Raw genomic sequence first — 72,089 nt, 5'->3', positions numbered from 1 at the left:
CCAGAAGAGCAGTGGACACCACAAGTCATTCTCTAACCTCAGCTCTTCTTCCAACATTCTAACTCGACCTTCAGCTTCTAGTTGGGCATTGGTGGCCAGCCCACTGTGCAGCCATGCATTCCATTTCTCTGCCACAGTGAGCTCTGCACAGTTCCCCAAACAAGTGAATTAGACTAGCCAGCATTTGGTGCATCCCCATATTCACGTGGCAGTCCACAAGCACCTAACATACGGACCACCCTCCCCACATAGAGACTGATGGCCAACTCAGGATTTCCCCTAAGCATGCCTCTTTCCCAAGGCCCATTTCTTAGGTCGCCTGGCTGGCTCACCAATTGTTAGTTCACACACTCAGGAGTTTCCTGGGTGAAATCTGAAGTGGCCCCCATATACAGATGGTACGGAGAGACTAAAGAAAGAGGCAGACACTCTAAATTGGTAGGTAGCAGGTTTAATAAGGAAGGGAGGGCTTCCCTGGTGGCACAGTGGTTAAGAGTCTGCCTGCCGATGCAGGGGACACTGGTTCGTGCCCCGGTCCGGGAAGATCCCACATGCCACGGAGCGGCTGGGCCCGTGAACCATGGCCGCTGAGCCTGCGTGTCCGGAACCTGTGCTCTGCAATGGGAGAGGCCACAACAGTGAGAGGCCCGCGTACTGCAAAAAAAAAATAAATAAATAAATAAGGAAGGGAACTTGCATACAAGGCTTGTCTTGGGCAGCCACAAGTAGACCTCCATACTCACCCACCAGAATCTTAAAAGTTTATATAGATGTCTTAACTGAGTTCCATCAGATGTATGCCATCCAGATGGTCTCAACAGCACTTTATTATCTGAAAGCTGTGTCCCTGTGGCAACTTCTAGTATGAGGAAGGCAAGTGAATAAACAATCCAAGGACTGGGTAGAAGGTGAGGAGCCTCAGATTGCCTGGGTCTAGCTCACGGGTCAACCAGCAGTGATGTCTTCTCAATGACTTCCTCCAGCACATTTTGTGGAGAGTCTTTGCATCAATAGTCATAAGGAATATTGGTCTGTAGTTTTCTTTTCTTACAGTTTCTTTGTCCAGTGTTAGTATAAAAGAAATTCTGGCTTCAGGATGAGTTTGGAAGTATCCCCACCTCTTCAATTTTTTAAAGAGTTTGAGAAGGATTGGTGTTTATTCTTCTTTAAATGTTGGGTAGAGGGCTTCCCTGGTGGTGCAGTGGTTGAGAGCCCGCCTGCCGATGTAGGGGACACGGGTTCGTGCCCCGGTCCGGGAAGATCCCACATGCCGTGGAGCGGCTGGGCCCGTGAGCCATGGCCGCTGAGCCTGCGTGTCCAGAGCCTGTGCTCCGCAACGGGAGAGGCCACAGCAGTGAGAGGCCCACGTCCCGCAAAAAAAAAAAAAAAAAAAATGTTGGGTAGAATTCTGCCAGTGAAGTTATCTGGTCCAGGCCTTTTCTTTGTTGGGAGGTTTTGGTGATTGTTTAAAAAATTGTGGTAAAATACATTCTTTGTTGGGAAGGTTTTTTTGTTTGTTTTTTGTTTTTTAATTTTTTTTTACAACTTTATTGGAGTATAATTGCTTCACAATGGTGTATTAGTTTCTGCTTTATAACAAAGTGAATCAGTTATACATATACATCTGTTCCCATATCCCTTCCCTCTTGCGTCTTGTTGGGAAGTTTTTGATTACTGTTTCTCTCCTTGCTAGTAATAGGTCTATTCAGATTTTCCATTTCTTCATGATTCAGTTTTGGTAGATTGTTTTTCTAGAAATTTGTCCATTTCGTCTAGGTTATCCAATTTTGGGCATACAACTGTCCATGGTACAGTTGTGTACCTCTCTAATAACCCTTTTCATTTCTGTAAAATCCATATTAATATCCCCACTTTCATTTCAGTTATTTGAATTTTTGTTATCTGAGTCTTCTTTTTTCTTAATCTAGCTAAAAAATGTTTATCACTTTTGTTGATCTGTTCAAATAACTAACTTTTGGTTGTATTGATCTCTCTACTGTTTTCCTATTTTCTATTTCATTTATCTCTGCACTAATTTTTATTATTTCCTTCCCTCTACTATCTTTGAGTTTAGTTTGTTCTTCATTTTCTAGTTCCTTAATGGGTGAAGTTAAGTTGTTGATTTGAGATCTTCCTTCTTTTTTAATGTAAGCATTTACAGCTATGAATTTCCCACTGAGCACTGTTTTTGCTGCATTCCATAAGGTTTTTTTAAATATAAAATTTATTTATTTATTTATTTATTTATTTATTTATTTATTTATTTATTTATTTATTTTTGGCTGCATTGGGTCTTCGTTGCTACGTGCGGGCTTTCTCTAGTAGCAGTGAGGAGGGGCTACTCTTTGTTGTGGTGCACGGGCTTCTCACTGCAGTGGCTTCTCTTGTTGTAGAGCATGGGCTCTAGGCACGTGGGCTTCAGTAGTTGTAGCACATGGGTTTAGTTGCTCCACGACATGTGGGATCTTCCCGGACCAGGGCCCATGTCCCCTGCCTTGGCAGGCAGATTCTTAACCACTGTGCCACCAGGGAAGCCCCTTCCATAAGGTTTTGTATGCTCTGTTTTTGTTTTATTTTGTCTCAAGGTATTTTCTAATTTCCCTGTGATTTTTTCTTTGTCTCATGGGTTGTTTGGAGTATGTTGTTCAATTTCCACATATTGTGAAATTTTCAGTTTTCCTTTTGCTATTGATTTCTAGTTTCATTCCACTGCAATCAGAAAATATACTTTGTATGGTTTCAAGTTTTTTAATTTTTAAGATTTGTGTATCCTAACATATGGTCTATCCTGGAGAGTGTTTCACGTGCACCTGAGAAGAATGTGTATTCTGCTTTTCCTGGGCAGAGTGTTCTGTATTATACCTGTTATGTTCTAACTATTATTGAAAGTAGGGTATTGCAGTATCCAACTACTGCTGTAGAACTATTTCTCCTTTCAATTCTGTTAATGTTTGCTTCACGTATTTAGGAGCTCTGATGTTTGGTGCACATATATTTATAACTGTTAATATCTTCTTGGTGATTGGACCCTTTTATCAATATATTATGTCCTTTTTTTATCTCAAACAACAGTTTTTGACTTAAAGTCTATTTTGTCTGATATTAGATAGCCACCTCTGCTCTCTTTTGATTACTGTTTGCACAGAATACCTTTTCTATCCTTTCACTTTCTACCTATACATGTCTTTTAAACACAGGTATGCAGGTCTAATTCAACAAGTAAGTGATATTTGAAATATCAATGTAATTCATCACATCAACAGGTGAAAGATAAAATCATATGATTATATCAATAGATGCAGAAAAAGCATTTGACAAAATCCAACACCAATTCTTTTTTTTTCTCTCTCTCTTTTTTTTTGGCCATGCTGTGTGGCCTGTGGGATCTTAGTTCTGTGACCAGGGATTGAACCCGGGCTCTCGGCAGTGAAAGTGCAGAGTCTTAACCACTGGACCACCAGGGAATTCCCTAACACCAATTCATATTAAAAACTCTCAGTAGGGCTTCCCTGGTGGCGCAGTGGTTGAGAGTCCGCCTGCCGATGAAGGGGACTTGGGTTCGTGCCCCGGTCCAGAAAGATCCCACATGCCGCAGAGCAGCTGGACCCGTGACCCATGGCCGCTGAGCCTGTGCATCCGGAGCCTGTGCTCCGCAACAGGAGAGGCCACAACAGTGAGAGGCCTGTGTACTGAAAAAAAAAAAAAAAAACCTCTCAGTAAAATAAGAATAGAGGGGAATTCCTTAACTTGATAGTAAACATCTACAAAAAAACCTACAGCTAACACCATACTTAATGGTGAGAAACCAGATACAAAGAACTCTTAAAACTCAACAATAAGAAAACAAAAACTCAATAAAAATGGGCAAAAGATCTGAATAGAACCTCACCAAAGAAAATATATAGATGGCAAATAAGCACGTGAAAAGATGCTCAACATGATAACTGCCAAAAATGGAAACAGGTGAATGTCCTAGGTGAATGGATTAAAAAAACTATTATACATACATACAATGGGGTATTATTCAGCAATAAAAAGAAATGAACTATTAAGCCATGAAAAGACATGGGGGAAACTTGAATGCATATTACTAAGTGAAAGGAACCAATCTGAAAAGGCTACATACTGTGTGATTCCAACTATATGATATTCATGAAAAGACAAAACTATAAAGACAATAAAAGTATCAGTGCTTGCCAAAGGTTTCCGGGAAGGGAGGGGTGAATAGTTGGAGCACAGGGGATTTTTAGGGCAGTGAAACTATTCTGTAAGATACTATAATGGTGGACAAGTGACATTACACATTTGTCAGAGTCCATAAACTATTTAATGCAAAAAATGAACCCTAATGTTAATGATGGACTTTAGTTAATAATAATATATAAATATCATTTCTTCTATTGTAACAAATGTGCCACACTAATGCAAAATGTCAATAAGAGGGAAACTGTGTGGGGGTGAGGAGAGATGGGGTACGCTTTCTGTACTTTCCCTCAATAATCCAGAAATTCCACTCCTAGGCGTATACCCAAGAGAAATAAAAACATATAGCCACACAAAAACTTGTACACAATTATGCATAGCAAGATTATTCATAATAGCCAGTAAGTGGAAACAACTCAAATGTTTATCAACTGATGAATGGGTAAATAAAAAGTGGTATCATAAAATTATTTGGAAAAAAAGAAATTAAGTATTGATAGTTAATATATGCTACATGGATAAACCTAAACACATTATGCCAAGTGAAAAAAGCCAGTCATGAAGGACAATTTTTGCATGAATGCATTTATAGGAAGTGTCCAGAATAAGCAAACCTATAAAAACAAAAAAGTAGATTGGTGGCTGCCTACAGCTGGAGGGAATGGAGGTTGCGAGATAATAGCTAAGAGATCCAGGATTTCCTTTAGAAAATTAAATTTTCTAAAACTGTTTGTGGTGAGGATGCACAACTCTGTGAGTATACTAAAACAGCCATTGAATCATATGGTTTAAATGGGTGAAGTATATGTAGATGAGTTAATATCTTACTATAACTGTTTAAAAAAACAGAATGGCAGATGAACCTATGAATACAAAAGTAGGTTGAAAACTGACAGATGAGCAGAAAGATAGTAGAAAGATGGATAGACAGTCAGATAAACAAATAGTGTAAAGGTAGACAATGACAGATGGACAAATGGCCACATAGAAACACATACAGAAAGAAAGATAGGTGATAGGTAGATAGATAAATGGTGGGTAGTTACCTATATACTTGCATAGGGAGTTAGATAGATAGAGAGACAGGCAGATGGCTAGATAGGGGGATAGATAGATCGACATACAAGCATTCACACAGACAGACAGGTAGGTAATTAGGAAGAAAGAAACAAAAACAGAGATGTTAGAAAGTAGGCATAAATATAGACAAAAAGATAGGTAGAAAGCCAAAATGACAGACATACAGAGACCTGCAGATAGACAGTTACTAGGATTGACAGACAGAATGACACATCTACTGATAGTGCAAAGACAGACAGAAATATAGACTAATGGACACTAAAAAACATAGAAAGATAGACATAAGCACATATAAATATATGCGTATATAGACAGGAAGATGGACAGAAAATAGAAAGACAGAAAAACAGACTGGCATGAAGACAGACACATGGACAATTAGAGAATTAGATATACAATTATTCTACTAATAGTAGTAAGACAAACAGAATGACAGAGAGGCAGACACACAGAAAGATACAGAAACAGAAAAAAATCAGGAAAAAAAGAGCCAGAAGGACAGATCAATATTATGATAGAGTGATAGATGATGAAATGGATAAACAGACATATTGACAGATGGACAGAGAGACATACTGACAGCTATATAGATAGACAGAGAGCAGAGAGAGACTTAGAAATAGAGAAACAGAAAAATAGGCAGACAGAAAACCAACAGAGTAAACAGACGGTCAGATAGGTGAACAGAGATTAAGACATCTAGACAGACAGAAGACAGACACATTGAAGGGATATAGACAAATAGATGTGTAAATGGATGGACAGAGAAACAGACTATAGATGCAGATAAATAGAAAATAAATAAGCATTCAGACACACAGACAAGTAGATAAATCAGAAAGAAAGATGGGCAAGGGTTCCACTTATGTGATGCTGGCATGAGAGGCTCTGTGGGTCATCAGAACAAGCAGAGCTGTGAAAACATTTAAAATATCTGAAAATAGTCCTAAGGACATACTGTACAGCAAATGAAGAAACTTTTGTTTTTCAGTTTTTGGCTGTGCCGTGTGGCTTGCAGGATCTTAGTTCCCTGACCAGGGATCGAACCTATGCCCTTGGCAGTAAAAGCTCAGAGTCCTAACCACCGCCAGGAAATTCCCAACATTTATTTTTTAAATCAAATAACACTCAATAAAAACAATGACAGTCTACAGTGTTTGAGGCACAACCAGCTCTCTTCCTCCCCAGCCTTCTTAGTGTGCTGAAAGCTTCTCTCCAGGTGGTGGCAAAGAAGGCAGGTCTCCTCTCCCCTCAGCCCCCCACTGACCAGCGTTTCACTGGGAGAATCAGCATTTCTCATCCCCTGCAACTCCAAGTAAAGAAGCTAACTTCCTGGTTTGTGCAGCTGAGCAGTTGGGGGATCCCTTTGTCCACCCATCACCCAGAGAAGTGACCAAGGATACTTGAAAACAATCACCCTCTTACTTAAGAGCAAGGAGCAAACTATGGCCAGCCGGCTCACCACCCAAAGCAGGGTGGAGACAGCCAGAAGAGCCCTCCTGGGGTCAAAACACAGTGATCACAAATACACAAAGCACTCAACACAGTGTCTCTCTCTTTCTCACACACACCCCCCACTCCAATAAGCTTCATGCCCTCATATACTCACAGTGTCTCACACACAAACCCACCCAACACGGTGTCTGCCACAAACACACAACACTAAATACAGTTTCATATACATGTGTCTCTAACAATGTTTCACAAACTCACACCATTCAGCAGATTGTCTCACACAAACCCCAAGAAACAGTGTCTCACAAATAAGCAAAACACTACTAAACACAGATTGTCTCTCTCACAGACACACACAGCTAAACATAGTATCACACCACAAATCAAAACACTGTCTCACACATGGCAAAGTATTTCACAGGCACACACTCACATGACAACAGAGTCTCACATCCTCCACTATACACACATCTCACTGCTGTGCAATGGCTATAATTAGAGACCCATTGTCTGGATGTACAATTGTACATGTATGTTATTGGTATGATTTTATAGTATAGCTTTGCTGTACAATAGATATAAGTTGAATAGCACAGAGAAAGAATGGAGCCCACTGGCTGTGAGGAATTAGGTGGAACAGCACCTGCTGAGCCTGCAAGGAGGGATGGTTTAATAACTCAGAGTGGTTCTGCAGAGGGGTTGATTCACAGCCAGCAAGTTCAAGGGACGCGCGGTATGTGGTTGGGAAACTGTTGGTGAGCAGAGATTGGAAGCTGATGGCACAGCCTGGCTGGATGTTAACGTGAATATCATAGAGGAAGCCAGCAAAGGGTAACTGCAGAGACACAGTAGGTGCTGTAAACTTAAAGAATAGAGTGTCATTCATCATCTCATTATATAAAAGGTTAAGTCACAACCCACTGCAGTCACCCACTGACAGTGCACCCCGTGGGAAATTCAGGATGAAAAAACACAGGATGCGGCACTCTGTGCTTTGGATAAACCAGCTCCTAGATAGTTAGATGCATATCTCAGAAAGAATTTCAACAAGCCCAGATTCTTGCATCTTCCCATACATAGAAAAGCACCAAAATCTTTACCTTGAGATATCTGTTCTTTGTGACCAGCAGTAATCTTTTAACCAAGATGTATGCTTGAATACATGTATTCCCTAGCCAAAACCTCATACATATACGGGCTCCTTCCCTATCTCTTTGGAACAGTTCCCCAGAGCTATCTGAGAGGCTGTCTCCCAGGCTATAGTCCTCAGTAAGACCCTGAATGATACTGAAACTTACAACTCTTATGTTGTGTGTTTTTCTTCAAGTCCACAGTTTACAAGGAGAGAAGGTTGAATGGCACCCATGTGGGTGTGCATGGAGTGTACATTGCATGGTACAGATGGATGAGCAAGAGGTGGCTACTGAGTCACACAGAGTGGGTGTGCAAGCGTGATATCTGAAAGACAGAGCAGGTGGGCAAGATGCAGACTTAGGTTGGGGCACAATGGTGCTCCAGCAGTGGTTTTGAATCAGCACAGCTGCTCACAGGTGCTGAAAGTGAGAGTGGGTGTCCAAGGAGTGGAACTGGATGTTCAAAGAGCTGAAAAACAGTGTATAACAGCTGGATATGAGGAGGCTCACAGGGGGTGTGCAAGGCACGTAAGCCAGATGACTTGGTCGGTGTGCAGACTTTTAGGTGCATGGAACACCTAGATGAGCAAGGACTCATGTTAGGAGGATGTAGAATGGGTGAGCAAGGAACTATTGTTTCTCTACGAGGAGTTGTAATTGAATGGCACAGGCTGTGTGCAAAGTGTGGAAATGGAGAGAACAGCCTGGTTGTGCAGCAGCTGCCAGGTAAACAGCACAGAGGGGGCATGTCAGACAAAAGCTGGACGGAGTACAGCGGCTGTGCAAGGAGTGCCATCGTCATGGGTCCTAGTGGCCACCTGAAAACACTCTTACGTCCCCCTCCAGTGGCAGGGCCAGGAGAAGGGGGAGAGAGGTTGTGGGTTGGGGAGAGGCAGGTCAGTCACAGGACGTACCTCCTGAGAAACTAAGTGTCCCCCTGGAGGCAGTGACCACCGGGCTGGAGAGTCTTCAGGAAGATGCCTTAGGTTGGCCTGGCCATTGCACACGCTCACCAAAACCTTTCTGCCACCTCTGGTGGGTGGGGTCAGCCCGGGCTAATCTGGTCCAGCTGGATGAGGTCTCTCATGAGGCCCAGTCATGGAAGCACCTCCTGAAAATGTTTTCTAAGTCCTCTCTGGAGGATAGAACCTGCCTGGTCCTAGATGAACATGTTGAAAAATGTTTTAAAGTCCTTCTCCAGAGGTCTGGACCAGTATTTCCCCAAAGGAATACTTCAGAAGTGTTCTGGGAAGCGTGTAGGGCGACCAGCCCCATAAAAACTTCGGCAGGGCCTGGGGACCTTCCTAGGGCATCAAGAGCTGGTCCAGCCGCTGTCCACTTCCGCAGGTGAGTTGGAAACATCTTCTGAAGGTGGTTCAATAAAAAGGGCCACGTGGACACTTCTCGGCCCGTCTTGGCTGGCTTCATCTCCCCTCTGAAGCAACACAGAAAACCTTCTGGAGGTGCATCCTGCAACAGGGTCCCACACCCTCCTACAACCGACACAAGCTGACTTTGGTGGAGTCCCTAGCACCCTCCCCAGAACGTCCTGGCCCCCCTCCAGAGGGAGACAGAGACATCTTCATGGTGTGCAACCACTTGCACCCTGTGAAGGGTTGTGGTGGGACTGGGGCACCTCCTTGGCCTGACTGTACAAACTGAACAGTCCTGGCCCCCCACCCCCGCCATTTGGACATTTTTTTTGGTGGAGGCTGCTCATTACTGAGACCCCACAGGACTGAGGCATGACCAGGTGTGCAACCTCTAGGCCCCCTGGCCAACCCAGACCGCTGTCCCCACTCCAGGGGGTGGCCTGGAAATGGTAAGGGAGATTCATACGCTCACCAGGGCCCAGGTGTAACCGTGCCCAGTCCCCCCCGCTTACTGCCCACCAGCGTGGACTGTGACCAAACTTGGTGCCCCCAGGGCCTGCCTGTCCATCCTGGGATGTCCCCACCACCAGAAGGGGACAGAAAACATTGGGAGACGCACTGACCAAGCAGAGTCAGCCAGGCCCGGGTCCCCTCTGTCAAAGATAAACACAGCGAGACATTCGTTAAAGCCAGAAAAGAGGTTTTACTCAGTAACTTCTGACAGTAGGGGATAGAGCTGAGCTCTGTTGCAATGAGTGCAGAGCTGATTTGGGCATTTTAGTGGAGGATGATGGAGGGGCGTGTGACGGCTGGGCACAGTCAGCGAGCGGAGGAAGTACACAGCGTTGCTCAGTGCAGATGCAATGTGCTCATCTGTGTTTGTTCACCAGCAGTTATGGAAGTTAGGACAGAGACTGGGAGACAGAGGGCTTATCCTCAGTGATTACATTTCCAAGGAACGGCTCTCAGGTCCTTGAGAGAGATGCTTCTGAGTTGCAAGAGCTACGTACAGTTACAGACCCCTTTCAGTAAGTCCTCTAAGAAAGGGAGGGCAGGGGCCAATTGTCAGGTGTCGGCTGGAACAAATAGTACTCTTCATGTCAGCGCTGGGCGTTCCCAAGCAGGTATTTTGTTTGGGGTGGGACCTGGGGTCATCCTAGAGACACATGCTGCCAAAAGCCAAGCCACAGTTTGGTCAAGTCTTTTAGTGGAAGGGTTTGGATGGAGTTGTTCTGTGCCATGAGTTCTTGCAGTTCTTACTCTCTGGGCCTCAGGGGGTGGGCCCCATGCAGCGGTGTGGGTGTGCATGGACAGCTTCCACAGTCGCCCCTCTCTGGCTGAATCATTCCAGAACTGTACAAAACATTGTGTGAGGTGCTCCCAATGCTGGGGAAGCCGGTCCCAGACATCCTCTCCAAGCCTCCCTAGGCCCAGAAGTGGACATGGAAACATTTTCTAAAGGGGTGTGTGATGACAGGGGCCCATGTGGGACTGTGGCTGGACCACCTGCCCCTCCACAGGCATCTCTGGCTGGCCACTCCAGAGACACACATCTCTGTGTGTCTCTGGAGGCACATCTGACCACCGAGCCACACCTAGGACTGTGGCCAGGACAGTGCTATCACTGGGCCTCCCTGTCCATCCCAGATCAGTCTCTGACTCCAAAAGGGACTTCAAAAAAATTTCAACAGACACACGTGGTGACCAGGCCCCACGCAGGACTGTGTCTAGGCCCCAGTACCACTCCGTGGCATCCCTACCCAGTGCTACGCACAGAGAAGACTTGGAGACATTTTCCACAGTGGACCAGGGCCCATGCCTGACCATGGTCAGGACACTCTATGGGGCTCCCTGGCCATCCCAGGCCAGTCTCCACCACTGATGAGAGCTTAGGAAAGTGGTTGGGTGCCGCCTCCAGTGACCTGCCCTACAGAGGACCTTAGGGAGTCTCAGCGGGCCCTCAGGGTGCATCTGACCTGCCTGCAGTGCCCCCTTCTCTGGTTGGGACATGAAAACATTGGGGGGCTGCACGAAATGACCAGGCCCACATGGCACACCACCAGGCCTGGCCACGCCCTTCTTGATTCTCACTGGCTCCCCATCATTGGAACGGGTCTTGGGAATGTTTTAGGAGTGCCTTCTACGACTGGGCCCCATAAGGCACCCTTCCAGGGGCCTCTCTGGCCAGCTCAGACCAATCCCCATTTGTAAGGGGGATACAGAAACAACAGCTGAGATGAAGACTCCCTCTTGGAGCCTCCATGTCGGTCCCAGGCTGGTGTTCACCACCAAAGTGGGACATAAAAGTTTCCGGGGGCACATCAAAAACTGGACCTCACACATTACTCTCCCTGGGCAGCCCTTGCTGACCTGAGCCAGTGCCCACATCCTTCAGAGGTGAACATCCAGAGGCCATCCAATGACCAGACCCACACAGGACCAGGGCCTGACCCTTAGTGCCCTCTCAGACCTCCGTGGCAGGCTCATGGTGGCACACACCCACCCTTTGAGGGGAACTTGGAAATGTTTTTGGAGGCACACTAATGACTTGCGCCCATGCAGGACCATAGCTGTGTCCACGCTGCCCTCCCCTGCTTCCCATCTGGCTTGGGCCAGTCTCAGCCAGCGTGGGACTGTAGAAGGGTAACTGAGGACATGGGAAGAGACGTGACCCAAGAGTCGGCTCACCTAGCAAGCTGGGTGCGTGCGAATGTTTCAGGACTGCAAGCAGTACTGATTGTTCTGGGCACTGACCCACGCATGTCCTCGGTATAATCAGGAGCATAAGGAGGTGCATTGATTAGATGTTCAAGGAAGGCACAGCCTGCGCTAAATAGAACTCTTTGTATTAGATAAAGTTATAAGTATGGGCCTCCCTGGTGGCACAGTGGTTGAGAGTCCACCTGCCGATGCAGGGGACACGGGTTCGTGCCCCGGTCCGGGAAGATCCCACATGCCGGGGAGCGGCTGAGTCCATGAACCATGGCCGCTGAGCCTGCGCATCCGGAGCCTGTGCTCCGCAATGGGAGAGGCCACAACAGTGAGAGGCCCGCATACCGCAAAAAAAAAAAAAAAAAAAAGTTATAAGTAAAGTACATCTAGCTCCTGAAATGTGCTTTTAATTACAAAAAGTATAATAGATGTAAGATAAAGCCTAAATAAATACGCCATAGTGGACTGAGGGCTTTGCTGTTTTGCCTGAGCGAGCAACAGCCCCCTACCACTGTGCTTTAACGCATACATCTCGTGTGTTGGACTCATTTTCGTCCCTGACTGAACAACTGCAACAGGGACTAGGAACACTCAGGTGGCTGCTGCTGACAGCCGGGCCTTTGTGGGACTGTGGCAGAGCCCAGAGCCCTCCCCAGGCCTCCCTGGCAGGCCGTTCACATCTCAGCCACTGGAGGGGGACTGAGAAACGTTTTGGGGAGGCACCCTTTTCATTCAGAGTCAGGTACCAGCCCAGGTCAACAGGGAGGCCCCAGGGGGCACCCCAGTTCTGGCCATGGTCCCACTTGGAGACTAAAAGGTGGGTGCACATTCTGAAGATATTGATGTCTCCCTCTTGAGGGGGTCATCACCAAGACAAGCCTGGAGGCTGCAGAGGCACCTTGGCCCTGGCTGTGCTCCTGCCTGGTGACTGGTCCTTGGAGACACCTCAAAACATTTCTAAGCCTCTCTCTGGTGTGGAAAGGCCTGGGCAGGCTAGGGAGGCCTGGAGAAGGAGCCTGGATAGGTCCTGGTATTGGGATCCCCACCCCCAAAGTTTCTAGTTCCCCTTTCAAGGCCAGGACCAGCCCCATTAGTACAAACAGGCCTGGGGAGGGCACTCTCACCACAATCCTGTACCAGTCCTGGTCACTGGCTATATCTCCCCCAAACATTTCCTATTTCCCCTCCAGAGGTGGGCATCACCTCAGGCTGGCCATGGATGAAGGGAAGGGCATTGCACCTCCCCCAAATTTTTGTAAGTTCCCTCTAAAAGCCAGCCCAACTTGGCTAGGCATGTAGATCTGTGGTAGGCATCCCTAGACTGGCACAGTCCCATATATGGCACATTCAACAGAAACACCCCTTAAATATCTCTAAGTCCCTCCAAAGGGGACATTGGGACAGGCTGGACAGGAGGATGGGGATGGCACCCTTAGCCAGGCTGCAGTGGTGCCTGGGGCCTATTCTTTGCATGCACCTCCAGAAAATTTATCCAGGGGCCATTCTGGAGGTGTGCACTGGCCTAGGCCAGCAAGGGACACATGGCAGTGCACACAGCCTGTTTGCTATCCTGTCTTTGTATGTTCTTTCCAAAAGTGTTTCCGTATCCCCTGCAGAGTGGGTGACCAGCCTTTGAGGGCCACAGAGGATACCTGAGGCCCAACTGTACTTTAAATGGGGCTCAGTCATCAGAGGCACCTCTAGAAAAAATTTCCAATTCCCCTTCCAGAATGGGAACATTGGCCCAGGCCAGCCAGGGAGGCCTGGGAGAGTAGCTCAGTCCCTACTGGGTCCAAGTCATTGGGAGCACCCTGTGGAAAGTTTCCTAAGTATCCCTCCAGAGGTCAAGACCAACCAGCTAGATAGGGAGGCAGGAAAGACACATGTAAAGGTGTATGTATACTTTGATTTTGGAGATGTACAATAAGCAATTATAGATTTGGAGTGCTAAGGAAAATGTGAGCTGCATACACAAATTTGAGAGTTATAAACACACAGACAAGAGTTGAGACTGGAGTAGAAAAGACTGCCTAGAGAGAGAGTATAAATTCCATTTCACAGAATCATTTCTACTGCTGTGATTTTCCCCTTCTTGTGGGATTTGCGCAGTTGTGTGCAGCCTATGTTTTAGGTAGTTGTTTGTGTCCCCTCAAAATTCATAATTTGAAATCCTAATGCCCAATATGCTGTTATTTGGGAGGTGATTAGAAAAGGAGGGTGGAGCCCCCAAGAATGGAATGAGTGCCCTTATAAAAGAGGCCCCAGTGAGCTCCCTTACCCCTCTCACCATGTGAGGACACGACCAGAAGTCTGCTTCCAGCAAGCGGGCCCTCACCCAATCATGCTGGCACCCTGATCTCAAAATCCAGCCTCCAGAACTATGAGAAATAAGTTTCTGTTGTTTATAAGCCACCCAGTATGTGGTACTTTATTACAGCGGCCCAAACAGACTGAGACAGTGGTGTATCAGCTATCTTTTACTATGGTAATGCAATGTAATAAACCACATGAAAACCCAGTAGATCCCTAAAAGAAAAATAATAATAAATAGTTCTATGTAACAAGTCTTGGAATGGTTACGAGCAATACTTAACGGAAACAGTTTTAAAGTACAGTTTTAATTACGAACAACAGCAAAGACATTACTCTACCTCTGGCCAACGGGGTTTACCAAGTTCTCCTTGGGCCACTGGGAGTCACTGGCAAGCGCAGGAGGTGTAGCGCTCAGCCTGCGTGACAACGCACTATCCTTACACCTGCTGGAGCGTGGTCCATGTGCTGTGGCCCTTGTAGGCAGAGGGGAACCGAAAGATCACTGGAGATCACCTCTAGGAGAAACTGAAGCTTAGAGAAGAGTGGGCAACTAACGGATCATGGCACCTGAAAGTGCAGGTGCAAACAGATACACCGAATGAGAAGTGGCTGCTCTCAAAACATTAGGAATTAAACCATCAACCAAGGTTAGCCAGAGACTATTATTAATAAAACTACTAATAACGGCTACCCCTTTTAAGACGTTCCTAAACTTAACCAGGTGAGACTGGAGAACACACCCCCAAACCACCAACAAAAATCAGAGCCAAGGCTCAACGCGACTGCAGCGCGAACTCTCGCGAGAGAGGCCGCAGCCTCGCTCAACTAGGCGATAGCGCGAACACTCGCGAGAGCGGGCGCGACCGCGCGAAGGACTGTGGGAGCGCCGGAGGTATGGCGTCTCCGGCGCCGTCCTGGAGCTGGCTGGACCGACGGCAAGAACGCGACGTGCGCGAGCTCGTCCGCCTTGTGGCGGGCGTCCAGGACGAGGAGGACCCCAACTTCCAGCTCGCCTTGCAGTTCGCTTGGTCCAACTTCAGGTAGGGACTCGGCACCGGAGCCGGGGACGGGAAGGGGTCTGGCGAGGTGTGGGGCGCGTGGCGCGACCGGCAGAGCCCCAGCGCGCCTTGCCGCTCCAGCTGCTTGGTGACCTCGCGCCTTCTGGGTCCCCGACGCGGTGACACACGCAAGCTCAAACAGTAGGTTGTGTGTTGCTGGGGGTCGTCCTCCAGTCTTAGAAGTGAGCCCCTAGGGAAGGGTTTTGTCTGTCCAGTTCCCTGCCCCGCCCACTGCGCTTAGTGCGGGCCACTGCCCATCAAACAATTTTTTGAATGGATGGGTGAGTAAAGTTTTAGAGCAAAATAATGGCCATACCCAATTTAAAACTGTATTCTCGCTGACTCTCCCTCCCTGCTCGGGCCACTCCAGATCTCTTTTACCCTGCTCTTTCTTTTTCCAAAACGCGTAGCGTGACACATGGGATAACTTACCTGTTGTTACTGTTTGCCGTCTCCTCCCCTACCTTCATGCAGAATACAGCTTCCACCAGGGTAGGGATCTTCGTCTGTTTTGTTCATTTCTTATTCCAGCACCTAGAACAGTTCTTGGCATAGAGCACACCAGGCCACCTAATGCAACTTCTAATACAGTTTTTCATGTAATTAATTTTTAAAGATTTATTCAGTTTAGGTACTTAGGTGAAGTCAGAGCTCCCATTTTTCTTTATGGAACATGTAAATTAGACGATACTGTTTTGATCATTACCTGTAATTAAATTATTATTAAAAAAATACTATTATTAGAAGAATGTTAGTCATTGTTAATATTCTATCTGTTTAATTTCAATAGAAATCTTCTTGAATAGTAAACAGTTTTGCAAAATCTGTATAATCTTGATTATCAACCTTAATGATCATAAAGTGCCTACTTGGTTTATAATAAGAATAGATGAGTCTAACAGCCCCCCCAAGTTTCTGAAATAAAATACTCAGTTCTTAAATGTAACTTATAAATATAACAATGCCTGAATAGGTGATATAAATAGAGAAATTTAAATGCTGTATCTCAAATAATTTTTTCTATTAATATTTCTAAATGACAGTAGGTAAGTGGACATCATTTTAGAATTGGGAGAGACCTTGGCAGTTATTATCTACTTTTGCACACTGAGAAACTAAATTATTATAAGTAAAGTGGTATTCCACTCAGCCATTTACTGGGTTAGAACTAGATAAGTTATTTAGTAGTATAATTTACTTCTTTTAAGTACAGATTGTGTGGCTTTGATAACTAAAAGATGAAAAACAAGAGATGAGTGAGCTATACTATAATTTCATGATGCTTTAATCCATCAGAAAAATGAACAATTCATGTTTGTTTTTTAAAAAACTGTGACCACATACTAGGCCTTAGAAATTCATAGATAGGCGAAATAAAGCTTCTGTCCTTCAGTAAGACAGACAAAAATTAATTACATATGATGTAGAATGGGGCTTCTTAACCTGAGGGCCTGAAGATAGAATTCATGTGTTACGGATTTGGACAAGAAAAAAATTACACTAATCTCTAACTAAAAAGTAGCATTTCCTTCAACTATGAATGAAAGCAACAAGCAGTTACTTATTGTATGACTGTGTCACCAGCAGAAATCACATATTTCACTGCCATATTGTAGTTATTGCAGATACTTTTTTTTTTTTTTTTTTTTTTTTTTTTTTGCTGTACGCGGGCCTCTCACTGCTGTGGCCTCTCCCGTTGCGGAGCACAGGCTCCGGACACACAGGCTCCGCGGCCATGGCTCGCGGGCCCAGCCGCTCCGCGGCATGTGGGATCTTCCGGGATAGGGGCACGAACCCGTGTCCCCTGCATCGGCAGGCGGACTCTCAACCACTGCGCCACCAGGGAAGCCCATTGCAGATACTTTTAAGTGTCATTTACTGTTACATAGTTATGAACCCACTGCTAGATTTTGTTATTTAATGCTGTAACAAAGATATATGTTTCTTACTGTATCACAAACTAAAAAAATATTTCACAACTGTATTTCAGTATGCTTGGCTTCTTTTGTATTTCATTTTATGATTAAAAGCATTATCCTGAGAAGGGGTCCCTAGGATTCACTGGGCTTCACTGGCATAAAAAGATTAGGAACCCCTGCTATAGAATGTGTTGTGCTGGACTTAGACACAGGGCATTATGAAAAGACAGAGGAGCCAGAGGACAGGGTTGGGTAGCTTAGGACAGCCTGTGTCCTGTGGAAAGAATGCTTGAGCAGTCTCTCAGATTCAGTGGTTGTTTGCATGAATGATAGAGGTGATACAGGGAGAGAGGTGCACTCACTGGAAACATATAGCTGAGTATAGGGTGTCGGGGAGATGTGCAGGGCTGTGAGACTAATCTGCTTAGCTATATGACAAGATTGTTATGAGAATTACATTTTCTCTTTTAGATTTCATCGTTTCTTAGATGTCAACAGCCACAAAGTAGAAAAGACAATAGAAGGGTAAGTTTATATGTGTGTGTATATATGTGCATGTTCATATATATATGAATTTTCTTATAGACGTTTTTGTTTATATAGCTTTATAGTTATCGGTTGATTTTTTTTAACGTTTTAGGATTTATGAAAAATTCATCATTCATTCTGATCTCAGCAAAGCTGCTAGTTGGAAGAGATTAACTGAGGAATTTCTTAATGCATCACTTCCAAGCATAAAGGAAATCAAGGTATGCTATATTGTGAGATCTCTGTTGTATTTTACTGTTTCTAATCTGATTATTGTCAGCCTGTTTCTGTTAACATTTAAACATTCATTCTGTTTTAGTATTGTCCACTGACTAGAACCAGAATCTCCTGGAAATTGACTTAGGTGTTGCCATCAAATCCAGTGTGTCTCAAGCTTGTGATGAAAGAAGTATGTTCTTGTTTAATCATCTTAGCTCCAACCTACTGTGGAAATTGAGAGCAGAGATTGGCAGAAATAATAGCACTCTCTGGCTATCCTTCAACTTTTAAATGACTTCTCTGCACTTGGCAATAATAATTATCCATATATTGCTCACTAGATGCCAGGTGCTTTTCTGAGGACTTCCATATTCTGTCATGGGTCCCCAAGACCACCTTTAGGCTCAGTGATTCACTGGGAGGATTCATAGAGCCCCCCCCCCCAAAAAAAAATTACTCTCCTGTTTGTTATGGTTTATTACAGTGAAAGGATACAGATTTAAAATGAGCAGAGGGAAAAGGCATGGCATGAAGTCCAGGAGAAACCAGGCACAAGCTCCCAGATGTCCCTTCCCAGTGAACTTGCATGGGGCTGCACTTAACTCTCCCAGTGACAAAATACTGCAAACTAGGGAAACTCTCCTGAGTCTTGGTGTCCAGGATTTTCTTGGGGGTCAGTCACATGGATATGCAGTGCCCATGTGGCTGACCTTAGCTATTCAATCTCCAGCACTCCCAGAGGTCAAACCAACGACTTCAGGCCTACAAAATCATTCACCATAAGTCACATTGTTAGCATAAACTGTCTGGTCAGGCTGATACAGTGTGGCCCAAAGAATGGCATACAAATAATACTGAACTAGCAGGATATTCCAAGTGCTCAGAGGATATCTCAGGAGCCAGTCAAGGGCCAGTCCTGAAGATCTTTGAGATGTTCAGGGTTTGGGCAACCCAGGCCTCCTGAGTTTAGTGCATACATATATTAACTCAATCTTCACAATAACCTCTGTGGAGTATTCTGTTATTGATAGGCTTTCCCTTTGTCTGCACTGAGTTGGTGGCCTAAGAAAGAAAGCTTTAGATAATTTTTTAAACTGTCCATAAGTTTAAGGAAGGGCTATAAAGGTATTTCTGGAGGAGAGAACTGCATTGCTGTGAACCCATGCCCTAAGGATTAGAAATACGCTTCTGTGTATTGTTCCCGCAAGGATCATTTTGAAAGAGAAGGAGGCACATCTTTTTTTATATCTCTTCTTGACTCATTTTGTATAGCTTTCTGGGTAGACTATAGAACTTAATAATTTAGGCACGATGACACCATAATATTAATAATAAACATAAAGGCAAGCACTTTTAGGGCATTTACTACGTGCCAGGCACTGTTAGTCCAATAAAGACCATCTTCAGTACATACTGTTACTATGATTTTGCCAGGCAAATGCCCTAATCTCAGTTTCATCTGTACCAGTGAAAATACCTACGTGGTGCAGAATAATTAAATGAAACAGTGAGTGTCACTTCTGATTCCTCCTTTGACCTTTTTGTTGCCATCTTTGGTTAGTTTTCTGTACACCCCCAGTCACAGGGCTCACTGAACACAGTGGAACCACACTCCCTAGTTCTTTGGTGGCACATCCTGTACCTGCCCTTCTCCTCGTGCCTGAGGAATCTCATCATTTAATGTTAAATTCAAATACTGTCTATACGTACTTTTTTTTTTTTTTTTTTGCTTTATAACAAATTTAATCAGTTATACATATACATATGTTCCCATATCCCCTCCCTTTTGCATCTCCCTCCCACCCTCCCTATCCCACCCCTCCAGGCGGTCACAAAGCACCGAGCTGATCTCCATGTGCTATGCGGCTGCTTCCCACTAGCTATCTACCTTACGTTTGGTAGTGTGTCTATACGTACTTTTAACTTGTTTATTATATTATTGTTTGTTTCCTATCTTCCCATTAACATAGGAGTTTTACAGGTGTAGGCTTTGCTTCTGATGTGTTCTCAGGCACCTAGAACAGAGTAGACCATAGATATTTGTTGAAGAAATAAATCTGTGTATTCCTTTCTGCCTTGCTGTCCCTCTCTGTCCTTGGCTTCTTCCCCACTTACACAGGCAAAGTTGGTTGGTTGCCCTTTTCTCCTTTGCTGTGGCGTCTTTGACACATCTCTTGTAGTGCAGCAATAACGTCACATTTTTTCAGCTTTATTGATATATAACTTACCATAAAATTCCTCCATTCTGAATGTACAGTTCACTGATTTTTAGTAGATACGTAGTGATGCAACCACAGTCCAGCTTTAAAACATTTCCGTCACCCCAGAAGTTCTCCTCAAGCCCAGTTTTTTTGCAGTCAATGCCTGCTCTCACCCCAACCCCACACAACTACTGATCTACTTACTGTATGTATAAATTTGCCCTTCTGGACATTTCATATAAATGAGGTTATACAATATCCAGTTTTGTTTTTTTTTTTTTTTTTTTTTTTTTTTTTTTATAAATTTATTTATTTATTTTTGGCTGTGTTGGGTCTTCATTTCTGTGCGAGTGCTTTCTCTAGCTGCTTCGAGCGGGGGCCACTCTTCATCGTGGTGTGCGGGCCTCTCACTATCGCGGCCTCTCTTGTTACAGAGCACAGGCTCTGGTCGTGCAGGCTCAGTAGCTGTGGCTCACGGGCCTAGTTGCTCCGCGGCATGTGGGATCTTCCCAGACCGGGGCACGAACCCGTGTCCCCTGCACTGGCACGCAGATTCTCAACCACTGCACCACCAGGGAAGCCCCAGTTTTGTTTTTTTTTTTTTTGTTTGTTTGTTCGTTTTTGCGGTACGCGGGCCTCTCACTGTTGTGGCCTCTCCCATTGCGGAGCACAGGCTCCGGGCGCGCAGGCTCAGCGGCCATGGCTCACGGGCCCAGCCGCTCTGCAGCATGTGGGATCTTCCTGCACCGGGGCACAAACCCATGTCCCCTGCATCAGCAGGCGGACTCTCAACCACTGCGCCACCAGGGAAGCCCAATATCCAGTTTTTGTGTCTGCTTTTCTTTCATGATGTTTTTGAGGTTCATCCATGTGTAGCATGTGTCCATGTTCTATTCCTTTTAATTACTGAATAGTATTCCATTGTATGGATATGGCCACATTTTGCTTAATCACCAGTGGATGACATTTGGATTGTTGCCATTTTTTGGTTAGTATGAATAATGAACTGCTGTGAATATTCTCATATGAGCTTTCTTCACGCTTCTTGGTAGATTTCTAGGAGTGGAAGGGCTGGTTTAAATGGTAGGCTTAGGTTTAACCTTTAAAAAAACTGCAAAATTATTTCCCGAAGTGGCTGTATCCTTTTATATTCCCACTAACAGTGTTTAAGTGTTCCAGTTTCTCCACATCCTTTCCAACACTTGTTATTGTTTGTCTTTTTGATTGTAGACATCCCAGAGAGTAGGTAGTAATGTCTCCTATGGTTTGATTTACATTTCCTGAGTGACTAACGATGTTGAGCATTTTTTCATGTGCTTTTTTTTAGCCATTTGTATGCCTCTGTGATATTCATTCAAGTCTTTTAACCATTTTTAAATTGGATTGTTTGTCTTCTTATTAAATCCTCAGAGTTGTTTGTGTATTTCTCATGCAACTTCTTCATCAGAAAAATGATTTATAAATATTTCCCTCTAGACCCTACCTTATCTTTTCATTTTCTGAGTGATGTTTTTTTGAAACTCAAAAAATTTTTTCATTTTAATGAAGTCCGTTTTAGCTGTTTGTTTCTTTCATGACTCATGCTTTTGATGTCATATCTAAGAACTCTTTGCCTAACCCAAAGATATACTTTTCTCCTCTGTTTTCTTCTAGCACTTTTAGTACTTGCACTTAGATTCATGACCCACTTTGAGTAAATTGTTGTATATGTTGTGAGGGAAGGATCTGAGTTTGTTTTTTTGTTTTTGCCTACGAAGATATTCTTCTGTCCTATCACCATTTGTTGAAAAGATTATTCTTTTCCTATTGAATTGTCGTGGCAACTTTGTCAAAAACAAATTTACCATATAAGGATTTATGGGCTTTCAGTTGTTTCATTAATCTTGTATGCCTGTCCTTACACAAATACTACATACTACACTGTCTTTATTACTGTAGCTTTATAGTAAGTTTTGGAATTGGGTGATATAAGTCCTCCAACTTGTTTCTTTTTCAAAACTGTTTTGTCTGTTCTAGACCCTTTGAATTTCCATACACATTTTAGGGTCAACTAAACTTCTGCAAAAGCCAGCTGGGGTTTTGGCAGGGATTGCATTGAATCCATAAATCAGTTTGGGAAGTATTGCCATTTGTTAGGTTGAATTGTGTCCCCCAGATAGATATGTTCAAATCCTATCCCCTGATAATCTGTGCATGTGACCTTATTATAGGGTCTTTGACCATGTAAGCAAGTTAAAATGAAGTCAAACTGGATTAATTCATTGATTGGTGTCCTTATAAGAAAAATAGAAATTTGAATACAGAGACATACATGGGGCAACACCATGCAGTGAAAGAGGCAGAGATTGGAACAATGCAGCTATGAGCCAAGGAACGCAAAAGATTGACAGCAACCATGAGAAGCTAGGAAGAGTCAAGGAAGAATTCTTCCCTTGAGCCTTCAGAGGAAGCATAGACTGCCAGCACCTTGATTTCAGACTTCTAGCCTCCAGAACTGAGAGAGAATAAATTCCTTTTGTTTTAAATCACATGGTTTGTAGTATTTTGGGAAACCTTAGGAAACGAACACACAATCTTAACAATATTAAATCTTTTTTTTTAATAACGCAGTGTATTTATTTATTTATTTATTCATTCATTCATTCATTCATTCATTTATGGCTGTGTTGGGTCTTCTGTGCGAGGGCTTTCTCTAGTTGCGGCAAGCGGGAGCCACTCTTCATCACGGTGCGCGGGCCTCTCACTATCCTGGCCTCTGTTGTTGTGGAGCGCAGGCTCAGTAGTTGTGGCTCACGGGCCTAGTTGCTTTGCAGCATGTGGGATCTTCCCAGACCAGGGCTCGAACCCATGTCCCTTGCATTAGCAAGCAGATTCTCAACCACTGCGCCACCAGGGAAGCCCCCAGTATTAAATCTTTTAATCCACAAATATGAACTCTCCATTTACTTAGATCATTTTTAGTTTTTTCACCAATTACCTCATTTCTTTTACATTTATTCCTAAATATTTTATTCTGTTTGGTGCCATTATGAATGGAATTGTCTTAATTTCATTTGCGGTTTGCTTATTGCTAGCATGTAAAAAATAGAACTCATTTTTATATTGATTTTTTTTTATACCTAGCCTTGCTAAACTCATTTATTCTAGTAATTTTCTTCTGCATTTCCTTAGTATTTTCTATACTTAGGATTGTGTCATCTCTGAATAAAGACAGTTTGACTTCCTCCATTCCAATGGGAGGTGTCTTTTTGTTTTTTGTCTTATTGCACTGGTATCAATACAATGCTGAACAGAAGCCAAAGTGCACATCTTTGCCTTGTTCTCAGTCTTAAAGGGAAAGCTTTAGTTTCAACCATTTATTATGATGTTAGTTTTAGGATTTTCACAGATGCCCTTTATCTGAAGGAGGATGTTCCTTTGTATTCCTAGTTTGATGAAAGTTTTTATCATGAATGAGTGTTGGATTTTGTCAAATTTTTTTCTGTGTCTTTGAGATATCATATCTTTTTTTGCCTTGAATTCTATTCATGTGTCTTAGTCAACTCAGGTATTTTGGTGGCTTAAAAAAACAGAAATTTATTTTCTCACACTTCTGGAGACTGGGAGCCTAAGGTCAAGGTGCTGGCCAATTTGGTTGCTGGTAAGGACTGTTCCTGGCTTGTAGGTGGCTGCCTTCTCCCTGTGACCTCACATGGTGGAGAGAGAGAGAGCTCTCTGGTCTTATCCCATTGGACCAGTGTCCACCGTCACGACCTGATTACCTCCCAAAGGCTCCATCTCCAAATACCATCACAATAGGAGTTAGATTTTCAACATATAAATTTGAGGGGGACATAATTCAGTTCATAAGATATGGTGTATTACATTAAATGATTTTTAGTTGTTAATCTGATTTACTTGTGTGGGGACTGAGAAGTACATTCCTATTTAAGCTCTTTTCAAGACTGTCCTGGTTTATACTTGGTGTGTGGGCTCTCTCATCTCTGCACATGAACTCAGTCTCCATTGGCCAAAGATGTGGGTGGCTTGGGTCCACTCCAGTCTCTGCTGTGCACATCACAGCCTCTAGTCAACCCAAGACATGTGGAGAGCTTAGCAAGCCCCCTTTCCTTGTCTTGCAGCCAGGAGCTCCCTGATAAACCCTCAACTGTTCTGCTGGTCCACTGCTTGCCCGACACTCAGGCCTGCAACTACTGGTTTCCCCACTCACTTGCCACTGCAATCACCACTAAGACAATGGCAGCAAAGCTGCTCGTGTTCACTTGCTGTCCAGCCCTGGTTGAAGTACCACTCTGATGGAGCTGGTGGGAGAAGGGAGATAGCTTTAGGCGTGCATGCCTCAAACTCACACTGTTCTTACCTGAGGTTATTTTCATGGATAAACACTGCATTTGTATGCCTGTGCTTGATCTGGAGCACTGAAATGGTTGTCTTTGGCAGTCTTGTCCAGACTTACAGTTACTTTTTGGGGAGAAGATTTGAAGGCCATCTTCCTCCATCATGCCAGAAGCGAATCTCTAACCCCACTTTACTTAGATTTACAAATAGATAGACATAGTTTCCATAAGAGTTACTCAGTAAATGACACTTTACCTCCAGGCTTGAAACGATGTTTGGCAAAGGAGAATTTGGGGTCATTTGTTACTCTAGAAGAAATAAGCAAAGACGTTGGCATATCTGTAAAACCGCACTGGAACTAGGAATTCTGGCTCTTTGTAGCTTTGGACTTCAACGGATGTGGAAGTGGAAACTTATTTCTAACTTTGGGATGCAAGGCCGCCTCTGACATAATGAATGTACAGCGCGTGGCATGGCTCTTTCACTGTATCTTTTGACTTTCCATAGAGTAGCAGGGATTGTGCAGGTCTTCATAAGACAGACTGTGAAGGGACACGTGGCTGACGGAGAGATGGAGCTCTAACTCTTTACTTTCAGCTCTTTGCAAACAGGTAGCATAAAAGAGCAAATTAACCCGTGTTTTAAAGGTTCACTGAAGTATAATTGACCTACAGCACTACGTTAGGTCCATGGGCACAATACAGTGGTTTGATATTTCCAGGTACCGTATGTCACCATACAAAGCTATTACAATATTATTCCTATGTTCCCAATAGTGTACATTTCTTCCCCGTGGCTCATTTATTTTGTAACTGGAAGTTGGTACCTCTTGATCTCCCTCACCTGTGTCACTTATTCCCCATCCCTTTTCCCTCTGGTGACCACCTGTTGTTCTCTGTATCTGTGACTCAGTTTCCGTTTTGTATGTTTGTTTTGGTTTTCATTTGTTTTGCTTTTTGATTCCACAAATAAGTGAAATCATACAGTCTTTGTCTTTCTCTGTCTGACTTATTTCGCTTAAGCGTAGTATCCTCTGGATCCATCCCTGTTGTCGAAAAAGGCAAGATTTCATTCTTTTTAATGGCTGAGTAATAGTCCATTGTATGTATATACCACATCTTTTGTATCCATTCATCTATCAGTGAACGCTTAAATTTCTTCCATATCTTGGCTATTGTAAATAATGCTGCAGTGAACATAGGGGTGCATATATTCTTTCAATTTAGTGTTTCTGTTTAGTGGAATTGCTGGATCTTATGGTGGGCTTTTTTTGTTTTTTTCTTTTCTGGTTGTGCTGCGCAGCTTGCAGGGTCTCAGTTCCCCGACCAGGGATTGAACCTGGTCCATGGCAGTGAAAGCCCAGAATCCTAACCATCAGACCACCAGGGAACTCCCTATTTTCTATTTTTTGAGGAAGCTTCATGCTGTTTTCCATAGTGACTACACCAATTTACATTCCCAACACCAGTATACAAGAATTCTTTTTCCACATCCTCGCCAACACGTCTTATTTGTTTTCTTTTTCCTAATAGCCAGTCTGACAAGTGTGAGGTGATATCTTGTGGTTTTAATTTGTATTTCCCTGGTGATGACTGACGCTGAGCATGTTTTCCTGTGTCTGGCTATTTGTATGATTAGCCAGAAAATGTGTATTCAGATCCTCTGCCCATTTTTTAATCTGATTGGTTTTTTTTATATTGGCTGTATGAGTTCTTTGTGTATTTTGGATATAAACCCATTTCGGGTATATGGTTTGTAAATATCTTCTTATATTCAGTAGGTGGCCTTTCATTTTGTTGATATTATCCTTCATTGTATAAAAGCTTTTTATTTTGTGCAGTCCCATTTGTTTATTTTTGCTTTTGTTTCCCTTGCCTGAGGAAACATATCCAAAAAATATTGCTAAGACTGATGTCAAAGAGTGTACTACCTATTTTTTTTTAGGGGTTTTATGGTTTCAAGTCTTATATTTAGTCTTTAATCCATTTTGAATTTATTTTTGTTCATGATGTAAGCAAGTTGTCCACTTTGATTCTTTTGCATGTAGCTGTCCAGTTTTCCCAACACCATTTATTGAAGAGACTGTCTTTCCCCATTGTATATTCTTGTTTTCTTTGTCATAGAATAATAGCCCATATAAATGTGGGTTTATTTCTGGGCTCTCTGTTCTGTTCCATTGATCTGTGTGTCTCTTTTTGTGCCAGTACCATACTGTTTTGATTACTATCACTTTGTAATATAGTTTGAAATCAGGGCGTGTGATACCTCAAGCTTGGTTTTTCTTTTTCAAGATTGTTTTGGCTATTTAGAGTCTGTTGTGTTGCTGTACAAATTTCAGAATTATTTGTGCTAGTTCTGTGAAAAGTGCCATTGGTGTTTTGATAGGGATTACATTGAATCTGCAGATTGCTGGGTAGTGTGGTCATTTTAACAGTTTTGATTCTTCCAGTACATGACCACTGTAGATCTTTGCATTTCTTTGTGTCATCTTCAGTTTCGTTCACCAGTGTGTTATAGTTTTCCAAGTATAGGTCTTTTACCTTCTTAGTTAGATTCATTCCTAAGTATTTTATTCTTCTTGATGCGATTATAAATGGGATTGAGTTCCTAAATTTTCCTTCATTAGTTCATTGTTAGTGTATAGAAATGCAACAGATTTCTGTATATTAATTTTGTATCCTGCAACTTTAGTGATTGCATGAAATAGTTTTAACAGTGTTTTGGTGGCATCTTTAGGATTTTCTTATATATATTATCATGTCATCTGCAAACAGTGACAGTTTTACTTCTTCCTTTCCAATTTAGATTCCTTTTATTTCTTTTCCTTCTCTGATTGCTGTGGCTAGGACTACATTGTATGAAAGTGACAAAAGTGGGCATCCTTGTCTTGTGTCTGATGTTAGAGGAAATGCTTTTGCCTTTTTTTTAACTTTTTTTTTTTATTCAAACAAAGTCACAAAAATTATAATCATCCTCATCAGTTCACTCAGTCCCATGGAATTAATTTTTTTTTCATCTTGATCTTTTGTTAGCACTTTTATGAATTCATCAGTTTTCCATTAGAGTTCTGAAAATGCTTATTCAGTTCAGCAGTATAGTCAGTTGCCAGAAACCTGTACTTGTCAGAGTCTTTTCCATGAATTCCTTGAAGATGAAACCCTTTTATAGGAACATTTTTGCAAAAGCATCAGAGTACACGCAGAACTGTCTGTAAATGACAGAACACTTAAAAATGACCACGGTTAAAGATTTGATGAAAGTTCATAATAATACAATTGACAAGGAAACTTAGTTATTTCTGAGATATACATTTTAAAGTAATAACTAGAATCATGACTTATAACATTATACCAGAATATATAAGATTTTTAGGAATTTCATGTAATGTCTGAAACATTTATATTAACATATTTCCATACAAATATTTTTGATTTCCTCTTTGATTTCTTCAGTGATCTCTTGGTTATTTAGTAACATATTGTTTAGCCTCCATGTGTTTGTGTTTTTTACATTTTTTTCCCTGTAATTCACTTCTAATCTCATAGCGTTGTGGTCAGAAAAGATGCTTGATATGACTTCAATTTTCTTAAATTTACTGAGGCTTGATTTGTGACCCAAGATGTGATGTATCCTGGAGAATATTCCATATGCACTTGAGAAGAAAGTGTAATCTGCTGGTTTTGGATGGAATGTCCTATAAATATCAATTAAATCTATCTGGTCTATTGTGTCATTTAAAGCTTCTGTTTTCTTATTTATTTTCATTTTGGGTGTTCTGTCCGTTGGTGTAAGTGAGGTATTAAAGTCCCTCACTATTATTGTGTTACTGTCAGTTTCCTCTTTTATAGTTGTTCGCAGTTGCCTTATGTATTGAGGTGCTCCTCTGTTGGGTGCCTATGTATTTGTAATTGTTATATCTTCTTGGATTGATCCCTTGATTATTATGTAGTGTCCTTCCTTGTCTCTTGTAACATTCTTTATTTTAAAGTCTATTTTATCTGATATGAGTATAGCTACTCTTTTGATTTCCACTTGCATGGAATATTTCTTTCCATCCCCTCACTTTCAGTCTGTATGTGTCCCTAGGTCTGAAGTGGGTCTCTTGTAGACAGCATATATATGGGTCTTGTTTTTGTATCCATTCAGCTGGTCTGTGTCTTTTGGTGGGAGCACTTAATCCATTCACATTTAAGGCAGTTATCGATATGTATGTTTGTATTACCATTTTCTTAATTGTTTTGGGTTTGTTTTTGTAGGTCCTTTTCTCTTCTTGTGTTTCCCACTTAGAGAAGTTCCTTAGAATTTGTTGTAGAGCTGGTTTGGTGGTGTTGAATTCTCTTAGCTTTTGCTTGTCTGTAAAGCTTTTGATTTCTCTGTTGAATCTGAATGAGATCCTTGTTGGGTAGAGTAGTCTTGGTTGTAGGTTCTTCCCTTTCATCACTTTAAGTATATCATGCCACTCCCTTCTGGTTTGTAGAGTTTCTGCTGAGAAATCAGCTGTTAACCATATGGGAGTTCCCATGTATGTAACTTGTCGTTTTTCCCTTGCTGCTTTCAATAATTTTTCTTTGTCTTTAATTTTTGCCAATTTGTTTACTATGTGTCTCGGCGTGTTTCTCCTTGAGTTTATCCTGTTGGGACTTGCTGCGCTTCCTGGACTCGGGTGGCTATTTCCTTCCCCATGTTAGGGAAGTTTTCAACTATAATCTCTTCAAATATTTTCTCAGGTCCTTTCTCTCTCTCTCTTCTCCTTCTGGGACCCCTATAATGCGAATGATGTTGGGTTTAACGACAGAGGTCTCTTAGGCTGTCTTCATTTCTTTTCATTCTTTTTTCTTTATCCTGTTCCCCAGCAGTGAATTCCACCATTCTGTCTTCCAGGTCACTTATCCGTTCTTCTGCCTCAGTTATTCTGCTCTTGATTCCTTCTAGTGTGTTTTTCATTTCAGTTATTGTATTGTTCATATCTGTTTGTTTGTTCTTTAATTCTTCTAGGTCTTTGTTAAACATTTCTTGCATCTTCTCGATCTTTGCTTCCATTCGTTTTCCGAGGTCCTGGGTCATCTTCACTATCGTTATTCTGAATTCTTTTTCTGGAAGGTTGCCTACCTCCACTTCAGTTAGTTGTTTTTCTGGGGTTTTGTTCCTTCATCTGGTACATAGCCCTGCCTTTTCATCTTGTTTGTCTTTCTGTGAATGTGCTTTTTGTTCCATAGGCTGCAGGATTGTAGTTCTTCTTGCTTCCGCTGTCTGCCCTCTGGTGGTTGAGGTTCTCTTAAGAGGCTTGTGCAAGTTTCCTGATGGGGGGGACTGGTGGTGGGTAGAGGTGACTGTTGCTCTGGTGGGCAGAGCTCAGTAAAACTTTAATCTGCTTGACTGTTGGTGGGTGGGGCTGGGTTCCCTCCCTGTTGGTTGTTTGGCCTGAGGCGACCCAACACTGGAGCCTACTGGGGCTCTTTGGTGGGGCTAATGACAGACTCTGGGAGGGCTCACGCCAAGGAGTACTTCCCAGAACTTCTGCTGCCAGTCTCCTTGTCCCAATGGTGAGCACAGCCACCCCCCGCCTCTGCAGGAGATCCTCCAACACTAGCAGGTAGGTCTGGTTCAGTCTCCTCAGGATCACTGCTCCTTCCCCTGTGTCCCGATGTGCACACTACTTTGTGTGTGCCCTCCAAGAGTGGAGTCTCTGTTTCCCCCAGTCCTGTCGAAGTCCTGCAGTCAAATCCCATGAGCCTTCAAATTCTGATTCTCTGGGAATTCCTCCTCCCGTTGCTGGACCCCCACATTGGGAAGCCTGACGTGGGGCTCAGAACCTTCACTCCAGTGGGTGGACTTCTGTGGTATAAGTGTTCTCTGGTTTGTGAGTCACCCACCCACCAGTTATGGGATTTGATTTTACTGTGATTGTGCCCCTCCTACCATCTCATTGTGGCTTCTCCTTTGTCTTTGGATGTGGGGTATCTTTTTTGGTGAGTTCCAGTGTCTTCCTGTCGATGATTGTCCAGCAGCTAGTTGTGATTCTGGTGTTCTCACAAGAGGGAGTGAGAGCACGTCCTTCTACTCCGCCATCTTGGTTCCTCCCCTGCTTTCGCCTTTGAGTATGATGTTAGCTGGGCATATCATATATGGCCTTTATTATGTTGAGGTATGTTCCCTCTATACCCAGTATTTCGAGAGTTTTTATCATAGATGGATGTTGAATTTTGTCAGAAGCTTTTTCTGCATCTATTGAGATGGTCATGTAATTTTTATTCTTCAATCAATTAATGTGATGTATCACATTGATTTGCAGGTGTTGAATCATCCTCGCATCCCTAGGATAAACCCCACTTGATCATGGTATATGATCCTTTTAATGTATTGTTCAAGTCAGTTTGCTAGTATTTTGCTGAGGACTTTTGCATCTGTGTTCATCAGTGATACTGGCCTGTAATTTTGTGTGTGTGTGTGATATCTTTGTCTGGTTTTGGTATCAGGGTGATGGTGGCCTCGTAGAATGAGGTCGGAAGTGTTCCTTTCTCTGCAATTTTTTGGAATAGTTTCAGAAGGATATGTGTTAACTCTTGTCTAAATGTTTGGTAGACTTCACCTGTGAAGCCATCTGGTCCTGAACTTTCATTCGTTGGGACTTTTTTTGATTACTGACCCAATTTAATTACTGGAAATTGATCTGTTCATATTTTCTGTTTCTTCCCGATTCAGTCTTGGGAGATTGTACATTCCCAGGAATTTGTCCATTTCTTCTAGGTTGTTCATTTTATTAGGCGTACAGTTGCTCGTAGTAGTCTCTTGTGACCCTTTGTATTTCTGTGGTGTCAGTTGTAACTTCTTATTCATTTCTGATTTTATTGATTTGGGCCTTCTCTCTTTTTTTTTTTTTTTTTTGATGAGTCTGATAAACAAATTACCAAATTTGTTTATCTTTTCAAGGAACCAGCTCTTAGTTTCATTGATCTTTTCTATTATGTTTTTGTCTCTATTTCATTTACTTCCACTGTGGAGCTTTATGATTTTTCCTTTTATTAACTTTGGGTTTTATTTGTTCTTCTTTTTCTAGTTCCTTTAGGTGTGAGGTTAGGTTGTTTATTTGAGATTTTTCTTTTTTCCTGAGTTAGGTTTGTATTACTATAAACATCCCTCTTAGAACTGCTTTTGCTGTGTCCAATAGATTTGGTCATTGTGTTTCCACTTTCATTTGTCTCCAAGTATTTTTTAATTTCCTCTTTGATTTCACAGTGACCCATTGCTTCTTTAGTGGCATGTTGTTTAGCCTTCACGTGGTTGTGGTTTTTGCAATTTTTTTCTTGTGGTTGATTTCTAGTCTCCTAGCAGCGTGGTCGGAAAAGATACTTGATATGATTTTAGTCCTCTTAATTTTACTGAGACTTGTTTTGTGGCCTAGTATGTGATCTATCCTGGAGAGTGTTCTATGTGCACTTGAAAAGAATGTGTATTCTGCTTTTTTGGATGGAATGTCCTACATATGTCTATTTAGTCCATCTGATCTAATGTATCATTTATGCCAGTGTTTCCTGATTGATTGCTGTCTGGATGATCTGTCCATTTATGTAAGTGGGCTGTTAATGTCCACTACAATTATCATGTTATTGTCAGTTTCTCCCTCTATGTTTGTTATTATTTGCTTTCTGTATTTAGGTGCTCCTATGTTGAGTGCATATATATTTACAGGTATTGTATATTCTTCTTGGGTTGATTCCTTGATCATTATGTAATGTCCCTTGACTCCTTTTACAGTCTTTTTTGTCTGAGTTAAGTATTGCTACCCCAGCTTTCATTTACATTTGCATGGAAAACCTTTTTCCATTTCTTCACTTTCAGTCTGCCTGTGTCTTTGGATCTGAAGTGAGACTGTTAGGAGCGGCATATATATGGGTATTTTTGTATCCCTTCAGCCACTCTGTATCCTTAGATTGGAACATTTAGTCCACTTACATTTAAAGTAATTATTGATAGGTATGTTCTCATTGCCATTTTGTTCATTGTTTTGGGATTTTTTTTAAATTTCTTTTTTGTTCCTTCTTCTTTTGTTCTCTTATGATTTGATGACTATCTTTAGTGTTACATTTGGATTCCTTTCTCTTTTTGTGTGTGTGTATCTATTATAGGTTTTTGGTGTGTGATTACCATGAGGTTTGTATATAGCAAGCTAATATATATATGTGATTATTTTAAATTGCTGATTTCTTAAGTTTGAACACATTTTCACAACCCTGCATTTTTCCTCTCCCCATAACATTTAATGTTTTTTTTTTTTTTTTTTTTTTGCTGTACGCGGGCCTCTCACTGCTGTGGCCTCTCCCGTTGCGGAGCACAGGCTCCGGACACACAGGCTCTGCGGCCATGGCTCGCGGGCCCAGCCGCTCCGCGGCATGTGGGATCTTCCGGGATAGGGGCACGAACCCGTGTCCCCTGCATCGGCAGGCGGACTCTCAACCACTGCGCCACCAGGGAAGCCCACATTTAATGTTTTTGACATCATATGTTATATCTTTTTGTTTTGTGTATATCTTAATTTACTTACTGTGGATATAGATCATTTTACTACTTTTATCTTTTAACCTTCCTGCTAGCTTTATAAGTGGTTGATCTACTACCTTTACTGTATATTTGCCTTTACCACTGAGGCTTTTACTTTTGTAATTTTCTTATTTCTAGTTGTGACCTTTTCTTTTCCAGTTAAAGAAGTCTCTTTAACAATTCTTGAAAAGCTGGTTTGATGGTACTGAACTCTTTAAGCTTTTGCTTGTCTGTAAAACTTCTGCTCTCTCCTTCAAATCTGAATGATAGCCTTGCTGGGTAGAGTATTCTTGGTTGTAGGTTTTTTCCTTCCATCACTTTAAATGCATCATGCCACTTCCTTCTGGCCTGCAAAGTTTCTGCAGAAAAGTCAAATGATAGCCTTATGGGAATTCCTTTGTAAGTAACTTGTTTTTTCCTTGCTGCCTTTAAGATTCTCTCTTTAACTTTTTTTTTTTTTTTTTTTACTTTTGGCTGCATTGGGTCTTCATTGCTGTGCACAGGCTTTCTCTAGTTGTGGCGAGCGGGGGCTACTCTTCATTGCGGTGCGCAGGCTTCTCATTGTGGTGGCTTCTCTTGTTGCGATGCACAGGCTGTAGGCACATGGGCCTCAGTAGTTGTGGCTCGTGGGCTCTAGAGCGCAGGCTCAATAGTTGTGGCGAACAGGCTTAGTTGCTCCACGGCATGTGGGATCTTCCCGGACGAGGGATTGAACCCATGTCCCCTGCATTGGCAGGCAGTTTGTTAACCACTGCGCCACCAGGGAAGTACATCTGTCTTTAACTTTAATTTTTGCATTTTAATTACAGTGTGTCTTGGTGTGGATCTCTTTGGGTTGATCTTGTTTAGAACTCTCTGTGCTTTCGGGACCTGGATGTCTGTTTCCTTTCCCAGGTTGAAGAATTTTTCAGCTCTTATCCCTTCAGATAAGTTCTCTGCCCCTTCCTCCTTCTTCTGGGGCCCCTATCATGTGAATATTAGTGCTCTTGGTATTGTCCCAGAAGTCTCTTAAACAGCCCTTCTTTTTAAATTTTTGGGTCAGTTTGCATGATTTCCAGTGTCAGTTCACGGATCCATTCCTCTGTATCGTCTAATCTACTGTGAATTCCTTCTAGAATATTTCTTATCTCAGTTCTTGTATTCCTCACCTATGTTTGGTTTTTCTTTTTCTTTTTTAACTTTTTGTTATGCTTCTCATTGTGTTCATTCTTCTCCCAAGTGTGTTGAGCATCTTCACGGTCATTGCCTTGGAAACGTTACCAGGTAGACCACTTACCTCCACTTTGCTTCTTTCTTCTGGCCTTTTACTGTGTTTCTATCATTGTGACATGTTTCTCTGTCACCTCGTTTTGCCTAATTCTCTCTTTTCACTTCTGTTCATTAGGGGGAATGCTTACGTTTCCCAAACTTGAACGAGTGGCCTTATATAAGAGATGCCCTACGGGGCCCAGCAGAGCACTGCCCTCTGGTCACCAGAGCTATTTGTTCTATGGGTGCCCCCTCTGTGGGCTGCATGGACCCTTCTGTTGTGGTGGGCTGACTGCTGTGGGCGCAGTGGTACACAGGACGGTCCTCAGCACAGTTGGCTGCCAGACTCGGCCTCAGTTAGGTCTGCCCAGATGCTGGTGGGCAATGCCGGGTCCTGGCACAGCTGGCTGCAGGACCCAGCAGGTCCTGGGGCTGGTGCTGGCCCACTGGTGGGTGGGGTGGGTTGTGGGCACACTGGTGGACGAGGCTGGGTCTTCACATGGCTGGCAGCTGGCCTGGGGGCCCTGGGATTGTTACAGACTGGCTGGTGGGTAGGTAAGCCCCCTGTGCTAATAGGCTAGAGGAGGACTCCAAAATGGTGCTTGCCCACACTAATGTCCTTGTGGTAGAACATGCTCCCCAAGATGGCTGCCAGCAGCATCTGTGTCCCCAGGATGAGACCCAGTTACCTCCTGCCTCTCTGGGAGGTTCTCCAAGATCAGCAGGTGGGTTTGACCCAGGCTCCTTTCAAATTAGTGCTTCTGCCCTGGGTCCCAGAGCATGTGAGATTTTGTGTGTGCCACTTAAGAGTGGAGTCTGTATTTCCCACAGCCTTCTGCGTCACCTGAATATAAGTCCTACTAGCCTTCAAAGCCAAACATTCTGGGGGCTTGTCTTCCCAATGCAGGACCCCCAGGCAGGAGAGCTCAACAGGGGGCTCAGACCCCACACTCCTTGGGAAGAACTTTTCCAGTTATAATTATCCTCCTATTTGTGGGTCACTGACCTGGGAGTATGGGTCTTGACTATACCATGTCTCCACCCCTCTTAACCATCTCATTGTGGTTCCTTCTTCATATCTTTAGCTGCAGAAGATCTGTTCTGCTAGTCTGCAGAGCATTCTCACTGATAGTTGCTCTGTAAATAGTTGTAATTTTGGGGTACCCGTAGGAGGAGGTGAGCGCAGGTCTTCCCAAGCTGCCATCTTGGACAGTCTCCTCTATCATCTAAATGTTAAGTTCCAGGGCCCTAACTTTTAGCAGCAGTCTTCTTTTTTCTTTAATGCTATTAGTGACTTCAGTTAAAACGTGATATTAGCTGATTGATAGGTTATGTTTTAGCCATTAATGCTAATTTTTTAGTTCAGTGATTACCTCAATTAATGAGTCTTCTAGGTGTCAAGCTCCCTTATAGATGTTAGCAAAAAAATGAACAAAGGGTAGGGGAATGGCCTCATCCAGGTCCTCTTCCCAGGACCATGTGCTGCTTTTGTGCATCACCATGTAGCTACAGGGCGGTAGTTCTGGTCCTTGGCAAAGTAGGGAGGTCTGCAAGGGCACTGTGTGTGCTCTTGCTTTTACTGTACATAGTTCTCTCCTCTTTCACTGGTAACATTCACCTGTTTCAGGTGTACAAAGTCCTTCCAAAATAAACAATCTGATGTTAGCAATTATTACTAAATAATAGATTTATATATTGGGAGTTATTTTCTTCAAATATTTACATTTTAGACTACTCTTCTCTATGGAATGAAAATTTTTTGTTGTTGTTGTTAAAGGAATTTAACGCATTTCTAAGCAGAGAATTCGTGATATAGTGCCTTATCGTTCCCAGGAAAGTTTACCAAGTGTCTACTGTGTCCCTGTCATCACTGGGTGGTAGGAGTACGGAATAAACAAGACATGATCATCACTACCCAAGTAGTTGTGAATAGCTATTTAATTATAATTATGATAAACACTATGAAGCTATGCATAAAGTACTATAGAACATTTAATAGGGAGAGGTAACCTGAGACTTCCTTTACCTTCCTTGATTTTAATTCACCTCCTCTCTCCTTTCCATGCATAGTTTATGACTATTTGCATATTTGGAGTATTTTTCATTTTTGGCAGCTTTTTAAATGTGATTTTTAAAATACAATTTAAGTTTTAAAAAACTTAGAAGTTGAAGAATACTAAAAGGAACTCCTGTGTACTTTTTGCTTGGGTTCACCAATTGGTGTCCTTTGATCTGGAACATTCCTCACCCTTTCTTTTTTTGACCGTGACATTATTGAAGAGAGCAGGCTAATTATTTGGTAGCTTGTCCCTCAGTTTAGGTTTGTCTGAGATTCCTCATTATGATTCAGGTAGTGCATTATTTGACAGGTTCCTTATCTGTACACATTTGAACTGTAAAAACAAGTTTAGAGTTTGAGATTATTTAGGTATGATTTGTGTTTTCTTAAACCAGGAAAAAAAGTTGAGGACATAACTGTCATGGGGTTATCTTTTCTTTACTCAAACTAGTTTAGAAAGCTCTTACCAACCTCAGTGATTCATATTTTTCATTTCTTGTTTTAAAGACAGATGCACATTATTCCATATTGTCACTTCTTCTATGTCTGTCTGATTCTCCTTCAAACAGCAATTATGTGGAAACACCAAGAGATAAAGAAGTGGGTACGTTACCAAATGCTTTTCATATATAACAAATAAAAGAGAAATTGGTTTTATGACTTAATTACCAGACTTTGAGATTTTATCAAAAGTTGTAAAAAGCAATCTGAAACTAAAATATTTCAGTTGTCTTAAATGCAATTGTAGTTGTAAATTTTCTTTTAAAATATGAGTTCTGACTCTGTAAGTTAAACCTTCAGTTATATAAAGAGAAAAATCACTTTTGAAGATAAAGAAATTAAAATTTAAAATGTATTAGAATGTCAACTTATTGAGTGTTTCAATATTTTTGAACTTTCATTTCCCAAGTTATTCTGAGTTTTGTTAGACTTTTTACTGTAATTTAGGGTTTTTTTCCCACATATTTTTGATCAAGCTGATGAAATTCTTCTGCTATATTTTAGAAAAGAAAGATGATTTCGACTGGGGAAAATACTTGATGGAAGGTGAAGAAATTGACCTTGGCCCAAATGTAGACACACCAGTAAGTAGCAGTGGTTTTGCTACTGAAAACATAAATACATGCCAAGTTATTTAGATGATTTTTATGGGTCCTGTGCCCTACAGCAACTTATCTAAAACAGGAACACTCTTTACTAAATCAGAGTGGTTTATTATGGAAGTTTTATTAAGATTTTGCACCCAAACATCAGTACTACAAAGTTGATCAGAAAATATATGTATCCCTTAAGGAGCTGTAAATCTTGGGATTTTGCCACCAAAACTAATTCCATCCTGTAATAGTAACTTTCAAGACATGTAGAAAAAAGTTTCATTTGATAAAGTTTTTGCTTTTCTTCTGAAATTTTCTTGATCTTTTAGTCTAAATAGCTCCAGTTGTTAGGTGCTCTAAGGGCAAGGTGTATTTCCTTCTTTTAATCAGAATTGGTCTGAAGAAAGTGAGGATGAAGATGATCAACAGCCTTTAAGCAGAGAGGACTCTGGGATTCAGGTGGACAGGACACCATTAGAAGAACAAGATCAAAACAAAAAACCGGGACCTCAAGTCAGCTGGAGAGGTAGTGTGTGTTCTTAGATACTGGCATCATTTTCTAACAGAAGAATTCTCTAGAAGGAAAGGCAAGCTTTGACAATCAGTTCTATGTGGTTTAAAATATTGGTAAGCTCTGCCGTCCTTAAAAACAAACCTTTTTAAACCATTAGTAGATCTTTCTTCTGTAGTGCCTAAGAAGTAGCTCTATAGAATTAATGTTGAAAAGGCATTTACAGTGATATTTTGGTCTTTTTTTTAAATATATAGTTCTGAGAACTTTGTTAGTCCTAAATGGTTGTTTCTTTTCTTTTCTTTTCTTTTTTTGTTTTTTTTTTGAGAAGATTGGCTTTGCTAAAGTTAGTGACTAAATAAAAAGAAAAGATCCTTGCAATTTAATTTTAAATTTGAATGTCTGCTTTTTCAGTTTTTAGTAAAAAAAATATGAATTGGTAGAATGTAGAAAGAGCTGGAAACAACCTTAGAGATTAGAACACCTAATCCTACTTCTCATTTTGTAGGTAAAAAACAAAGGCGTGGTTACAGTGTTTTTCCCACGGTCACAGCCGTGAAGCTAACCCCAGAAGCTGGGGTCTGTGACCTAGCCCTGTTCATTGTACCTGAACCTTGCCAAATGCACATAAAGTAGTTAAAGCTGATTTAGCATGCTAACGATTTTCTGTTTTCTTTTCTCTTCCCTTTCTTTTTCATTCTTGAATTGGACCTTTAGGGTAGAGTGTGGATTAATCAGCTCAGAGCATGTGAGCAGCAGCAGCAGCCGGTGCAGGGCCTTTTGGTTTAGTTTATTTCTTCTCTTCTGCCCTTTCTGATTCTCATTCCCCTCTCCTTTTCTCTGCCAGCCCGGTGACAGGCTCCTGTTCTAATGTATTTGATATCTGTTCTCAAACATGTTGAGTTCTTGTAAAGTACATTGTTTCGGTTGGTTGTATTCCTTTTTTAAAATTACATACTGGGGGCTTCCCTGGTGGCGCAGTGGTTGAGAGTCCGCCTGCCAATGCGGGGGACGCGGGTTCGTGCCCCGGTCCGGGAGGATCCCACATGCCGCGGAGCGGCTTGGCCCGTGAGCCACGGCCGCTGGGCCCGCGCGTCCGGAGCCTGTGCTCCGCAACGGGAGAGGCCACAGCAGTGAGAGGCCCGCCTACCGCAAAAAAAAAAAAAAAAAAAAAAAAAAAAAAAAAAAAAAAAAAAAAAATTACATACTGGTATTGTGCTCTGTGTAAACTCTGTTCTGTTCTTCTTTTCATTTAACTGTTTTAATCTGTCCATGTCACTCTATGAATATCTCTCCTGTTGCTCCTCATGGCTGAGTAGGAGGTTGCAGTTTGCAGTCCCTCATGTCTGTAATTGCTTCTCTCGTGGACAGGCCTGAGCTGCCTTCACCCGTTCTCCCTAATGTTATGGACCTGGTCCACAATCTCGTCCCTACTTGATTAGGACCCCCCCTCTGATTTGTCTGCTGTTGTCATTTGTATGTGTCTGACTACTCAGGATAAGTACTTGGGATCCGTCTTGCCCCTTCTACGATGTATCCACTGACATCCTTTGCTCGCTTTTCTTTAGAGTTCCATGTCGTTCTTGCCCATCCCCACACTTCAGAGTTCTTTGTGTATCTAGATAGTAATTCCTAGGTTTTAGACATTGCCGTTTTCTTCCTCTAGTCAGTCACCTGTATGTTCATGGTATCCTTCAAACAGAATCTGTGATTTTTAAAAATATCTTATTGGACTCAAATCTGAATTTTTCATGGTATGCTTAGAATTGGGGCCTTGATATTTTTTTGGGGGGGGGGCCTTGATATTTTTCTCTAAAAGAACATGCCCCTGTTGTATTTTCCTTCTGTTTGCTTTTTTAGAGCTTGTGTTTAGCTCTTTAGTGACCACCAGATCCTCTTTAATGTGTGCAGTGAGGTTAAAAGGTCCAGCTTATTTTTCTCCCATGTCATGAGCAGATTTCCCAACAGTCCATTCTTTCCACATTGCTTTGTGGTTCTAACATTGTTATGTATCGATACACTTAGTTATTTCTGAACATTCAGTTCTCTTCCCTGAGTGTGAGTTGTGGAGGAACAGACTTTTTATTTATATGGCTTTGTACTATGTTTCAACACATGGAAGGCAAGTTTCCCCCTCACCTCCTTTACTGTTTTTCAAAATAGGCTTAGCTATTTGTGGGCTTTTATTCTTCTAAAGACATTTTAGGAACAGTATGATAAGTTCCTTTTTAAAAATCCAGCTGGAATTTTTATTGGGATTGCATTGAATTTATAGATATAGCTTGAGGAGATCTGACATCTTTACTATGAAAATATCTGCGTTTATTCTAATTTTTTAACGTCTTTCCAGATTTTGGAAATTTTCTTTGTAAAAACCTTAAGTCTTTGTTAATTTCTATGTATGTTAATAGTTCTTATTGTGAATAGTGTCTTTTTTTGTTTTATTTATTGCTGGAGTAGGTAGGGGAACACTTGTTTTTTATAAATTGTTTTTATATCCAGTGCTCTTGCTAAACTCTCATACTGCTTATATATTGTTGATTCCATTACATTTTTTGTGTAGACAATCAGTATTGTTTGCAAATATTGACAGTTTTATCTCCTGCCAGTTCTTTTTTTTTTTAAATAAATTTTATTTACTTATTTATTTATTTTTGGCTGTGTTGGGTCCTCGTTGCTGCATGCGGGCTTTCTCTAGTTGCGACGAGTGGGGGCTACTCTTTGTTGTGGTGCACAGGCTTCTCATTGCGGTGGCTTCTCTTGTTGCAGAGCACGGGCTCTAGGCGCGTGGGCTTCAGTAGTTGTGGCGCGTGGGCTCAGTAGTTGTGGCGCTCGGGCTCTAGAGTACAGGCTCGGTAGTTGTGGTGCACGGGCTTAGTTGCTCTGTGGCATGTAGGATCTTCCCAGACCGGGGCTCAAACCCGTGTCCCCTGCATTGGCAGGCAGATTCTCAACTACTGTGCCACCAGGGAAGCCCCTCCTGCCAGTTCTTATACCTTATATCTTATTAATGACATGTTAACCCTGTCTCTTTTCTGGCCAGCCCTCTAGTCTGTAGAGGAAGCAGTGGCAATAAGCGTGGGTTTCCTGGAGTGGTTTTTATCCCAAGAGGGTTGCCCCTGAAATTCCTTAATTAAGTGTGATAGTTTTTGGCATAGGTTCTGGATATGTCCTTTGTAAAATTAAGACCTTTATTCCTGTTTTTCTAGGAGTCTTTAATTATAAATAAGTATTGAACTTTATCAAGTGCTGTTCTTTATCTGTGAGATAATTCTGTAATTCATCACTTTTACTCTAGTACTTTACTGATAGATTTTTTTGATAGTGAATCATTCTTGAATTCCTGAGCTAAACTTCCTTGATCATTCTGTTATTTTTTTACTATAGTATTGGATTGGGTTAGCCTTTTTTAATTGGGAATTTTTAATCTGTATTCTTCGATGAATTACTTTTTCTATCATGTCTTTATCTGGTTTTAGAAGCAAGGTTATATTGGCCTCATAAAATGTTAGACAGCTCTCCCTTTTTCTGTTTTCTACAACAATCTGTATGAGATAGCTAATCCTTCAAACCCTACTACTAGTCCTGAGGCTTTGAGGGTGCTTGGGAACATCTTAGGTTACCATTTCAATTTCTTTTATGATTATTGAATTATTCAGGTATACTGATTGTGTCTTTTTATTCATGGGTCATTTTAAAATCGAGTAGTTTTTTTTTTTTTTTTTTTACTTTCTATCAGTGACAATTAAATTTTGTATGTCTCTCTTTGTATGTGTGTGTGTATATATATATATGGTTTTAAGTAAATGATTATATATATAAATGTTGTTGGGTAGCTGTTACTTTAAAGACCCTTTGTCAATTGAATATTTGAATGGAATCATAAGTCCAGATATTGTAGCAAAGCTGATCAAGTATTTTGTTGTTAACTCTTATAACTTAAATGTAAATAAATTCCCTTCCACTAGATGAGTCAGATGCCCGAAGCTGGCTGGAACAACATGTGGTCCGTCAGTACTGGACAGTCAGGTCCTCGAGGTTTCCTCATAGTTTACATTTGCACTCCAATCTAGCTGCTGTCTGGTAAGAAGCTATTTTCCATTTCGTGTGTTGATAGAGGAAACTTGGGTGTTTTAATATTTGGTTTTGAGTTTGACTTAAATCAAATGCTTTCTTGAACTTTTTTTAACAGTTTTCAAAATTGAAGTATTGAATTTACAATGTTGTGTTAGTTTCAGGTGTACAGCAAAGTGATTGTTATACATACATACATTTATATATGTGTGTGTGTATATATAATCCTTTTTCAGATTCTTTTCCATTATGAGTTATTACAAGATGTTTAATATAGTTCCTTATCCTATACAGTAGGTCCTTGTTGTTTACCTGTTTTATATGTAGTAGGGTGTATATGTTAATTCCAAACTCCTAATTTATCTCTCGCCCCGTCTCCTATCCCCTTTGGTAGCAGTAAGTTTCTATTCTATGACTATGAGTGCATTTATATCTTATAAATAAGTTCATTTCTATCATTTTTTTAGATTCTACATATAAGTGGTATCATGTGATATTTGCCTTTCACTGTCTGACTTACTTCACTTAGTATGATAATCTCTAGGTCCATCCATGTTGCTGCAAATGGCAGTGTTTCATTCTTTTTATGGCTGAGTAATATTCCATTGTGTGTATGTGTGTGTGTGTGTATCACATCTTCTTTATCCATTCATCTGTCCGTCTTTTGATGGACATGTAGGTTGATTCCATGTCTTATCTACTGTAAATAGTGCTGCTATGGACATTGGGGCTCTATTTTTAGTTTTTTAAGGAACCTCTGTACTGTTCTCCATAGTGGCTGCACCACTTTACATTCCCACCAACAGGGGAGGAGGGTTCCTTTTTCTCCAGATCCTCTCCAGCATTTATTATTTGTAGCCTTTTTTTTTTTTTGCGGTATGTGGGCCTCTCACTGTTGTGGCCTCTCCCGTTGCGGAGCACAGGCTCCGGACGCGCAGGCTCAGCGGCCATGGCCCACGGGCCCAGCCGCTCCGCGGCACGTGGGATCTTCCCAGACCGGGGCACGAACCCGTGTCCCCTGCATTGGCAGGCGGACCCCCAACCACTGCGCCACCAGGGAAACCCTATTTGTAGACTTTTTAATGATGGCTATTCTGACTGGTATGAGGTGATACCTCATTGTAGTTTTGATTTGCATTTCTCTAATAATTAGTGTATTGAGCTGTTTTTCATGTGCCTGTTGGCCACTTGTATGTCTTTGGAGAAATGTCTTTAGGTTTTCTACCCATTTTTGGTTGGGTTGTTTGTTTTTTCATATTAAGCTGTATGAGCTGTTTATATATTTTGGAAATTAATCCGTTGTCATTTGCATCATTTGCAAATATTTTCTCCCTGTCAGTAGTTTGTCTTTTTGTTTTGCTTATGGTTTCCTTTACTGTACAAAAACTTTTGAATTTAATTAGGTCCTATTTGTTTATTTTTCTCTTTATTTCCATTACTCTAGGAGACGGATCCAAAAAAATTTGCTGCTATTTATGTCAAAGAGTTTTCTTCCTATGTTTACCTCTAGGAGTTTTATAGTGTCCAGTTTTATATTTAGGTCTTTAATCCATTTTGAGTTTATTTGTGTATATGGTGTTAGAGACTGTTCTAATTTCATTCTTTTACATGTAGCTGTCCAGTTTTCCCAGCACCACTTATTGAAGAGACTGTTTTTCTCCATTGCATATTCTTGCCTCCTTTGTCATAGATTAATTAACCGTGAATGTGTGGGTTTATTTCTGGGCTTTCTATCCTGTTCCATTGATCTATGTGTCTGTTTTTGTGCCAGTACCATACTGTATTAATTACTGTAATTTTGTAATATAGTCCGAAGTCAGGGAGCCTGATTCCTCCACCTTCATTTTTCTTTCTCAAGATTGTTTTGGCTATTCAAGGTCTTTTGTGTCTCCATACACATTTAAAATTTTCTTGTTCTGGTTCTGTGAAAAATGCCATTGGTAATTTGATAGGGATTGCATTGAATCTGTAGATTGCCTTAGGTAGTATGGTCATTTTAACAATATTGACTCTTCCAATCCAAGAATACGGTATATCTTTCCAGCTGTTTGTATCCTCTTCAGTTTCTTTCATCAGTGTCTTACAGTTTTTGGAGTACAGGTCTTTTGCCTCCTTAGGTAGGTTTATTCCTAGGTATTTTATTCTCTTTGATGCAGTGGTAAATGGGATTGTTTCTTTAATTTCTCTTTCTGATATTTCATTGTTAGTGTATAGAAATACAACAGATTTCTATATATTAGTTTTGTATCCAGCAACTTTACTGAATTCATTGATAAGCTCTAGTAGTTTTCTGGTAGCATCTTTAGGATTTTCTTATATATATTATCATGTCATCTGCAAACAGTGACAGTTTTACTTCTTTTCCAATTTGGATTCCTTTTATTTCTTTTTCTTCTCTGATTGCTGTGGCTAGGACTTCCAAAATTATGTTGAATAAAAGTGGCAAGAGTGGGCATCCTTGTCTTGTGTCTAATGTTAGAGGAAGTGCTTTCGCCTTTGAGTATGATGTTAGCTGGGTTTATCGTATATGGCCTTTATTATGTTGAGGTATGTTCCCTCCATACCCATTTTTTTGAGAGTTTTTATCATAAATGGATGTTGAATTTTGTCAAAAGCTTTTTCTGCATCTATTGAGATGGTCATGTAATTTTTATTCTTCAATTTATTAATGTGTTATCACATTGATTTGCAGATGTTGAATCATCCTTGCATCCCTGGGATAAACCCCACTTGATCATGGTATATGATCCTTTTAATGTATTGTTCAAGTCAGTTTGCTAGTATTTTGCTGAGGACTTTTGCATCTGTGTTCATCAGTGATATTGGCCTGTAATTTTGTGTGTGTGTGTGATATCTTTGTCTGGTTTTGGTATCAGGGTGATGGTGGCCTCGTAGAATGAGGTCGGAAGTGTTCCTTCCTCTGCAGTGTTTTAGAATAGTTTCAGAAGGATATGTGTTAACTCTTGTCTAAATGTATGGTAGACTTCACCTGTGAAGCCATCTGGTCCTGGACTTTTGTTCGTTGGAACTTTTTTTGATTACTGATCCAATTTAATTACTGGAAATTGATCTGTTCATATTTTCTGTTTCTTCCCGATTCAGTCTTGGGAGATTGTACATTCCCAGGAATTTGTCCATTTCTTCTAGGTTGTTCATTTTATTAGGCGTACAGTTGCTCATAGTAGTCTCTTGTGACCCTTTGTATTTCTGTGGTGTCAGTTGTAACTTATTCATTTCTGATTTTATTGATTTGGGCCTTCTCTCTCTTTTTTTTTCTTTTTTTTTTTTTTGATGAGTCTGATAAACAAATTACCAAATTTGTTTATCTTTTCAAGGAACTAGCTCTTAGTTTCATTGATCTTTTTTTTTTTTTTTTTTTTTTTTTGCGTTACATGGGCCTCTCACTGTTGTGGCCTCTCCCGTTGCGGAGCACAGGCTCCGGACGCACAGGCTCAACAGCCATGGCTCACGGGCCCAGCTGCTCCGCGGCATGTGGGATCTTCCCAGACCGGGGCACGAACCCGTGTCCCCTGCATCGGCAGGCGGACTCTCAACCACTGCACCACCAGGGAAGCCCTCATTGATCTTTTCTATTATGGTTTTGTCTCTATTTCATTTACTTCCACTGTGGAGCTTTATGATTTTTCCTTTTATTAACTTTGGGTTTTATTTGTTCTTCTTTTTCTAGTTCCTTTAGGTGTTTGGTTAGGTTGTTTATTTGAGATTTTTCTTTTTTCCTGAGTTAGGTTTGTATTACTATAAACATCCCTCTTAGAACTGCTTTTGCTGTGTCCAGTAGATTTGGTCATTGTGTTTCCACTTTCATTTGTTTCCAGGTATTTTTTTATTTCCTCTTTGATTTCATCAGTGAGCTGTTGCAGACTGTGGTTTTCTGGCTTCTGGTGTCTGCCCCCTTGGTGGGTAAGACTGGTCCAGGGGCTTATTCAGGCTTCCTGCAGGAGGTACTGGTGCCTGCCCACTGATGTGTGAAGCTGGGTCTTGTCCCTCTTGTGCACAGGGTTGTATCTGCGGGTGTGTGTAGAGGCGGCTGTGGGCTCAGGAAGTCTAGGCAGCCTGTCTGCTGAGGGGAGGGGCTGTGTCCCTGCCCAGTTTGTTTCGCCTGTGGCGTCCCCACACTGGAGCCTACAGCCTACTGGGTGGGACCAGGTCTTGGTGCCAAGAGGTCAGCTTCCATGAGAGCTCACGCAGGTGAATGCTCCCTGATATAGCCACCACCAGTGTCTTTGTCCCCAGGATGAGCCACCAGCCATCCCCCACCTCCCCAGGAGACCCTCCAAGACCAGCAGGTAGGTCTGGCCCGGGCTCCTATCATATTGCTGCCTTTGCCCTCAGTCTCAGTGCTCATGAGATTTTGTTTGTGCCCTTAAGAGTGGAGTCTCTATTTCCCTCCATCCTGTGGAGCTCCTGCAGTCAAGCCCCACTGGCCTTCAAAGCCAAATGCTCTGGGGGCTCTCTTCCCGGTGGCAGACCCCCCAGACTGGGGCATGCCTCACGTGTGGGAGAACCTCTATGATATAATTATTCTCCGGTTTGTGGGTCACCCACCTGGGGAGTATCGGATTTGATTACATCGCGAGTCTGCCTCTCCTCCCTGTCTTGTTGTGGTTCCTTCTTTAATATTTTCTGGTATGTTTCAGTGTTTCTCATCAGTTTTTCTTTCCACAGTTAGTTGTAATTTCTCTGTGCTCGTGAGAGGATGTGAGCTTAGGGTCCTTCTACTCTGCCATCTTGGCCACTCTCCTCAGTCACTTATTCTTCATAACACTTTGCACTTGCCACTTAACCTGTGGTCAGTTCCTCATCGAACTAGCTCCATTTGCCTGATGAGCAGCAAGCCAAATGCTGAAACTCCAAGGTTTGCAGCAGAAAGGGTTTATTCTCAAGGCAGCCAAGTGAGAAGGGAAAACAAATCTCAAACCTGCTTTTCCTTGAAATTTTTAACAATTCCAATTAAGCAGTTTTGTTATTTAATTATTATTTTTAAAGTGAAATTATTTAACTATAATCTATCTTTTGATTTGTTCTTTTCAAAGTGAATGGATTGGTTTATATTACGCCATCTATTTGATTTGTTTTAGTGTACTTACTGCAGAAATAGTTACTATTTTTCCCAAACAACAATACCTAGGTTTAAATATTTGCCTAAGTCAGCAATCAACATAGCAAATAGAATTGCTCTGCAAGTGCTTCTGTGAGAGTATTTCAGTTGAAAATGAATATGGGAGGGGATTTAAAGTATGTATTATGTGTATTTGCTGATCTATTCCTGGGTAAATTACCACTAAATTACACATATTCTGTGAGACTTCTACTTCTACTTAATGAGAACTCTTTTCGTTGACATTTAATGTTTGTTATCTCATAGGGACCAACACTTGTACAGCAGTGACCCATTATATGTTCCAGATGACAGAGTTTTGGTTACTGAAACGCAGGTTATTCGGGAAACCCTATGGTAAGACCTGTTAACCTAATTCATGGTCTAAAGACTTTATTAATGAGAAGCAGAATTTTGGTTTTTTGAAGAAAGGTGTTTGAGGGTTTTTCACGTGCATATTAGAAATAGGGCATTAGGATGAACCCAAATCAGGTCCCTGTGGACACCTAAATTTGGATTGGCAGACTCAGGAAGCCCAAACTTTAGAGTCGACCGTGGAGATTTTGGTATATTTACCTCTTTTCCATTTTAAATAATGTCATATATGATTTAACCAAGTTTAGACTATCACTTTTTAAATATCTGAATTCAAGTTAAGGTTTCTCATTTTCTGCTTACTGCTTTTTAGGCAGAGCACATCAGTGATAGTTACTTGTGCCCTGTACCTAGGAACCAGGAATCTAAGAATCTAGATTGTGTTCACACAAAAATGAAGATGAAGAACGTAACATGTAGTGCTGTTACTACTGAGATTTACAGTTTCTGGTTCTCTCTGCCATAAAATATAATACTGACATGCTTAAAAGTGGGAAGATCTGTTTGGACCGTCATGTATGTGAGGAAATGTTTTGACAATACTGTTTTGTACTTTTTAAAAGAAATAATCAATCTTAAAGTCATCAGATAAAAAGACTGATGTCTTCTATTTTCTTATGATCTGACCTCTTTGTCCTCCCTTACCCTCCCCTTCTGACTCTTTTATTTAAATTTCTTAGGCATTACTGTAGTGAATATTTTTCTAAACTTAAAGTACATTCATCTTTTTATTTCAGGTTACTTTCAGGGGTAAAAAAGCTCTTTATATTTCAGCTGATAGATGGAAAGGTAACTGTGAGGAACAACATCATAGTAACTCATTTGACACATGTAAGTGATTTGTATTTATTGTCATTAAAATTAAATAATAAGATTTATGTAAATCATGGTTATGTAACTTTAGAACATTTTGCAATATTAAAATTAACCATTAAATATATTTAAGTCCAAAAGGCAAAATTAAGTTTGTATTTTTATAGTGCTGAGAGAATTCTTTTATATTGTTTGTGGTGTTTATATTTAGCTTTGATTTGTATTTTCTGTCATTCTTTATTGGGAAAGCTGTCTACTGTAATTTTTCTGCCTACAGTACATTTACCTTATATTTATGTGTTTTTAAAAAGTGTAAGCCACAGTTCTATAGTTTATAAAAATTAATGCTTACACTGTTTCCTCTGAATGTAAAACTAAATACTCATTTTATTACTTTGTCTTTTACTAAGCATACTGTTTAAAAAAGTCACAAAAGAAATATTTTACAGTGAGGGGGATATGAATTAGAATGCCTACAGAAGACTGACTGTAAATCATTCTGGTTTGCTTCTGTTGTAGAGCTGTTTACGATCAGTGCTAGAACAAATAGCAGCATATGGCCAGGTTGTGTTTCGACTCCAGGAGTTTATTGATGAAATCATGGGGCACAGCTCTGAAAGCATGTTACCTGGAAATGGTTCCGTTCCTAAGAAGTCGACAGAAGCGCCTTTTAGAACATACCAGGCTTTCATGTGGGCCCTGTACAAATACTTCATTAGTTTCAAAGAGGAACTTACAGAAATTGAGAAGTGCATCATCAATAATGGTATTTAAATATTCTTCCCTTTTGCTCATAACACACATAACTCATATTTTGAATGCCATTTAGGTTAATAATTGATATAAGATTTGAAAATTACATGGCAAATAAATAATTCTCCGGAATACACTCATTTTTAAAAATTATTTTAAATTTATATTTTTAAGCCATTCGTATCTCTAAAAATCCAAACAGTATAGAAAGATATAAGATTTGAAAATTACATGGCAAATAAGTAATTCTCCTGAATACACTCAATTTTTAAAATTATTTTAAATTTGTATTTTTAAGCCATTCATATCTCTAAAAATCCAAACAGTATAAAAAGATTTACAGTGAAATTTTTTCCTCCTGCATTAGTTCCCCAGCCCAGAGAAAACCATCTGATCTATTTCTTGTGCATCCTTCCAGAAATAATTTAGACATATGCAAGCAACATATATTCATATACACATGCCTGGTAGTCTTTTAACTGCTCTCTTCAAATTGCTTTCTAATTTAAATTTTGAGGATTATATGGGGCAAGTATTTAAAGAGCCTCCTCATTCTTTTTTACATATTGAGCATTTTATTTTATGGATGTATCATAGACCAGTCCCCTTTTGATGGACATTTGGGCTGTACCTGATCTTTTCCTGTTGGCAACAGTGCTGCAGGGATAACCACTTACATATAAGTAATTGTACGTATGTGCACCAAGTTACCTATAGCACAAATTCTTAAGAGTGGAATTGCTAAGTCAAAGGGTATGTGATGGCATATGTGATTTTAGTAGATACTGCCACATTGTTCTCCACGGAGGTACAGATAAATAACTTTACACCCTTGCCAGCAATATATACGAGTACCCGTTTGTTCCCAGTCTTGCCAGCCGTGTGTTATCAAACTTTTGGGTCTTCACCAGTATGACAGGTGAAAATGGTAACCCAGTGCAGGTTTTCCCCCTTAACTTTTATTTACAACTAATGCAAAAAATAGTACATTGAGGTCCCGTGTTCCCATCACCCGGCGTCCTCCAGTGTTGACACCTGTAGTACGTTATCAAAACTAGGAAATTGACACTGGCACAGTACATTAACTAGTCTGCAGGTCTGACATGGGTTTAACCAGTTTTGCAGGGCCTTGTTTTTTTGCGAGGAGGTAAGCAGTATCTTTCTGCCGTTCTTTTACATTTTATCACATGTGTAGACCTGTATGACCGCCTCCATATTTAGGGTTCAGAGCTGTGCCATCCTGACGAAGGGACGTGCTCTTGTTGCCTTTCGTAGTCACCCTCTCCGCCTCTCCTCACTAAAACAGGAGCCCCTTGTAGTCTGTTTTGTATTCGCCCAGAGTAGTTGTGTTCTGCATTCTTTTTCCATAAGTGAGGTTGAGTATCCCTCTGTATGTTTAAGAACTGCTTGAATTTCCTTTTCCATGAATTGTCACTTCCTTTATTCATTATTTTTCTGCTGAGTTGTCTTTTCCTTCTTTAGGGGGTGCTTTTTTTGGGGGAAATCAGTTCCTTGTAACATGGGATTAAAACCTGCCATCCTCCGGTTTGCCATGCCTTTCCATAAGTAGGTTAGCATTTATATCACATTTTGAATGCAGGTATTTTTCCTTGCTTAATGAGTTTGATTTCTTGACATTTGCAGATACTACAATAACTCTTGCAAGAGTGGTGGACAACTTGTCACCTCGATTGGCTCAACTCAAGGTTCTGCACAAAGTCTTTAGTACTGGAGTAGCAGAAGTTCCACCTGACACCCGAAATGTCGTTCGAGCATCTCACCTGCTCAACACCCTGTACAAAGCCATCCTTGAATATGACAATGTTGGAGAAGCCTCTGAGCAAACTGTATGTGGGGATTCTTGTCTGGTTCACCGTGTGTGACTCATTCTGCTCAGCCATAGGAGTGGTCGATAGCCTGTCATAGGTATCTGTAAACACAGTGTGTCAGACAGTTGTTGTGAGTTTTCAAATTAGGTTCTGCGTTGGAGGCTGCAGGGCGCTAGCTTCTCCTCTGTCATTGCCAAGGTCCCCAGACGGACGTGGCGAGAATAAAACAAGACAGAAAAGCAAGATGTGGGAAATACCTATTGCTGATTGTTATAGGTATTTGTAATAACTCTGAAATAAAAATAAAGTTCTACTATATGAGGTATCTAGAGTAGTCAAATTCATAGAAACAGAGAAGAGAATGGTGGTGACCAGGGACCGGGGGAGAGGAGAAAATGGGATAGTTAATGGGTACAGAGTTTCAGTGTTGTAGCCTGAAAAAGGTTTAGGAGGTCTGTTTTCATAACAGTATGAATACATTTAACACTACCAAACTGTACACTTTAAAATGGTAAAGACAGTATAGTTTATATTATGTATTTTTTTACCATAATTTTTTTTTTTTTTTTTTTTTTTTTTTTTTTTTGCGGTACGCGGGCCTCTCACTGTTGTGGCCTCTCCCGTTGCGGAGCACAGGCTCTGGACACGCAGGCTCAGTGGCCATAGCTCACGGGCCCAGCTGCTCCGCGGCATGTGGGATCTTCCCGGACCGGGGCACGAACCCGTGTCCCCTGCATTGGCAGGCGGACTCTCAACCACTGTGCCACCAGGGAAGCCCTACCATAATTTTTAAAAATACAAATCTAGACTTTAATCTAGAAAGCTGCATGTTTCTTTGGGTACATAATTTAGGTGTTTTGCCTAGTTTGTTGGTGTGACTCTTTTTCCTCACCATTTTGATACTGCATTTCAATAAAAAGTTGATTTCTGGGCTTCCCTGGTGGCGCAGTGGTTGTGAGTCTGCCGCCGATGCGGGGGACACGGGTTCGTGCCCCGGTCCGGGAGGATCCCACATGCCACGGAGCGGCTGGGCCCGTGGGCCATGGCCGCTGAGCCTGTGCGTCCGGAGCCTGTGCTCCGCGACGGGAAAGGCCACAACAGTGAGAGGCCTGCGTACCGGAAAAAAAAAAAAAAAAAAAAAAAGTTGATTTCTTTCAGCTCTGTAATTTCTTTTTATTAGGAACTATAGTAGAAGAGAATCACTTCCTTGTTGTTAATGGACATTTTGCTAATAGCACTATTTGGATAGGATAACCATATCCCAGTTTGGACTGTCCAATTTAGACCTGTTGTCCCTGGGTAACGTTCACTCCTAAGAGGGTCCTGCTATGGACAATATGGTCTTCTCATATTTAGGTGAGGTTTTTCATAAGGATTTTATAGCATATGGTTTGGATTTTTAATGTCTTACTTTGTTTCAAAAGACATAGAAATTGGATCACTTTTTAAAAGGTGCTTCAGAAACTCTCGAACCTCACTTTATCCAGAGACGAGGGAGTTCTGAGAATGGCTGTGCGAGCTGCGCTGTCTCCTCAGGTCTCCTTGCTGTTCTCGCTCTGGGTGGAGACCGTGCGGCCCTACCTGCAGACTGTGGATGAGTGGATCGTGCATGGGCACCTGTGCGACTGTGCCCGGGAGTTCATCATCCAGAGGTGAGGGAGGCACACCAGGAGCTGGCTTTACCTCTCTTCTCCCATGTGGAGATCGTACACTTCTGTTAGCTTCACCTGATCCATAGGCAAGTTCTCTTGCATTTTTATAGAAGGCATCAGGTACCAGTGCAAAAATATTTTTCCAAGTTTTATGTCAATCACAGCTTTGCTTATTAGCAAATTATATTTTTGAGTGATGGTGTGTTTATGGCTGGCTGGTATGGTGAAAGGCATCCTGAGTCCCTTAAAATGACTTAGGTGATGTCAGATGGCTTCATTAATGGGAACCAATGGGAATAAATTATCTATGAGACAAAAGGTGTGAAAATATTACAGAATATGCCTCTGACATATTTTATTTCTCCTAATTAGCTGCTCTTTTTGCCTTTTTAGTATAATATTTAATAAAACAATTAAGGAAAATCTTGATCATCATAAAATCGATTCATGATGATTCCCCTTCACTTAATGGATTTTTCCAAACAGAATCATCGAAACTGCAATGTAGAACTATTTGCACTCTCTTAACTCAGTCTTAAGTTCTGCACTCTGTACAGATACATGTTTTTTGTTTGTATTTATTTATTTATTTATTTATTTATTTATTTATTTATTTATTTATTTAATTTTTGGCTGCGTTGGGTCTTTGTTGCTGCGTGCGAGCTTTCTCTAGTTGTGACGAGCGGGGCCTACTCTTCGTTGCAGTGCGCGGACTTCTCATTGCGTCGGCTTCTCTTGTTGCAGAGCACGGGCTCTAGGCATTCGGGCTTCAGTAGTTGTGGCTTGCGGGCTCTAGAGCACAGGCTCAGTAGTTGTGGTGCATGGGCTTAGTTGCTCCAGAGCATGTGGGATCTTCCCAGACCAGGGCTCGAACCCGTGTCCCCTGCATTGGCAGGCAGATTCTTAACCACTGCGCCACCAGCGAAGTCCCTAGATACATGCTTTTATTGATAGCTATCTGTTTAACTCATCAGGGAGAGTAACCTTCTTAGAGCTACAGAAAGGTAACCCTGTTTACACAGTGCTCATATAAAGAACTGGCCTTTCTTTAGCTGAATTTTGGGTCTCATTATGTCTTGTTTCTTCTGTTGCACATGAGGATTTTTGTAAAAACGGGATTCTGACTATCCTTAGGGGGTGATGAGTACACCTTGTTTCATTGTTAAAATAGTCCAGTGGAAATAATTGTGGGAAAAAAGATGTGGAATTCTGGAGTTTACTTTCAGAGGAATGGGTAAACTTTTAGTCTACCTTTAAAGGGAACCAAATTAATAAAATTACAGGCAACTTTCTGCATAGTTAGATTTTACCTATGCCATTCAGAGTATTTGTCCACTTTTCTGTGTTAAGCTGAAGTCAGGTAAAACATCTGTCCCATTTTACCTAAAGGTTGCATTGTTTTACTAATAATTGATATTACTGTGTTTTGGAATGTTTGGACAACATGCCTAAGCTAGAATAGATATACTGTTGTTTTTAAGGAAGAGAAGTTAAAGTTTAAAATTCTTTTGAATCCCTATAGAAACAAGAATGTTCCGGTAAATCACAGAGACTTTTGGTATGCAACTTACACGCTATACAGTGTATCGGAAAAGACAGAAAACGAAGAAAAAATGAGTGATAACGCTAGTGCGAGTTCTGGCAGTGATCAAGGGCCCTCTAGCAGGCAGCACACCATGGTGTCCTTCCTGAAACCCGTCCTCAAGCAGATCATAATGGCTGGCAAGTCAATGCAGCTGCTGAAGAACCTGCAATGCATGGAGAGCACCACGTGCCAAGCCACAGCCAGAGGTAACCCCTTAGTGGTCGAGCAGCTGCTCCATCTTCACGCTTGCCGTTCTGAGATACGTCATTATTTTGCAGTTTGAAAATTATCAAAGCCTTTTATTTTCATGGAAGTGACCACCATGATCAGATTGATAGATCATGCTGCTCCTGACTGAAAAAAGATTGTCCTCGTTGGAAACTTTTATCACAGTGTTTGAAAGGCAGTGATAATACGTTCCACATACATTTTACTTATTCTTGATGCCTTAGCACTGGTCCTTTAACAATAATTCTCTGGTATTTCTTAATGCAGAGCAGCATTTGGCACCTGAGGACATGAACTCTGGCAGATAGGAATTTGTTGGTGAGCGGTTCAGACTTGATCATAGATTTTGAGAAAATCTTGATATAATTTCTGGTCTTTTGGGATGTAATTTAAGCAGTATACTTAAGGTTTTATCAACTGACTAAAAAGGCTTTGAGAGGTATAGATGTGACCTTAGTTGTTTCGTTTGTGAATCATCTTAATGTTATGTTAATTCGTTTAAATTATCATATCTACCTTAAGTAATATTTTCACTTTGTGGAATGTTTCCTTTTTAACTGAATAATAAAACATAAAGAACTTTCCAGGGCCACTGTTGAAAGTATTTTTCCCAGTGTAATTATGATTCCTATTAGTGTTATCATAGTGCTATCTAGTATAATGGTAACTTTACTTTCAGGCATCCTGCTTAAGCTGTTACTCTGTTCAGAAAAAAACTAGCTTATACTTTGAATGTTTAACCATGAACTTTGCAATTGTCTAACAGAGGGTATAAAAATGTTTAGTTGTACTAAGGGTACTATACTGTAAGGGTAACAAAACAGGGATAGACCTTCATAGGCCAAAGGAAAAATACCAGGCTATAATATATTTAGATAAGTTTACTTAATATTTCTTTTTTTTTCTTAATATTTCTTAATGTTAGTTATTTACTAGAACATAAGTCACCTTACACATTTCTTTATGTTTCAGATGCAGAAAGAAAAAGTCTGTATACGCTGTTTCTGGAGTCTGTGCAGTCTCGTCTTCGACACGGAGAAGACTCCACTGCACAGGCCCTCACTGAGCAGCAGGCCACCAGAGAGACCCTCATTAAGATGCAGTCCATTGCCGAGAGGCATCTTGAACTGGATGATGTTCATGATCCGCTGCTGGCAATTAATTTTGCAAGGTGATACACACCTGCAGGATTTTCAGTGTTTGAAATGGCAGAATCCGTGCTGCAATATTTAGTAACTGTTTATCTCTGCCAGGTAGGGCTTTCCAGCCTTAAAAATAGAAACCTTTGTAGCCTCTCCTTTCTAATGAATGAAATATAAGAATATATTGTGTTCACTTATTTCAGGTACATAATTTAGCCTCCTTATTATTTGTGAAAGTCCACAGATTGTCATGTGCCCTAGGCCCATGGGCAGTGCTGTCCCTCATGCAGAAGACGCTCATGGAAGTTGGGGGTCCTGGGACATGTTGAGTCAGACCCTCCCGATGTATCTTGGCCCTTAGGGGCTTTTAGGTAATTGCCCCAATGAAATAAGTTATTAATACCCACACAATACCCTGTTCATTGTCTGATGGCCGTCAGTCACTACTTGCAACCCTGATGGCTAGAAAGACCTCCTCAGTACTTAATCTTATAGGCAGAAGCAACTCTGTGAAGGACTGCTTCACACAAAGAATACTTTGAGGAAAAAGATTTCTATTTCTATAATAGTTGGTAATTTTACGACTAAAGGTAAATATGGGACTCCAGAGTTTTGATTTAAGAGAATTCTGTTGAGATGAATTAATAAAGAACATGTGGCGTATATGTATACAGTGGAATACTACTCAGTCATTAAAAAGAATGAAGTTCTTCTTAGAATCTAAAAAATACAGGGCTTCCCGGGTGGGTCAGTGGTTAAGAATCCGCCTGCCAATGCAGGGGACATGGGTTCAATCCCTGGTCCAGGAAGATCCCACATGCTGTGGAGCAGCTAAGCCCCTGTGTGCCACAACTACTGAGCCTGCACTCTAGAGCCTGTGAACCACAACTACTGAGCCCACGTGCCATAGCTACTGAAGCCCACGTGCCTAGAGCCCATGCTCCGCAACAAGAGAAGCCACCACAATGAGAAGCCTGTGCACCGCAATGAAGAATGGTGCCCGCTTGCCACAACTAGAGAAAGCCCGCGCGCAGCAACGAAGACCCAACGCAGCCAAAAAATAAATAAATTCATTTATTTTAAAAATAAAAAATACAACAAACTGGTGAATATGACAAAAAAGAAACAGACTAACAGATATAAAGAACAAAATATTGGTTTACCAGTGGGGAGAGGGAAGGGAGAGGGGCAGGATGGGGTGAGGAATTAAGAGGTACAAATTACTATGTACAAAATAAATAAGCTACAAGGATATATTGTACAGCACAGGGAATATGCCAATATTTTATAATAACTATAGAGTATAACCTTTAAAAATTGTGAATCACTATGTTGCACACCTGAATCTTATATAATACTGTGAATCAACTGTACCTCCATTAAAAGAGAAAAAAGAATTGATGTCTTTTTTTAAAAAGAGAATTCAGTTGACAGCAACTCTTATTCATATGTTTATATTAAAGGTTGTATTTGGAACAGAGTGACTTTCACGAGAAGTTTGCTGGTGGAGACATATGTGTGGATAGATCGTCAGAATCTGTGACTTGCCAGACTTTTGAATTAACGCTGAGATCTTGCCTCTATCCTCATATTGACAAGCAGTACCTAGATTGCTGTGGAAACCTCATGCGAACTCTAAAAAAAGATTACAGGTATGAGGAGTGGTTTCATTTGGGAGGTAGTCAGTTTATTGTACTTTAAGAGTAGCTGGGGCTTCCCTGGTGGCGCAGTGGTTGAGAATCCGCCTGCCGATGCAGGGGACACGGGTTCGTGCCCCGGTCCGAGAGGATCCCACATGCCGCGGAGCGGCTGGGCCCGCGAGCCATGGCTGCGGAGCCTGTGTGTCCGGAGCCTGTGCTCCGCAACGGGAGAGGCCACAGCAGTGAGAGGCCCGCGTACAGCAAAAAAAAAAAAAAAAAAAAGAGTAGCTGAAGTTATTTTTAAACCTAGATTTCAAGCTAATTTTTATTAGACTAGGGAATGGATCTGCAATAAACAATTTTCTTTCGAGAGGATCAGTAGACCATCAGTGTTTTCTTAACTTTATTGTGAAATTTGTTTCTGAGAATTTATCCCAAGTGAAATACAGAAAAAGCTTGTTACACAAAAATGCTTGTCACGAAGTTTGCTTTCAGAAAAAAAACATGATATTACTTAGTAATGGATGACTAGTTCTTTAAATTGTGGCATATCCATAAATACTCATATCCATATTAAAATATATTCATTTCCATGTATGAACTTTGTAAAGTTCATACAAATTATGTTTATACAGAGTTTTAAATAATGTAAAGTTTCTTAAATCTTAAAAAATAGGATATATAATATGGTAGGAACTATTTTTTTTAATGCATGGAAAAAAAGACTGGGAAGAAATACCCTAAATATTAACAGTGGAAATTCATCATGAATAGTAGATTTGGATTAAATTTTTTTATTACGCTTTTGTGACTTTGCCAAATTTTCTTCAATGTTATATAAAAATAACTTCTTTCTGATTATTAAAAGTAAACCATATGCTGTTTTTATTATTTTTGAAAATCTTTAAGATGTATTAGTATTACTAATTTTAGTAAATGTACAGTGTAAACCCGTTTCATGAAAAATGATGGTGTACAATACCTGATCCTGATCTAGAATCCTATCTTATGAGCCTAAGATCTTTCTGTCACTTATTTTGTCTTCATTCAGGTTGGTTGAGTACTTGCAGGCCATGAGGAATTTCTTCTTAATGGAAGGGGGAGATACCATGTATGACTTCTACACGTCAATTTTTGATAAAATAAGAGAAAAGGAAACGTGGCAGAATGTGTCTTTTCTTAATGTTCAGCTTCAGGAAGCAGTAGGACAGCGTTATCCTGAAGACAGTTCACGGTAAGATACGGGAGGACCTTTTATTTTAAATATTATAAGATAATCCATGTGTCACGAACTCTTCTCTTTTATATGTTGTCTTATTTAATCCTCACACCAACCCCTATGAGTTTTACTGTTACTTTACACATTAGAAAACGGAGGCAGAGACTTCCCTGGTGGTCCAGTGGGTAAGACTCCGGGGCTCCCAGTGCAGGGAGCCCGGGTTCAATCCCTGGTCAGGGAACTAGATCCCACATGCCGCAACTAAGAGTTCATATGCCGTCACGAAAAAGATCCCACGTGCCACAGCAAAGATCCCACGTGCTACGACTAAGACCCGACACAGCCACATAAGTATTTTGAGGAAAACAAAACGCTGAGACAGCAGCGACTTGCCCACGGACAGAGAGGAGACGCGAGACGGCACCGTGCGGCCTCCAGGGTCTCATGGCCGTGCTCTCGTGGCTGGAGTCCATACGGGCCGCCTTCCCGCCCCACGCCTTGCGCTCCAGCCGGCTGCACCGGCCTTCACTGTGGTGTCACAGGCGGTGTTCTGAGAGAGGGACGGCCGAGCCCTCGGCCCTGGCCAAGGCCTGAGCTGCAGGCCTCACCTCACAGAGCCTTACCTCCACCACGGGCCAAGTCAGGCCAGCCCACTTAGAGGGGAAATAGGCTCCACCACTTTTCACAGACAGGGTTGCCTGTTCCCAGGCTGCTGTACTGGTTTATCCCCAGCTAGGGAACTCCCTGTCCCTCCTCCCCCCGTCAGTGTGCCTGCTGAGCAGCTGGGCCAGGTCTGTGGGTTGGTGCCGTTAAATCTTCGTATAACAGAGGCTCATTTTCCACCCTGCTTGTTGGTCCTTTTTCCTGTTCCGTGTCCTTGCTTGGCTACCTTTCTTGGCTCCCTCAGTGGGTGGCCCTTGAAAAGCAATAATGATAATAACATCTATTACATGCCACTTAGGACATTGTTTTCCTCACAGCCATGCCAGGTTACTGACCGTCTACTACTTAGTAGTAGATAAAATAATTCCTTTTATTTATGTCATGTGTTACCTTTGATGATTCCATAAAAGCAGAATTTTCATCAATTATATGATTAGTAAAAGCAGGGTAACCACTAGATTCTTTTTGTAGTAAGGGATTAGTGCCTAGCAATCCCCAGGGGGGGGCCAGGGGAGGTTAAGGTTATATCTTTCACTATCAATAGAAACTCATGAATTTTGTTATTTTTAGTATGTTTCAATCTATTACAGTTATTCTTTTTTTCTTGCTCCGACTGTCCCATCTTTACCCAGACGGAGCTCCTTCACTTGACTCTAGTAATCTTGGAGAGCATCTTTGCTTTTAGGACTGGATGTCCGGGCTCATCCTGTGCACTTCCTGCCCCAGGCTCTGCACCTCTTCCAGGGGCACTGGTCCTGTCCTGTGGCTTTAAAAGCCCTTGGTCTGTGTCCCAGAGTGTTCGTCTGTACTGGATTATCGGTACTTCTGGGCTCTCTCAGTGGATGGAGCTGGGAGATATGTAGAAAGAGGAGGATGAATCATAAGCTCATAGTGATATTTCCAGGATGTATTAAAGACTACAGGATTTCACTTGTTTGATTTTCTTTTGTATGTTCCCTTGAGTGTTTACTAACACATGAACATAAATATTTACTATATTTATTCTATAATAAATCTTAATAGTTCCAAAGTAGCAACAACCCCACTGAGAGTTTAAAACATGCTTGTGACTATATTCTCTTCCTGTACGTTCAAGTCATCAGAATCCTGTATTTCAAGGTCACCTGGAACAATTCTCAATGTGATTATACCACTAATATAGGGCTGGGTTCATTTGTTTTATTTTCTACTTTTAGGAATCAGCTCATTTTTATTTTTCTTGATTCCATTTTGTTTTTTAATTGTATAAAGCAGCTATATATTTCTTAAGTTAAAATCATTGATACAAAATTACTTTTAGGGAGCTCTGGCTTCTGTTCCTATTCCTGTCCATTTTCTCCCTTTCCTCATAACCTTTTTTATTAGATTTTATTTTATCCTTCCAGCGTTTATTTTTTGGAACCAAAACCATATGTGTACATATTCCTTTTTCTCCTCACATGTTACAGAAAAGGAAACAGTGTGCCCTCTGTAACACCTGCTTAACTTTTCTTAAGTAGATAATACATCCCACACCCACTGCATTGCAGGCTAGAGAGCTTGTCCTCACTACTTTACAGCTGATTGTGTTCATTCAACCAGGTGTCCTGCTGGTGGACACGTGGATTCTGTTCTGCGATGTATGTGTGCAGTGACTGGTCTTGTGCATTTCACTTATTTTTGCCAGTGTAACTTTGGAGTATTTTTCTAGAATGGGATTGCCAGGTAAAAGGGTAAACACCTGTGTAACTCTGCTAGCTGTTACCAAATTCCTCTTCATAAAAGCCATATTTTTTCTAATTCCCACCAGCAATGAGGGTTTCTCCACAGCCTCACCAACAGAATATGTTGTCAGACTTACGGATTTTTGCCAGTCTGATGGTGCAAAATGATGTCTCAATGTAGTTTTAATTTACATTTTTCCATGTGAGGTAGTTATCTTTTCATATGCTTATTTTTGCATTTGTTTTAAAGTGAACTCTCTGTATCTTTTGCCACTATTTCTGTCAGTATCAAGTTGTTGGTCTTTTAGAAGCTCTTTTTTTTTTTTGGCTGTGCCACACGGCTTGTGGGATCTTAGTTCCCCAACCAGGGATCAAACCCATGCCCCCTGCAGTGGAAGTGCGGAGTCCTGACCACTGGACTACCAGGGAATTCCCTAGAAGATCTTTTTATAGGTTTCCCAGTTTGGCATTTGTCTTTTTGTTCTGCTTATGGTATAACAGTTTCTTGTTTTGTCATGAAGATATTTTTTAGTTTTATAATGTATCTATTTTTTTCTTATTACTTCTGAATTTTAAGTGATAGTTAAGAAAGTTTTACTGTATCCAAGTGTATGAAGAAATTCACCCATGTTTTCTTTTAACTCTTGAATGGATTTTTTTACATTTAGGTGTTGATCCATTTGGAATTTATTCAGCTAAAAAACATGAGAAATAGATCCAGTTTTATCTTTTTTCCAAATGACTAATTGGTTGCCATCACTTATTTCTTTAAAATAAAAATCCACCTTTCCCCATTTATGTGATACCCCTTTATCATTAAATTTTCATATGCACTTGAGTTATATGCATTGGGTCTCTCTCTGAATTTTCCATCCTATTTCACTGTTCCATTTATTCATATGCCAATAACATTGTTTTATTAATAGGGTTTTCCTGACTATTCTTGCTTATTTATTTTAACAAATGTACTTTTTATCATCTTGTCTAGCTCCATCCACCAAAACAAAAACAAAAACATTGGTGATATTTTTATTGAGATTCCCACTCATAGATTAACTCAGGACAAATGAGCCACCCCATTGGGACCCCCTCTCCTGTGGCTTCCATGTGTTCTAGGCGCCTGTCTGTGCTCTCAGGCTCCCTGAGTCTGCACCCACAAGTCTCCTCCTCGGTTCCAGGCTCCCCTGCCCTGCCCATACCCCTCCCTTGTCACTGGTGTGCATTCTGCATCCTCCCTGTGAGCCCCTTGCCCTCCGCCCACCCTTAGCATAGCTTCTCGCTCTCCTGCCTGGGGCACCTTCATTCCATGTCGTTGGCTTCAGCGACCGCTAGTGACCTGCAGGTCAGTACCTTTAGCCCAGGTGTCTGCACCACCAGCGCCTCATGACTCTCCTCAGATGCCATGTGTCCAAAACTGAGCTTCATCGTTTTCTCAGCCCTTTGTTTCTTCTGGATGGGACCACTGTTCATCCCAGCGCCCAGCGTAGCTCACCTTAGACTCCTTCTTCTCTGCCGGCCCCCACATACCCTGGTCCCTCGGTTCTGCCTCCGGGATGACGTTCCCCATGCCCTTCAGCGCTCGCTGGAGAGCACCTCCCTGCCGCCTGCTAACCAGCTGTCTCGGCGGCGTCTCTCCAGGGCCACACGGCACACTAGCCGCCCCACCCCCACGCACGCTCGGGCTGCTTGGCGCCTCGGAGCAGATGGGCCGAGCTGCTCCTGAGCGAGCTTTTCAGTGTCTGGCTCCCCAGCTCGCTTCTTGTGCACAGAGACCGACACGTCGCCTTCTCTCTCCACCATACTTCCCACTTCAGGGATCTGGGACATTTCTGGCTTCCCCGAGAGCTGTACTCTCTCCCCCAGGAGCCTTCACGTGTCTGCACCCTCCAGTTACCTGAGGTAGCTGCTCTCCCACGGGCGTGGCCAGCAGTTGTCTGCACTCCTGCGAAGCTCTGCCCCCCCCCCCCCCGCCGGCTTGCTGACTGGAGGGTGACTGCACGTTTTGTTTGCTCTGGGCTATGAGCCCCTGGAGCGGGGGAGGGATTGGCTTTTTATCACCTGCTTAGTGCAGCACTTGACAGGGTATTCAGTAGGTGCCTACTAAGTACTTAGTAGATGCACGTGTAACAGACGTACGAGCTAAAAAAATTCTGACTAGTCTGTGACACGGAATGAATTGGCTAAACTCGTAAATCACACACCGCCCCTTACATCTCTGGTTGTAAGGCTAACTCCTGCCTCGGCCTTACAGTTAACCTTCCGTGGGCTGCATCCAGGCATCGTCACAGGTGCCTCTGTATCCTGGGAGAGTCACGTCCTTTCTCAGCCCAGTGACAGAACTGCTCTGAGGAGTGAAGGAAATAAGTGCCTGGCTCAGGAATGTTTCCATGCCCTACGGTAGCTGCAATCTATTGAGAGTCACGCTCAAACTAGTTGGGAAAGAGTGGATGAAGCCATGTGTGACACCTTTGCTTTAGAAGCAGACCCCGTTCTTTTTTTTTTTTAACATCTTTATTGGAGTATAATTGCTTTACAATGGTGTGTTAGTTTCTGCCCCATAACAAAGCGGATCAGCCACACACATACATATATCCCCATATCTCTTCCCTCCTACCCTCCCTCCCTCCCACCCTCCCTATCCCACCCCTCTAGGTAGTCACAAAGCACCGAGCTGATCTCCCTGTGCTATGCGGCTGCCTCCCACCAGCTGTCGGTTTCACACTTGGTCGTGTATATATGTCCATGCCGCTTTCTCACTTTCAGACCCCATTCTTGCCCACACACTTGCATATGCCTGCTCTCCAGGGTGAGAACAGCCTCTCCCGCCACCAGACACACACACTCCCTCTCCCTCCCTCCCTCTCTCTCTCTCTCTCTCTCTCTCTCTCTCTCTCTCTCTCCCTCTCTCCCTCTCTCCCTCTCTCCCTCTCTCCCCACCCTCTCTCCTGCCACCCCCAATAGAGGGTCCGTCTCCTGAGCCTCTCGCTGAACTCTACCAGGACTAGGCACCTGCCAAATACAGTTAACCTTCCCTGACTTTGTCTTTTTTCCTAAGTAACTTACTATAAGTATCTTCTTTTTTATAGCTAAACCCATTATTTTAAAATTTTGCCCCCCTTCTTTATTTCTAAAACCTGATTTCTATTCTGGAATATATGCTTAGAAAAATATGGAATATCTGCATTGCTTTTATGAAATGTCTTTTTGGAATATATAAATTAAATAACTCACAAAGTGCTAGATAACTAAAACTTATATTTCTTTATCTAGTCTATCTATATCTTTTGAAAATGTTGACACAGCTAAGAAGAAACTCCCTGTTCATATCTTAGATGGTCTGACCCTGAGCTATAAGGTATGTGCTGATACTCTGTGAGAACATTTTCTATTGAAATTAAGGCATACAGGGGACTTCCCCGGTGGTCCAGTGGTTGAGACTCCGCACTTCCAATGTAGGGGGCGCGGGTTCGATCCTTGATCGGGGAACTAAGATCCCACAGACTGTGCGGCACAGCCAAAAAAAAAAACAAATTGAGACATATGAGTAATAGGTTACCTTCTATTCTAATTTTCTGTTTTTGTTTTCATAGGTCCCGTGGCCTGTGGACATTGTTATAAGTTTGGAATGTCAAAAAATTTATAATCAGGTGTTTCTTCTCTTATTGCAAATAAAATGGGCAAAATATAGTCTGGATGTTTTACTATTTGGTGGTAAGATATGTTTTCAACAGATAAATTATAATTTAATTTTAGCACTGAAAAAAAGGTTGGTAGTCTTAGGTCATTTATTATGTATACACAAGTGCCAAAATGATATGTATTTATGGCAATAGCTTTACAGACATCAGAATTAACTTCCCTGAATGAGTACAGTTAATCTGAAATACAAGAACTAAATTAGGAATTTAGCCAGAATAAAAATTCTTAGGTTATGTGAAAAAGTTTTAATGACAAGTTAATGGGGCTTTGTTTTTATATTTTTGATGACAGTGATAATCAGGGTGATACAGCAGCTTTAACTGCTTCACCTTCCAGATAGGGAGGATGGGGTCCCTGCTGTGCATCCAGCCGAGTGCCCTTTACAGGGCTGACGACCACCCCATTACAAGTCCTGCTTTGTGCGGTGGTGCAGGTGGGGTCTGAGTGGATGCTCTTCCCAGCCCCTCTCCTCTTCGTTCCTTTACAGAACTAGCTAGTCATTCTGAAAAACCACAAGTTGAAGGACTTTTCAGTGGACAAGACACAGCGGCTAATTTTGGACCACAGAAGGAACCAGTAAGACAGCAGATTCATCGTATGTTCCTCTTAAGAGTGAAGCTCATGCACTTTGTGAACAGCCTACACAACTACATCATGACCAGGGTTCGTGTCTGTCCATCCACTCAGTTCTGTCACCGTGTATACATCTGTTCATGGAGAATTTACTTGTAATATATTTATAAATACAAACAAGCCCACAAAATACTTACAGGCTGTAAATGGGAAGATAGCACATACTAAAAACTTGATCATAAAATAACATGGCAGCAGGGGGACGTGTTTTTTAAAACATGCCAGAGCACATGTATCCAGACACTGTGTCTCTCCTGTCTAGCGACCCCTTGGGATGACACACCCAGAGCTCCTCTTTTGGACCTGCCGTCAGAACTTGCCACGTAGTCCTTTAAATGTCACCAGTGGGAACAGGGCTGTCCCTGGAAAATGGCTTCAGTTTTCTGTAATGGAAGCCTAAAAACAAATCTGTCAGGCTCGTATGGGGTGTAAGGAGGAAAATGCAGCCAGATTATATACTTTTTTCTTAAATATAAGAAGCAACTCTTAAATATAAGAAGTATTTCTTTAAGTATTTCTTAAGTATTTCTTAAATATAAGAAGTAAATGAAACTGCTTTTCTTACACATACTAAAACCAGTTCTAGAAGTACTTCTGAGGAGGAGTTCAGAAGTTTGAACAGTAGCAGTGATATTCAAGGACGGTGCTCCTTGGGATTCTAATGGTTTTGCTAAAAAAAACCTGTAGTCGTTCTGGTAGATAGGTTCTGAGAACCCACTTTCATTTGGATGAGGTGAGCCTTTGAAGCCTGTGTTTTAGGCACGATACACGTGGCAGAGGTGCTCTCTGTTTCCCGTGCACTAGTGGCCTTCAGAGGGCCAACCTTAAGCCCTTAGTTGTTGAGAGTAAATGGTAGTTTACCATTTACTCTCTACCATGGTAGTTAAGTTTTTGTTTAATTTGTTTTTTGTTTTCTACTTGAAGTACAGTTACGTTCCTTTTAAAGAAAGACCATTACATAAGCAGTGGAATTTATTAAAACATATAAATTCTATTTACCTGGTGACGTTTTTTAAAAAATCAGTGCACATCCTGTCAGTTCATATACTCGCCCCTCCACATAGGAGCAGTCTGTTAGTCCAGAGTGAGGCATTCCCTCCCTGTGCAAGAGAATGTAGAAGAGGTTGGTAAGGTTTTGTGTGTGGCATATTAGTTCTCAAAGAAAAAAGTCTATTGATTAAATTTGTCATCTTTCTCTTTCAAGATTCTTCACAGTACAGGGCTGGAGTTTCAACATCAAGTCGAAGAAGCCAAGGATTTAGATCAATTGATTAAAATTCACTATAGATACTTGTCAACCATCCATGATCGATGTCTGCTGAGAGAAAAGGTACGTGAGGTGTCACCTGTGAACTTGGCCTCTGAGGCAGGAATGAAGCCAACCAAGGGAAGTTGTCTCTCTGCTTTAGAATTTTATACTTATTAAGCTTCTGATCTGCAAACTATTCTTTAAGGAAGGACCAGATCAAATAGGTTACAAATTTGTGCCTTATGACTGGAAATTACATATAAGAGAAACAGCTGACAACTTCATTGTGACAGTCTGCACTCAGCACTGTGTTTGGATTCAATAGGATAGTTTTATCTGCGGTTATGGAATAATAGTGCTTTGGTCGGGAAATGTGTCCAGCTTGATGTGAGTATATGGGATTGAGTCATCTTACAGCCATTGGAATAACTTGCCCCATTTCACTGGTGAACTCAAATGGCTGTCCCAGGAAATGGTAGCTTGCTGGCTCTGTTGGTCAGACTCTGCTGCTGATATACCTGTACTGTGGGTGCAGTAGGCGTGTGGCCCAATTCCAAGTGCATTTTGTTCAGAGCCTAGTACCCTTCCTTATACCTAGAAGGCAGTGATTGCACTGAGCTTTTTCTGTGACTCATTTAAATTAGGTGAAAGTGTTGGTGTCAGTGTCCAAACATGGTCACAGAGCCTATGTTCTTCCATGGCTTTCTCTCCAGGTCAGTTTTGTGAAGGAAGCCATCATGAAGGTGTTGAACTTGGCCCTCATGTTTGCAGACGGTTGGCAGGCTGGCCTGGGGGCGTGGCAGTAAGTACGCAGCTTGTGGGGCCTCTGTGCTGTGACCATTTCAGTTTCACTTTTAGCTGGCTTCATTCTGGGAGCCTATTTTTCTTCTTGGCAACACATCACATGCACTTACAATTATGGAAAGCATTGAAGAATTGAATTTGTTCATCTAAACTAGGCAACATCAAGAATTATGCAATTCTTTTCTGAGCGGTAAAACAAGAAAAATCTGAAGTCTTTTGATTAGAACAAGCTAATACCCTTAAATTACATTCCTATTGTATAGGTTTGCTAAATTGTTGTTACTGGATGCCTTCAAGCACACACAGAAGTGGGCGGGGAGCATAGCAGACCCCGGGGTCCATCACTCCACCTCAGCAGATGCCAGTGACAGTCAGTTCTGTTTTGTGTTTACTGCCCACGCCCACTCCCATTCACTCGATTACTTTAAACCAAATTCTGGACATCATGCTAGATCCTAGTCCAAGATTATATTTTAGAGAGCTCTAAAAGAATGATTGTATATTTTACTTTTAGGGTGTTTATTATCCACACCTATCACATAGAAAGTCAGAGGACCCAGGAGCTCTTTCTTCCTGTCCAGAGTACCATCCTCTACCGTTACCTTGAATGTGCAGCTCAATAGTTTGTTCCGTCTTGTTTATAAAATTAATGTAATGCTGCTATTATTACTTCCTTGAAATATATTTAAAAGAGCAAGTCTGGTTGACTGGGCCGTTGGGATAATAGCTTATACTTAGTTGGGATTAGTATGGAGCTGGAAGTTCATTATAGCACTAATCTAAAATCTTAACATACGGCTGTGTCCGAATACTCTAAATGGTAGATAAAAATTCCTCATTGGTAGATAAAATTCCTCACTGCAGGGGTGAAAGATGGTAGATAAAATTCCTCATTGCAGGGATGGAAACAGAAGTCTTACTTTATTATTGCTGTCTCAAGTGTGTGCAGCAGACTTCTCCCTCCATGTCACTGTCAGGTGGAGGAGAAGGTAATAACACTGCTGCATATACTTGGCTAAAATTGAACTGTTTCTTCAACAAGGGGGTGAGGAGGACTTAAGAGGCATATTAACCATCACAGTTTATGGAAATTAACTGATCTTGATTCACATTTAAAGCAGAAAGTGAAAAAATTTTAAAGCAAGGTGAAATTTTTAAGCAAATGGTATGGTGGCTATGATTTTAAAGGAGTATTTATCTTCAGTGTGTACACACTGAAATATTTATGACTGAAATGCTATGGTGTCTCAACTTTGCTTCTAAAGATATGGGGCTAAGGGTATAAGTGGGACTGCCTGCAGGGGGGTGACTACTGAAGCTGGGTATGGGTGTTTGCTATTTCCCGTAATAACAAGTTTTTTAATAAGTTTAAAATGTAAGGTTTTCTATCTTTAATGTGCTGTTTATTTCAAAGAAGGTGTGCTTGTGGAAAGTAAAAGTATAGAACTGTACAGTAGAAAAGGGAATATCCCCAGTTATCCTCACTCTAGAACTCACTACCATCCTGAAGCAGCAGTTTTGTATCCTAATGACACTTTCCTTCAGACTCTTTGAAAGTTTGGCAGGAAATTTTATATTTTATTTTAGAATCTTTGGAGTTAGGATCCTACATAATTAAACTGAAACACATTTGAAATTACTCCAAAGGTATTTTATAGCCTACCTAGTAACTCCTTATGCATTTACCTAAATTGAAATTTACTATCTTTCCTAGAATGGAATCTATAGAGAAAATGGAGTCTGATTTTAAAAACTGCCATATGTTTCTGGTAACCGTTTTAAACAAAGCTGTCTGTAGAGGATCCTTTCCCCATTGTGAGTATTATGTTAAAATATTACTGCTTTTATATTTTCTGGTAACTAAGTCTACCTGTTATTGTTTTGGTACTGACCTCATGAAGAATTAGAATTTTTCACCACTTCGAACCTGGAAAGTCCCTCAGCAGTTGAATAGTTTTTACCAAATTACAGTGGGGTGAGTGAATCAGATGTAAAACATCGAGACTGAAGATTTTGCTTTCTAGTATATCATGTGTTACACCAATGGATTTCTAAAACCATCGTTAAGTAAAGCAGATGGCAGAATAGGTTTCAGTCACACTTCACTGTCATGTGTAGCCTTTGTAACTATTCTTTTTCAAAAGATAGGGTCTGCGGGGGTTGGGGGTATTTAGTTTTTGTTTGTTTGTTTTTGTGGTACGCAGGCCTCTCACTGTTGTGGCCTCTCCCATTGCGGAGCACAGGCTCCAGGTGCGCAGGCTCAGCAGCCGTGGCTCACGGGCCCAGCCGCTCTGTGGCATGTGGGATCTTCCCGGACCAGGGCACGAACCCGTGTCCCCTGCATCGGCAGGTGGACTCTCAACCACTGCGCCACCAGGGAAGCCCTGTTTTTTGAGCAATTTTAAAATTCCCAAGGCTGCCTCTTACACAAGGAAATGCAGGCCTGATGGTTCAGTACACAGACAGTTTGTGAAGCAGACAGAGGTCTGTGGGGTGAGTCATAGGGAGAAGACAGTCATTTAATCTACAGACACAAAGGACTAAGTAGTATCTCTTGCAGAGCTTTTTATACAGGACTAATTTGTTCCCTATTTCTGTATGTTCAAATTGTGATATGCTCATTAAAAGTAGCTGAACATTTTTTAAAATACTGTTAGAGTAACGAGTGAACGTAGAATAAACAAACAAAAACATATCATCAGAAAGTTGTGAATGCAAAGAAGTCTAAATAAATTCTGGGATGAGATGAGCCCTTCAGTGCTGACCTGCTGCACCCACAGTTCAGGTAGGTGGGGCAGTGACCGGCCAGAGGCTCATAATCTTTGCCAAGATAGAGAAACCCGTTCTTGGCGTGGCAGACTGGAATCCGAGAGGACCGCACGCAGAGCCAGTCCTCCCGACCCCCAGCCCTCCCCGACGGCTCTGCGTAAGTGGTGAAGAAGCTGGGGGCCGGCCAGGCAGGAAAACAGAGAAAGTTCTGATCTCACAGTGCTTACTTAGATCCCTGTATTCCTGTGTCGGTGACTCTTCTGCAACGAAGAGGCATTTGTTTATTACACAAGTATTTAAAAACAAATTACTGTTGTAAGCCCCTATTGCCACCTCTCAGCCTCCCCCATTTTTACTCTTGGCCAAAAAAAAAACCACATTGTGTTAGAAATGTGCTAGAGGAAACATCGATACACTTGTCCGTTTTTTTTTTTTTTTTTTTTTTTTTTTTTTTGCGGTACGCGGGCCTCTCACTGCTGTGGCCTCTCCCGTTGCGGAGCACAGGCTCCGGACACACAGGCTCCGCGGCCATGGCTCGCGGGCCCAGCCGCTGCGCGGCATGTGGGATCTTCCGGGATAGGGGCACGAACCCGTGTCCCCTGCATCGGCAGGCGGACTCTCAACCACTGCGCCACCAGGGAAGCCCACACTTGTCCGTTTTTGCACTGGGTGACTGTCACGCAAGGGGATTCCACTCATGGCTCAGAACATGGCGTTTTGTTATGAATTGAGGCCAGATTTTATGACATTTTGAAAAATGTGATTTGTTCAGTGTAATGCCCAGGTTTTTTTTGTTTTCAAAACTAAACTGATCTGGAATAGAAATAAATCATACTTTCTCAATTGTATTTAATAAATGAAGATTATCATCTTTATTATATGTTAAAAATAATGAGTATTTTAATTAAAAATCGAAAATGTCTCAATAGTTTTCAAGACATTTATTAGAGCCTATTTAGCCATTTTCAAACATGTAAACCTATTTTATTAACCTATTTTTATTCTTCCCACAGTGGAATCTCTAGCACTGTCACTCATGGCTGGCATGGAGCAAATATCTTCAGTGTAATAAATGCCTCAGATTCAATCTTCATACATATACATTTCCACCACATGCAGCTGCGAAACGGGAGTCTATTTTGGTTTGTTTTTAAAACTGTTCTCTACTGTCTAGACAAGTGGGTTTTATGTGTTTTCTCTGGAGATTATTGGTTAGTATATTGGGTTATGCATATAAAACTGTATCAATAATGCAGAATGTGTATAGGCTGTTTACACTTATATTTCCTACTATAAGCTATAGATTTATGGTATTGATACCTTTAAATATAAAATATTTGTTTTTGAAAATGTAATTATTAATATTAAAAATAAATTAAAGCACTTTATTCCCCTTTTGCTTAGTCACAGAAGTTCTGTGTTTTTTTGTATGCCTGGGAAGTTCCAGAATGGAAAATAGCTTCCACCAATGTCGATAACTGTAAAAGCCAGCTGTTGATACATCCTATTGTATGGCTTTTGTGAGCTAACCACAATTAATTAAAACTATATTTACTGTTCAGTTTTCCTACATTTTCTTTATATACTTCTTGGCATGTCTCTAGCATTTATGACTCAGCACTATATTTACTACTTTTTTTTTTTCGGTATGCGTGCCTCTCACTGTTGTGGCCTCTCCCATTGCGGAGCACAGGCTCCAGACGCGCAGGCTCAGCGGCCATGGCTCACGGTCCCAGTCGCTCCGTGGCACACGGCATCCTCCCGGACCGGGGCACGAGCCCGTGTCCCCTGCATCGGCAGGCGTACTCTCAACCTCTGCGCCACCAGGGAAGCCCTTACTACTTATTTTTTAAAAACAACTACGGAAGTCCACATAGCCTCAGAGCTGAGCACCAGGGGCCCCTGCGCAATCTCAGTCGTTTTTACAGCATCAGCATTGCCTGCATGCAGATGGCAAAGTTTGCTAATAAGCCCTCCTGGGAATGAGCCCAGGTCTCAGGCTTTACTCTGAAATCTTGGAAGAAATTCACTGAGGAGGCCTTCAAATGCCAGGGATGAATAGTTACTCCCAGGTCTCAAGAAAACATTGCAGTATAACCTAACAGCTATAAGATATGAGAAGTATTTCTTGATCTGGTGCTTTAAGTCAAAACCCTGT

General features: G+C 41.5%; 1 protein-coding gene across 2 annotated transcripts; it reads left to right on the top strand.

The window, feature by feature from the left end:
* The first annotated feature begins 15,143 nt into the window (after nt 1–15,143).
* On the top strand, nt 15,144–71,319 carry TUBGCP5 (tubulin gamma complex component 5). 2 transcript variants are annotated; one of them, XM_081243216.1, is made up of 23 exons: nt 15,144–15,309; nt 17,718–17,771; nt 17,887–17,995; nt 36,885–36,981; nt 37,383–37,462; nt 37,862–37,997; nt 41,951–42,065; nt 47,443–47,532; nt 48,288–48,381; nt 48,883–49,129; nt 50,761–50,963; nt 52,482–52,597; nt 54,120–54,388; nt 55,383–55,581; nt 57,016–57,204; nt 58,244–58,426; nt 64,048–64,132; nt 64,368–64,488; nt 64,964–65,139; nt 66,314–66,439; nt 67,072–67,160; nt 68,877–68,977; nt 70,945–71,319. In XM_081243216.1, the coding sequence occupies exons 1-23, from the start codon at nt 15,164–15,166 to the stop codon at nt 70,998–71,000; spliced, it is 3,081 nt and encodes a 1,026-aa protein (XP_081099342.1). In that variant the 5' UTR covers nt 15,144–15,163; the 3' UTR covers nt 71,001–71,319. The 2 variants fall into 2 exon arrangements, with proteins under 2 accessions (XP_081099342.1, XP_081099343.1); XM_081243217.1 differs by lacking the exons at nt 15,144–15,309; nt 17,718–17,771; nt 17,887–17,995; ... (2 more) ...; nt 37,862–37,997; nt 41,951–42,065 and adding an exon at nt 46,627–46,775.
* Nucleotides 71,320–72,089: the final 770 nt, after the last annotated feature.

The sequence above is a fragment of the Mesoplodon bidens genome (assembly GCF_964165515.1).
Source record: "Mesoplodon bidens genome assembly, chromosome: 8".
Classification (NCBI taxonomy): domain Eukaryota; kingdom Metazoa; phylum Chordata; class Mammalia; order Artiodactyla; family Ziphiidae; genus Mesoplodon; species Mesoplodon bidens.
The sequence above is the reverse complement of the archived record's forward strand: the minus strand, read 5'-3'. Positions and strand labels throughout refer to the sequence as shown.

Coding starts and splice junctions, on each gene's coding strand:
- TUBGCP5 (XM_081243216.1), top strand. CDS start 15,164: ATGGCGTCTCCGGCGCCGTCCTGGAGCTGGCTGGACCGACGGCAAGAA. Junction 54,389..55,382: donor GTGCCAAGCCACAGCCAGAG/GTAACCCCTTAG, acceptor TTTATGTTTCAG/ATGCAGAAAGAAAAAGTCTG. Junction 58,427..64,047: donor TATCCTGAAGACAGTTCACG/GTAAGATACGGG, acceptor TTCTTTATCTAG/TCTATCTATATCTTTTGAAA.